Source organism: Eubalaena glacialis, chromosome 5, assembly GCF_028564815.1.
Source record: "Eubalaena glacialis isolate mEubGla1 chromosome 5, mEubGla1.1.hap2.+ XY, whole genome shotgun sequence".
Taxonomy (NCBI): domain Eukaryota; kingdom Metazoa; phylum Chordata; class Mammalia; order Artiodactyla; family Balaenidae; genus Eubalaena; species Eubalaena glacialis.
The window spans coordinates 122,523,957-122,594,281 of NC_083720.1; the positions used below are offsets into that span (position 1 = coordinate 122,523,957).

A 70,325-nucleotide genomic window follows, 5' to 3' on the forward strand; every position below is an offset into this window, starting at 1 on the left:
CTGGACATTGAACTCATTTTTAAATGATGGTCATATCTCTTTTGAAAGCTTTACCTTGTCATATTTCTCTTTCTTATTTCCATTTAAAGAACATTCTCTTTTAATGGAGATAAAAACACATCTATGGCATCCATTTAACATAAGTATGATGTGGTCAAAACATCATACTCTCATAATTGCCCGCCCTTAAGAATTATTGCCAGCACCTCAGTTTGTTTAGACAGAGCTAGGGTGAAGACGACTTGGACATAGTGCTCTTTTCTTTATTTCAACAAATTTCCTGATGCTTAATATACAGAGCATCTCAGAAGAGTTTCATGATTTTTCTTCTAAGTGACACTTGTCCTCTTCTTACATCATGTATCTTACTGTACTCAGAGAGGCTTGATTCTTACATTTTTTTCTCTCAACAGTAACATAACTCAAATTTTTTTTTATCTTTCTTACCTCTCTCCCTTCCCCAATACCACACAGAGTAATTTCTGTGCTAAAAAAGATCACTTGGTCCCAACTTAAAAAAAACAAACAAACAAAAACTTTTGTAATAAGTTCAAAGTATATCAGAAGTGAGTTAAAATTATCCACTCGACAAACTCTTGAGTACTTATAATATACCAGCCGATGTGCTTCTAAGGGTATAAAGACATAAAGACATGTGGAATGTGGTCCCTGATCTTGAGATGCTTCTAGAGCTCTGATAAAAACACAGAACAGTGTATAAGAATGGTGGCTTTAATATTTTAGCTTTTCAAAGAGGTGCTAAATCACAAGACCATTTGGGGAGTGTAATGTGTGTCACCTACACTGTGGAGGATACAGAGAACTGGGGTCTGGCTCTACCTGGAAAGTCTCAGTGTAGGAGATAAGCTGATTGGCTGCTTTGATGGATGAGCAAAAAAGAAGGAGTGCATTAGGATTAGCCAGTATTCCTAGGGTTTATCAAGGCAAAGGATGCAGGAGGGTTGCCGTGGACCAGATGTGAGCCATGCACGCAATAGAGAGCCAGAATGGAACCGTCTTAGGTCTTGTCCAAAAGCGCCATCTAGAGGGATGAACGATCCCCAGCACAAGCACTGCCGAATGCTGATGGTTGAGGAAGAATTAAGTGACCAGCCAGGATAGGGATGTGGTCATCCTCATCAAGGGAATTGCAGATGAGAAATACCCAACTATGGGAACAAGAGATCTCCAAAGGACACACAAAAGTGCCCATGAGAAAAAGAATCCGCTTTCTTCCATCTTCTAAGATCCGAGAATGTGATCACCGTGATAAAACCCATCAAGAAAGACCTTTTCTGCTCCTCTTGCCTCTCTTCCCTCTTTCTTGTCCCAGGCTTGGAGGTATCAGAAACGTCTATTAGCAACAATGGGGAGATGGAGTGAAATTTCTGGGTCAAAAGAGAGGATGACCACCGCACCCTTCTCTGAGTGCAGGCCCCTACCTGCAGTGCACCTGAAGACAGCAACTAGCAAGTGTGACCCATCACCGCAGTTATAGAGCAATGCAAACTGTCAGGGGAGCATGGGGTAAGGAACAACTAACCTCTTAAGGGCATATATGGCCTCCCAAAGCAGGTAACTCAATCAAAGTCTTACAGAAGGACTGTGTGAAATTAACATGTTGGGAAGGTAGTTTCAGCTCAGAGAACATCACCAGTGAAGATGGAGGCCATGACCACGTGCTGTGTTGGCTCATGGAGAGCTAGTGTAACTGGAACACAGGGCACAGGGTCAGGTGTGGTACATTATGACTCCAGACAGAATGGACTCAAGTCAGATTACGGGAGCTCTTATACACCATGGTCAAAGTTTTGGTAAAACTCTCCACAGCACGAAGAGATCTACTAAAATACATCCTGAGCAAATAGTACTTATTACATTGGATTTCTACCTTCCAAAATTTAAACTTCATTCCGATATGCTTCTACGTTGCATTGTGTTTCCCAAGGTATCATCTCTGTAATGTTGATTTTCCATTTACTGTCTCAGGAGTCATGCCTCCGCGGTGAAGCTGCTGCCTGGTGTTTACATTTGTTTGCCTCTGGATTTCACAGTCCAAAGAAAAACATTCATTTCCAAACCTTTTTCATGACAGTCTATCTAGTGAAACAGCTAAACCTTGTGTAACAGCTAAACCTTGTGTAAGCTTTGAAGAGTCAGCTAAGTTCATAGGCTGCTTTTTAGAACTGGGAGAACCAGAGATGGATGGGTTTGTCTGCTTGGCCAAATCTTGACTTTCTCATTGTCAAACTTTTCCTCCCATCAGATGTGCTGTTCTCTTCCACGCACCCTCAGAGTCTGACGCCCGCCCCAGCTGCTTTCAGCCTTCTCTTTCTAGGGGTGGCCTTTCTCTGCCTCTGGGGGTAGCATTTCTAGCATCTCAGCTAACAGGATCCCCAGAATTTCTATCTATCTTTGTAATATGCAAATGTTATGGGAAAAGGCACAGCCGCAGCCCCCAAATTCAGACCCCTGGCTGGACTGCCCCTCAACATGAAGGGCACTTCTCTCCTGAGGAAAAGCCTCCTGAGTTCCCCACCATCTTTTCCCAAACAATAGCTGACTTTACCTGGGTTACAAGCTAGTTGGCCAGTTTTTCCCAATTGGGAAATTTCTTTGTGCCACAACTATCTCTTAAAGCAGAAAAATGAATAGAATTCTAACTGATTTTATCTCACTGCACTTCCTGGAATCAAAGCCATGGCATGTGACTCCTTGATGTGGTTTTTCTGTGTGTTTTGCTTGCTTCTCGTCGAGCCTGTGGGAACTGTCATGTCTGATGATTGTGACAAAAACCCAGGATCCCACAGGGCCAGAGGAGATAGGAGGCCTGGGAGGCTGAAGCAGTCCTAGTTTGTCCTTTTATGTCTCCCTAGAGCCTGCCCTGCACTTTGGTGATGCTGAGTATCACGTTGATGAAAGTGCTGGCTCCATGGAGGTTTGTGTCTGGAGAACAGGCACTGACCTTTCCCGAGCGTCCTCTGTCACCGTGCGCTCCAGGAAGATAGAGCCGGCACCAGTAGAAGGTGAGCGGGCCATTTTAAAATGTATCATTATCATGACATGCGTATAGGACAAGGTCTAGGCTGTCAGTGTAGCATGCCTACTCTTTGTGGATGGGCTCTGATTTAAAGTTTCTCCTACCTGGGCACATAGAATGACTGCTGCTGTTTACAAAATAAATAGAATATTCATTCAGCAGCCTTTATGATTTGTTCATTAACAACTTGCCTGGGACCAAATTAATTTTCCAAAGTTGAGAACATTTGTAGATACCATCAGCTGCTCATAAACACTATTTCAGATCAAGGCATACCTGTGATGGCTGAGCAGGTCCCAACTCCTGGGAGAATCCAGGCACCTGTTAGCTCCTAGGAGGGTAGGAGGGTCTCACTTCTGATTCTTGGACATTTTCCTTGGCTTCAAGCAGCATGTCCTCATGTCCCACTCCCTTTTGCCTTTCTTGACGTGGACAATCAAAGCCTGGTTGGCAGTGGAGCTAAATGGTTCTGAACACCACTTCCTCTGGTGAGCCCGTCAGCTGCTTTACCAGAAAAAAACAAAAAAAAAACCAAAAAAAAGCACAGTAGGATTCAGGAAAAGAAAGGGAAATTTCCATCTACGTTGGTACCCACATTTTTTCATTTGCTAACAGGGACCTTTTAGTCTCCTGGGATTTGGACAGGCAACAGAGTTAAGGATTAGCATCGTATACATCCAAGACGCATGAGAACATGGAAAGATGAAAACGAAGTAAAAGCACAAATCCTGCAAATAAAACTCAGCCGTCTAAAACCCACATGAACTGACAAGACATAAAGAGAAAATGTATCTATGAAAATGTGAACCCAGTTTCAGCATGTACCCCAGAAACAGTGAAGGAAACTAAAGACAGGTTTACAGCCCAGGGCTTGCTCTTGGGAGAATTAACGTGTTATAACACTTCAGGGAATATATCACATCATACTGTACAGGATACCAGTGATGATCCTTAAAGTTCTTTTGTTGTTGTTTTGCTGTTTTTTGTTTGTTTTTTTTTTTCCTGCTTTCCTTTCTTTCTCTTAATTTTCAGACAGAGCTATTTCTCACTCTATATGTATTTGTGAAACCAAAAGTGAATAGACCAATTTGGCTCCTTGGGCTTTTTTGTTTATGGTTGGGAAAAGAAATGAAAATTCATTTGGATAAATCTCCTTGCATACAAATAATGAATGACCCGTCTGCTAGCTCTCAGGTGGGGATGGACTAATAGAAGTAATCCATGCTTGAGGTGGTGATTCATGGGTTTAAACAGGAGATATGCAGAGATAGCAGTTTAGACTTGATAATCTCTAGAATCTAGTAAACACCTGACGTCAGCTCAGGTTGGTTAATTAACAATAATAATTATGTATATGTATTTATATTATCATTATTATATGCCAGACTGTGTGCTAGCATCTTTGCTGTGTTATCTCTAAGCTTCACAACTACCTTTGTAAAGTAGCAATAATTATCCCCATTTTGCAGTTAAAGAAATTGAGACTCAAACAGATGAAATAATTTGTACAAGTAAGCGGTGGAATTAAGATTTGAACCAAAGTGCATAAGATCCCAAATCCCCTTTCCCTTACTTTCCTGCCTTGGTACTTTTCACCGTAATCTCATTTTGGTTTTGTCTTAATGTAATTATTTAATGGCCTTAAAATTTTTTATACCATCTCAAACTTACAGAGAAGTGACAAGTCCAGTTAAAACACTTTTTTTCCTGAACCATAGGTTGCCAGTAAATCTGGACCCATCTCTTCAAAAACTTAGAATGCAACTCCTACAGAGACATTCTCCTCTATACTCACAGTACAAGAATAAAATCAGGAAATTAACTGATCCATTACTACAATCTCATCTTCAGACCTCATTCAAGTTCCACCCGTTGTCCCCCAAATCATAGCAAAACTATCCAGTTCAGAATCACACATTGTGTCTAGTCATCATGTCGTTCAGTTTTCTTCCATCTGGACAGTTCCTTGTCTTTCCTTGACTTTCATGACTTTGATATTTTTCAAGATTACAAACCAGGGGGAAGGGATAAATTAGGAGTTTGGGATTAACGTATACACACTACTATATATAAAATAGATAACCAACAAGGGCCTACTCTATAGCACAGGGAACTCTACTCAGTATTCTATAATAACCGATATGGGAAAAGAATCTGAAAAAAATAGATGTATGTATATGTACAACTGAATCACTTTGCTGTACACCTGAAACTAACACAACATTGTAAATAAACTATGCTCCAATATAAACTAAAAATTAAAAAAAAGATTACAAACCAGTTTTGTAAAATATCCCCCAGTTTGGGCTTGTCTGATGTTTCCTCATAATCAGATTCAGGCTATGCATCTCCAGCAGGAATATCACAGAGATGGTACTGCATTCTCATTGCATTCTACCCAATGGCACACAATTTCAATTTACCCCACTATTGGTGGTATTAACTTTGACCACTTGGTTAAAGTGGTACCTGCCAGGTTTCTTTACTATAAAGTTACTTTTCTTCCTTTGCAATTAAGAAGACTTTTATGGAGACATAGTTTAAGACAATGTAAATATTCTATTCCTCCATTTATTTATATATTTATCTATATCACTCAGGGTTGCCTATTTTATTCTCTTGATTATAATTTGTCATGACATTGGATGACTTTTTAAATAAGTAGCAAAGAAGCGATACGATCAGGTGAGCCAGCTTGCAAAACAATTAATAACCCAGAAAATAGCAGAACCTTCATGGCCAAGTAAAATTGAGTGGAATGTTGTAAGGTTAAACCAGAGGTCTGGCAGAGGTGAATGAGTGAAACCTAGTCAAAATAAAAGTCATGATCATCATCTTAACAGTTCCAAATAGAAAAGGGAAATGCTTTCATTACCTTGCCTTCAGAGAGCCGTCAGTCTATAGGTGGGATTTTTGTGGAAGTGCTTGGAAGGTGATGGAGAGCATGTGGTGACAGATGACTAGCTATTGCGGCATTTGGTAGAACATGGAAATTTCCCCTTTCTGAGGATCAAGCAAAAAAAATATGAGTCTGAAAGTGCTGTGTACATAGGAGAGTGCTACAGACATTCTCTGAATTTTTTTTTTCTCTGAAGGAAAACTTCTGGCAGTGAATTCTGCAGTCTCACTCTTGGCTTTCCTTTCCCACTAGCTGGACTAGACTATGTTGGCATCAGCCAAAAACTGGTCTTCGCTCCAGGAGTGTGTATTGAGATGTTCTGATTGACAATCCTTGATGACCTGGGACAGCCCATCTCAGAGGGTCCAGAGAGGTTTGAATTACTTCTCCAGATGCCTCTGGGCACAGCAATTGGAGAACCCAGTAAAACCATTTTCATCAATGACCCCGTCACTGACTCTAAACAGAGTGCTTGTCGTTCTTTTGATTGAAAGACTTCAAGGGAGGGGAAACAGCCAAAACACATCTCCTAACAACAGTTTCCAGATCTTAGCAACTCCAGGATATCAATGGTATTGAACTGACATTGGTGTTACATATATTCTGGTGATATGTGCAAATCTAGTTTATGTAACTGTATGAATATGTAGAAACAGAGAAAGGATCCAGCCGACAAAGGATTGTTAGACTGTGCTCTTTGTTTTTTTCTATTTTCTTTTACTTTGTTACCAAGGCCAGTGAAACCCACTGTCCTCAATTAAATCAACAGTTAAGAACAAAAGGGTCGACCTTTCTTTGCTGATTCATGCTGGGCAGGAAGCACTTTTCGACTGTAGAGAGACCCTCATCCTCTGTCAGTTTTTCTGGTTATAGTACTGAGTGCCCTTACTGAGATTTGCAGATAAGCCTAAACCTCCTTTTTGCCAGTTGCTCAGTTTTCCTCCACAAGTCTTTATCAGGGCTACTTAGAAGGGAAATCCTTTCATCAACTCTCCCTTCTTTAAAAAGAAGATAATAAACAATAAAGTGTGAAAATGCAAGTATCGCAAGAGAGAACAAAGAAAATTTAAAGAGTTGTAAAATCTTCAAAATGCCCAATTAGTTCTTTACTCATTTTAAGCTGACAATATAAATCACCATTACTGTGCCTCAGCTAATATTACATAAATTAGAGTTTCCAAACCATTTTGAAAACCACATCTCTGTGCCCCATCATTATCTTTTAAGTATCTCTTGTAAAAACCTTTTTTAAATTTGTATTACAGACATGACTTAACGTATTCTCAAGCCAACATGGCACATGACAGAAGCCATTTCAAGAAGCCATCTCCTGGTACCAGCTCACACCAGTCAGAATGGCCATCATCAAAAAGTCTACAAATAACAAATGCTGGAGAGAGTGTGGAGAAAATGGAGCCCTCCTACACTGTTGGTGGGAATGTAAATTGGTGCAGCCACTGTGGAGAACAGTATGGAGGTTCCTCAGAAAACTGAAAATAGAGTTGCCATATGATCCAGCAATCCCACTCCTGGGCATATATCCAGACAAAACTGTAATTCGAAAAGATACATGCACCCCTATGTTCATAGCAGCACTATTCACAATAGCCAAGACATGGAAACAATGTAAATGTCCATCAACAAATGAATGGATAAAGAAGATGTGGTACATATACACAATGGAATACTACTCAGCCATACAAAAGAATGAAATAATGCCATTTGCAGCAACATGAATGGACCTAAAGATTATCATACTAAGTGAAGTAAGTCAGAAAGAGAAAAACAAATACCATATGATATCACTTATATGTGGAATCTAAAATATGACACAAATGAACTTATTTACAAAACAGAAACAGACTCACAGACATAGAGAACAGACCTGTGGCTACCAAGGGGCAGGGTGGGTGGGGGAGGGATGGATTGGGAGTTTGGGATTAGCAGATGCAAACTATTATATATAGGGTGGATAAACAACAAGGTCCTACTGTATAACACAGGGAACTATATTCAATATGCTGTAATAAACCATAATGGAAAAGAATTTGAAAAAGAATATATATGTGTATATATATATGTATAAATGAATCGCTTTGCTGTACACCGGAAAGTAACACAACATTGTATTGTTTGATAAAAAATAAATTTAAAAACCTACAAATGCAAAAAAAAAAAAAAAAAAAAAGAAGAATAAGCCATCTCCCAAAATATTGAGCAAGGATAAGAAGGCTCCTGACTACCATGGGGTCTGCATATATAGGTAGAGAAGTCCTTCTCTCCCATCAGCCCAGGTTTTGCTTCATTGCTAGACAACATCAGCTTCCCCAACCAGAGAGGAGATTTCTCCAAACTACTTCACAACTCTTCACCTCACTTCTCCCTCTGTAAAATGAGAAGTTTGCACTCCATTTCTGTTAAGATCCCTTTCAGTTCTAATTCCTGTCTGAGTAAATATCTACCAACAGAAAGTCACCCTCCCTCATCTTCCAATTTTCCCAACCACCACAATCAAAAATCTTTTAAACTCAATTAAATTCAACAAACACTTACTGGGCTTCCCCAGCATTTCAGAGAGATATGGATCCTTCATAAATGTTTAAAAAAATAATAATAATGAGAAAACTACATCTTGGCCAGGATAACTCTCAGATGCACCCAACAGGTCCTACTGATGCCCTGACTTAGTCCCCAAATGAAGCAACCAACTTGACCTTCCCACTGAGTACTTCTGTGCCCAGGAGAAATTCACATTATCAGCCTTGTTTAAAACAAAAAAGCCATGGAGGATTCTGTTTTGCACCTGACATTAATCCTAGCCTTTCAGTGTTTTGCAGAATATCACTCTCTTTCTCTCTTTTATTTTTTCTTTTGTTAAGGAATTACATTCAGATGAATGCAGTGCTTATGCATACATCTTTTTTTCTGGGTGACATTACCCACGGCGATTTCTATGAAGTTGATCTGTTCCATTCCCAGTTTCCTCCCAGTAAGACATGCCAGGGAAGCAAAACTAAGTTTTTTAGGCTACTAGGATAAAACCTAGGGTATTCTAGATACAACCTACGGTGTATTCGGTAGCTGGGTAATGAAAGTGATCTAACGGCTTAAAAGAGTGAAAAATGCCTCATTTCCTACTAAGAATGGAACTACACACTATGGAAAATTGGGCTCATTTTCACTCTTCACATATTCTTCCCCAGTGATAACATTTTTATGGAGAAAAAACATATACATTTTTCCTCATTTAATATTTTAGTTTTCTTAGGGATTTGGAAGGCATAATGGAGATATACCAGATGCCCATGATGTCGGTGTTACTGTGTAAACTATGAATGGAAAGATGTTGTACATTTCATTCCAGTACCCAGTGCCAAATTTAAGGAGCCCACATACAGGGTGAATGAAAAAGACAGGCAGCTAAGGGCATTCACTTCCCATAGCGGAGACACCAGCCACAGGTCCTTGCTATGCTGCTACACCCACCAGGGCTCAGGTGATGACAGAGGATGACTCGACAATTAGTTTTCTGCCAGGTAAGCATTCTAAAATTTATTTGACACTAGTCACCCCATATTGCTCCTCCTAACCTTTTTTATAATAATGAATAATAAGCAACCTAAATGTCCAATACTCAGGAAATAGTTCATTGAATCATGAGATAGCCACTTGTTAGCATAATGAATTCTAGATTATCAGTGATCATGTTGCTACTTCAAGCCTTAAAAAATATGGAAAAAACTAAAAGGACATGCCTCGAAAAGATAAGAACTTTGTGTTAGGGTAATGAGATTATCAGTCATTTTTTCCAAACTTACTGTATAGTTCTATTGGTAAATACATCTCTTCAATGGCAAGTTGTTGCTATTTATGAAATCAAGGAAATTAAACAGGTTGTAATGACTTCTCTCTACTGTATTATCACAACTTGGGACAGAGTCTTATGGGGTCCCTTTGGGAACATTAGCTCTGACTTTAGAAAAATGAGCCAGACACCAAGAGGTATATGCAAGCCATCAAAACTAAGTACAATAGAAGTGAAAAGAAAAAGAAAAGGTAAGTGGAGTTCAGTAACTGGGCTTCACTGAATGTGTCTCTAAACATCAGGAGGTAAGACAAAGGAAATGAAACAAACTGAATTTGACAGGTGTAGCAGGCTGAGTAACGGCCCCCAAAGAATTCAGGTCCTAATCCATGGAACCCGTGAGCCCTAGCTCATATGGGAAAAGCATCTTTGCCGATAGGATTAAGTTAAGGATTCTGAGGTGGGACGATCATCCTGGGGAGCCCTAACTGTATTGACAAGTGTCCTTATAGGAAGGAATCGGTGGAGATGACACAGAAAAGAAGGCAATGTGACCATAAAAGCAGAGATTGGAGTGACAAGCCACGGACGGTTGGCAGAGGCAAGAACTGGATCCTCCTCTAGAGCCTCTGGAAGAAGTGCAGCCCCACCAATGCCTTTAACGATAGCTTCCAAACTCCCACCCCCCTTATAATTTCTCTTACTGTGTAAACTTCCTCAAAGCAGATTTCTTTTTTCAAAGGTGGCAACTGGAAGAGAGTGGTACATACATACGATTTATACTGTCGAATCAAGAAAGAGTGCCAACAGAGGGAATTCCCTGGCAGTCCAGTGCTTAGGACTTGGCACTCTCACTGCTGTGGCCTGGGTTCAATCCCTGGTCAGGGGACTAAGATCCCGCAAGCTTGCAGCCAAAAAAAAAGAGAAGAAGAAAGAGTGCAAACAGAGCGTTTGGAAAGAGGAGTCCGGAATATTATCAGTCCGCACTCTCTTTTGCTGGGGGCAAAGCCTTCAAATGCAAAAAAGCCAATCCTGAGTTCCCGACTCTATCTCCAGATATACCTGCTGATAAAAACAAGGGCACGCATACTCAGCATATCGCCCCGAACCTTTTTAAAAAGCCAGCTTCCTCCAGACTTGTTCCCAGGTGGCGCAGCTCACGGGACTAGAAACGATAGATACGGATCCTCCAAGCAGCACCATGTCCATTCGGGGGACGCAGCTCCTGTTCCTGAGCTGCCTCATGTTCCTGACTCCCCTTCTACTCAGACGTGAGGCTGACGCTGCAGATGAGAAAAATGACCATCTGTAGGCTACTTTAACAGCAAGTAGACACTAACTCCACTCGGTGGTTATGGTGACTCCTCAGACGTCTACGGTGCCACAAGCTGACCCTGACCAGCAGATCAATAGCATAGATTCTGCTATAGCAGAATAGCAGCAGATATTGTCGTCTGTGCGTAGCAATAGATTCCGCTATTAGAATAGCAGCAGATATTGTCGTCTGTGCGTCAACAGGGGGACAAAAGTTTCTGACTTCAAACCAGATCAACCATGTCTCGAAAGTGACAACATACAGCAGGACAAATGTGCTGAGAATAACTTTTGATGTTAAAAATGGTCCTTCCTGTGAAAGAGATGACACAATCACCCAAAACCCTTCTGTCACCACGTCTGGTTCTTTAACCGCTGTTTGTACGTCATCCCTATAAGGAGAGGTGGCTTATAGCTCTACCCATGAATGCCTCACCTTCGCTATAAAAATGAGATGACTCAGGCATGATTCGTTTAATGACCCACGCACTCAGCCTGCTTCCTTTTATAGTCTCATAATTGGATTTATACATTTATAAATGTGAGTAGAAAAAAGCAAGTCACGATCCAAAGTTATGTAACATTTGTTCCCTTTAAAGGAAAGGGAAACCAACCATTATAGTGAGAGGTACTAATCCAGTGCATCTCAAACTTCAGTATGAATCACCTGGAGAGCCTCGGACATAAATGCAAGCCACCCGGCCCCAGCCCTGATTCTCATTCAGCAGAACGGAGTGTGATCTGATACGAGCAATTGTAATTTTAACAAGCTCCCGGGCACTGCCACTGCTGCTGGTCCTGGGACCACACGCTGCTCCGACATAATTGAGATGTGGTGACTTAAATGCTAGTACATTACAGCTCACCAGAGGAACCCCTGCTAAAACCATCTGCAGATCCAAAATTCAACATAAAAGCATTTTCTCTGAAAGAGTATTGAATGATCTTCCTGACCTAAGCTAAAAGATCTGTTACCCTGATGATATCATGTCAATATATCTGTTAAACAACTATTAAGGTTACATTTTATTTTACTTTGACAGTTTAAAGCAGTGCTTTTCAAAATTTCCCATGCATATGAATCACCTTTGAGGGTCTTATTAAAATGCAGATTTTGATTCAGCAGGTCTGGCATGATGCCTTAGATTCTACATTTCTTACAAGCTCCCAGGTGAAGGTTTTAGTTTATCACTGCAAGTCCAAAGATTACTATGATATCTCCATTTTCAAAATACATCAGATTCAGGGTGATACTTTTTTCCAAGTGCAACTTGCAGTACTGAGTGATGCCTGAGATATAAGCAGAAAAGAAAAGTGGTTTGAGAAAGAGGTGTACATGGTGAGGACGTTAGAACACTACCCCGACCGCTTCTGCTGTCAAGGTTCACCAGTGTTCAGTGAGTGACTGCCTAAACATAGGCAGTAATTCTAAAACTTGGTGCACAAATCCGAGTGTGAGGGCTGTGCTGGAGTATTCTGGCTCCAGATACAATGAGATAGGTTACACTATTATTTTTACAAAGAGCTGCCCCTGCCTTTAAAATGGTCACAGGAATCAGGACAACTGTGTTCTATGCCTGAAACAAGTGCATTATTGTGCACTTGATTCAACCTGTTCATACTTTTTCAACTTGAGCCTGCCTGCCCACTGAAATAATTCCCCCTGAGACACACTGACAGGAAGGGTCTGGTGTTAAGGGCTGGTGGCCTCTCAGAAATGGGATTTATAAATGTTCCTTAAAATGTTACTATACCTGAACTTATCTACCACACTGACATATGATCTTTAAAAAATAGCAATATTTTTAAAATACACAAACATGAAATAAAATATTACAAAGCATAATCCTATTTGAGAAAAATTACTTGAAACCACCAACAAATTGGCAGGTTAATTGGTTAAAGTGTTAAATGTTAACATATTGACCCTTTTTACTATCTTATCGTGTACCTGTTACACTTAACTGGACAGTATCCTTTTTTTTTTTGAATTTTATTTTTTTATACAGCAGGTCCTTATTAGTTATCTATTTTATACATTAGTGTATATGTGTCAATCCCAATCTCCCAATTCATACCACCACCACCCCCCAACCCCGCTTTCCCCCCTTGGCGTCCATACGTTTGTTCTCTACATCTGTGTCGCTATTTCTGCCCTGCAAACCGGTTCATCTGTATCATTTTTCTAGATTCCACATATATGCGTTAATATACGATGTTTTTCTCTTTCTGACTTACTTCACTCTGTATGACAGTCTCTAGATGCATCCATGTCTCTACAAGTGACCCAGTTTCGTTCCTTTTTATGGCTAATACTCCACTGTATATATGTACCACATCTTCTTTATCCATTCGTCTGTCGATGGGCATTTAGGTTGCTTCCATGTCCTGGCTATTGTAAATAGTGCTGCAATGAATATCGGGGTGCATGTTTTTTGAATTACGGTTTTCTCAGGGTATATGCCCAGTACTGGGATTGCTGGGTCATATGGTAATTCTACTTTTAGTTTTTTAAGGAACCTCCATACTGTTCTCCATAGTGGTTGTATCAATTTACATTCCCACCAACAGTGCAAGAGGGTTCCCTTTTCTCCACACCCACTCCAGCATTTGTAGATTTTCTGAGATGGCCATTCTGACTGGTGAGGTGATATCTCATTGCAGTTTTGATTTGCATTTCTCTAATAATTAGTGATGTTGAGCAGCTTTTCATGTGCCTCTTGGCCAACTGTATGTCTTCTTTGGAGAAATGTGTATTTAGGTCTTCTGCCCATTTTTTGATTGGGTTGTTTTTTTAATATTGTAGACAGTAACCTTTAAAGACCAACATTTAGAGATCCATAAATGCCACTACCCTCAATTAGGGCTACTCAGTTCAGATTTCGTAATAAAATGAATAAAACTTTTAACACATTAAAATGAGCATATGTAAGCACTGCTATAAAATTAAAGCACACACCTTAAGTCTACTATATGAATTTGAAATACCCTAAATTTTTAAAAAAATGTTTGCTATTGGAAAATTTTCCATTATCTTTTTTCTCCAAGGTTACATTAATATTTAAAATATTGAAGTTAAAATGATTACATTTTATTAGTTTTACCTGTATATTTTCCCAATAGAATATAATCTTCCCAACAGAATAATATAGAGAGCCTTACTCAATTAACTACTAAATGAAATATTCTGGGTAACAATTGACTGTGACCCTGGTCACCTGTGTAAACACCCAGCCTCTTCTAGGCTGGCTTTAGGGACCATTCCTCCCACCTATTTAAGCCTTCCTATTCCTCAACTGGAAATTGAGGAAATCAATTGGAAATTGGGTTCCAATTTTGAGTCCACTCCAACCACCAATTCCTCTTTTAAAACAGTTGGGTTGAGATTAGTGATCATTTTTCCTTCCCTTAACTAGCAGTATAAATAAAAACTTGGCTTTACTTTATTCTGGATAGACATACAAGAGTGATATCCTAATTGACCTGGGAAACACAAATGCCTCACACATTGGCTAAACCGCAATGCTACATTTAATATTGTTTCTTTCATGCTTTTTTCAAGTGTTCCCCTGTACACATGTTCCCATGTCCCTGAGCTCTGGAGGGCTGGCACTAGGTTCCTTCTGTATTTCCACTCTCAACCTCCTCCCACCTCCTCCACTCCCTCCTCCTCCACCACACACACACACACACAAACACACACACACACACACAATTAGGCTGTGCTTTCTTCCTCTTGAAATCACCACTTCCTTTGTGACCTCTGTACAGTTTTCTTTGGCCTTATATTTTCCCAATTATTTCCTCCAAAATAAAGCCACCACTCTTAAGAATGACAGCTCTTTTCATGGAAGAAGTAACCATTCCTCACATTTTGCATATATTAGATCCATAATTGTTATTTTAAGAATCCAAGGTTATAAAGAAGTCAATTTGGGGGGAACACAAAACAAACCAAATTACTCCACAAATTGCCATAAACACTGCATTTTGCTTGACACTGATGGCGGCAATCCCACTTTTTAAAAGCAAGCAGTAGTAGTAATACTATAGAAATCACCCTTATAAATAAAAATCCCAATTATGTGTGGGCAAATGAAAGCAACTGATAGAAATCTGAGACGAAAAAATCCAATTAAGGAAAAAAGATAACGTCCTAAGGAAAAAAGCAAATAAAAATCAAATGAGAAAAGAAAATTACAGCAATGGAAAGAAAAGACCACTTAAGGATTATAAAAGTTATATTTATTCACGATGCTACATTTATTGCATTCCCTTAGAAAAATGGAGACTATTTATGTACCCAATTTGCACATATAAAACTTTATACAAATTATGTGTAGCACATAAAGGCCTCTGGTACAGCTAAAATCCTGACACTACAATTTGGGTAATCCTGCTTCAGGGTCTCCAGTTTATCAAGTCTGTCCACAGAAAATAAAAACTGGAATTATAGTCAGTCTTGCTGCTCACACTTAGAAATTATTTTAAATATAATAAAATAAAATGTTCAATTACTCTAAAACCCAAAAAAGTAAACTGGAAGGGGATACATTTTGTTACCAATTTCATTTTAACAGTATGACAAATTCACACCTTATTTTGGCTGGGTCTTTTTAAAAAAAAATCACCTTCGTTTTGACATTATCTTTCTAAGCTGTGGCTGCTTCAGAAGGTAATATGTCAAAAATATTTACCAAACAATTAAAAAAAGTAATAATAATATTCCTTTTACAAAATGGTACAACAACACCTTAAGGAACCAGAAAATACTAAATGTCTTTGGCTATATAACTAAAAGGCCATTCTTCCAAACAGAATAGGGCATATTCACCTCAGAACCAACTACAGAAACAGAAAGCATAACAGAAATATGCATAGAATTTAATGAGAATTTGTCTTGCCTTTTTTTCCCATTCTACCCATATAATAAGCAAGGAGAATGCAATTTACATAATCTTCCCAGATGAGACTCAATAGCACTACAAAGATACCCAAACTTCTGCAAAGGCAAAGTGAATTAAAACAATTACACAACTAAGTGAAGACTGAAGGGACAAATGTTATTTGCAATTTTCTGTTTTTTAACTTGTTTGCTTCTTTTTAAGCCTTACAAGTGTAGAAATTATAGCTGATAAACAAAAGTCACAAGCCTCACAAACGGAACTATAATATAAAAATAAATCAAATGAAACATTTATTAATAAATGAAGCCTATTTTATTACTTCAAGTGTTAATGATAAAAAAATTTCAGCACAGCTGTTGCATTTAAAAAAGTGAAACTACATACTATGTTTCTAGCTTGGTAAACAGATGAACCTGATGTCTTTGAATGACATAACAATTGAGCATTGTACAGTACATCTTATGAAGACCCGTAAATTAAAGAACTACTGGTTTAAAGTTAGTGATTATGAAACAAATATGTATTCATAGTTTCAGTTTCTTTTTTCTTCCTCGGCCATCAGGTGCTCCATCCATTTTACGTTTCTGGGTCTACAAACAAACAGAAGGATTATCTTCATCACAAGAGTAATATTAACATAAAATATATTGGAAGACACATGATAGCAATTTATTATAACTGCCACTTAGTAACAGGTATTAATTTTCTTAACCAGAATAACCTTAATTCTCCAAATAATCTTATCTACATATTTTACTAACATAAATACCTTAATGCTAATAATGAAGTAAATGAGTAATTCACAATTAGCAATAGTAAATCAATACACCAAACAAATGTATAACATGCCCTCTTATCAAAAGAAAGCAGTAATGAGAAATACTTTGTGAGTATACCAGACTTTCCTGATACGTTCACTTACGCATGACTATATAAATTATTATTAGATAACAGAATGACTTTTTTTCTTATAATTTTTGCCTTCACATTGCTAAGATATCATTGGTACAATAAATCAAAGTTTAGAAGTGAACAGTAAAGGTTGTAAAGGCCACTGCTTTCCTAATATTTCTTTACATATTCTAAAATTATTAACGTGTACGTGTACTCTCAACATCAAGTGTAGGCTCTTGCCATTCACAAGACAGACCTTCCCATATTCTCACAAATCCCCATACTGTGAACTACCATCATAACATGATTTTCCCCACACAATGCAATCAAGTTTAATTTATACTTTTAAAGCAATCCAAGGCCATACTACTTACCAAAAAAAAAAAAAAGACTAACACATCAGTGATAGCCAAGTAATGTTCAAATTCTTGAAAAAAGTTAAGTTCCCCAAGAAAATATTTACATTTTCATGGGTACTTACTGAAGGTTTTGGTCCTCTTTTCTTTTTCTCTGCCTTCTCCTTTTCTTCTAGTTCCATGTTTTCTCTTTCAATCAAGGTAATTAAAGTGTTACACCTCCTCTGGAGCTCCTGAGTTACAAACATAAATTTACATGGTAAACTTGTATTCTCCATCCGTAAGTTTTCATGATTACAATTTCAAAACCAAAGGTATGTTTTAACAGTGTAATATCACTTATATACCCCCAATAGATAAAATTTTAAAAAGGAAAAGGAACTGATAATTTTCATACACAATCCATGCTAGGAGGATAAAAAAAGATATCTGTAAATTTTTCACTTCATTATTTAAGGCCATACTGTTGTGTATTTTTCATAAATCCTTCCTTCACTTAGGAACTGAAGCAGTGAAAATGAACATCTCTTAATATATGCAATTCTGCTACTTAGTGTCTATGCCTGAAAACTTTCATCTACATCCAAAACTTAAAATTAACAGAGCACATATCTGAGGGTCAAAATCAACTAAAACTTAATAAGTGGTATATATAATCTTTCCCTTAAATGCATTACCACTAGAATTGTGGTAGTCAATGTACCACCTGCCGTCTTTCCCAGTTTTGGAAAACTAGTCATAGAAATCTATGATGAGCTTTACCTCATCTCTCCCTAGCAATCTACACAGGCTCCAGAAAGGATTTTAAATTATAGTGTAGAAATAGTAAATACCCCTTAAGAAAACAGGAGTCCATTTGTATCATTGCTGGCTACTTACTGAGTAAAATTGTTTTTTTCCTTTCCTTGTCGTAAGTGACATTCTACACAAATGGTCACAATAAAATCATTTAAAAATATTATTGTATAGGACACAATCATATAAGGTTTGGAAATATTTGCAACGGTATATATAGAGAGAAGGTAGTACACTGCATCAAAATTCTTTATTTCCTTTAACAGGTACACTGAGATACACATGCCAGAATGTGTTACAGATGTACTATGGTATGAATCTTCTTGGCTCTTAGAGAAGGATTATGCCTCAACTGTTTATCACAAGGGGCCATACGCATATTATCATTTTGTATGTGTGCCTTAACATGAAACACATTAGGAAATAACACGCAGTTTTAGACCATGGTATTGTACCAGTAAATCAATGTGACATTGCATCTTGTTTCACTCACCACAAAATCACTTATTAATTATATAAATTGTTCCTACTTTAAAAGACATAACATAGAGCTTATAGCAACTGAATGTGTCTCCTCTAACCATATATTTATAATGCATTTATAGTGCAACGTTTCCCAAACTAGGGTTTCTTAAAACAGTAGCCTCCGTTGATGTTTACTGAAAAAAACCCCTTCAGTGGTCACATTTAAAGACTAAACACTATCCCCCATCTTGAAGAGTAACAATGTATTTTAAATATACTGAGGTAAATCCTACTATAAAGTTGTTTAAACTTTGCTATCCTAGTACATCTCAAAATTAAGACTACAGAATTTTTTTGGCATTATCACCATCCTGAAGAACACAAGATGAAGCTAAAAACTCAAAGGTGGTAAAATACAGTAAGTCAGATAGAGAAAAAGACATATCATATGATATATGCGAAATCTAAAAAAACATGATACAAATGAACTTATTTACAAAACAGAAACAGACTCAAAGGCTTAGAGAACGAACTTATGGTTACTGGGGGGAAGCGGGTATGTTAGGGAGTATATGAGGGAAGTATATTAGGGAGTTTGGGATTGACATGTACACACTGCTATATGTAAAATGGATAACCTACAAGGACCTACTGTATAGCACAGGGAACTCTGCTCAATATTATGTAACAACCTAAATGGGAAAAGAATTTGAAAAAGAACAGATACATGTATATGTATAACTGAGTCACTTTGCTATACACCTGAAACTAACACAACATTGTTAATCAACTATACAATATCAAATAAAAAGTTAAAAAAAATACATAAAAGAAGAGCAATTCATCAAAGCTAAACTTTTCTGAATTCTAATTTTCGGTCATTACAAATGGAACTTGCTGATCAGAAACAGGTTGATATTGGGAATAAAAACAAAACCTAGGATTAAATCAGTATAGTGTTTTAGTACATTAAGCTCTTTTTAAATAACTCAAACTCAGCATTCTGATGGGCAGATGCGTGAGTACAAGTCCTTTCTTTATAGAAAGTGTTCATTTATAAAACCAAAAGTCAAATTTTAAATTGTGATCATCACATTCAGAAGTTAAAATTGATGGTGACATCTCCTCCTACTTAGAACCTGATTAAAATTCACATAAAATAATTAGTCCTATCATATATAGTGATGTTAAAAGATGTGCTATTAAACAATGGAAAAAATAAACTTTGTAAGTTACTTATGACATTAGGTTTTTAACTGTGGATGTGAACTGTTTCTTAAGGAACTGATTTAAACTGTGATACAAACAATACTGTAACAAAAATTTACTTCAAAGATACAGCTGAACCACAGTTTGCTCTTAACAGAATTCAAAAAGTTATCTTAAAGAATATTAAATAACCTACTTCCTTTGAACTGTCAGAGGAAGTTTAATTCTACTACACTACAGAAAAAGGCCCCCAGTACTCACCATTGCAGTTCTGGACTTTAGAAACCAGTCAAATCTGAACTGAGGAGAGTTGCGAATACACTGTCGCAATTCATCATAAACATTTTCTTTGTCAAATCCAAGCTTGTGAAGCATACAGATCAGAAAACGATCCTCTTCTTCAGTGTAGTTTTTTCCTTTGTTAGTACCATAAGATATTCTCAGCTGATGAAAAGGTGCTTTGTACCGTCCAATCTATGAAAATCAGATTTTATATTATATAAAATACAAATCCTATATAATCTATGTTTCAAACTCGGCTTTAGTAAAGTTAGCTATAAATGTTGTATTTCACATCAACTTTCTATCCAAAGTCAGTTACACTGTAATCTTTGTTCTGAAACAACTTCAGTCTTTATTTTTCAAAAAAGAAATACAGACTCAGACTTTCTGGGACACCACACAGCAAAGAGCCAATCATAGTGACTCTGACCCAGATATATCCACTGAAATACTGAGGTATATTCTGTTGAGAACACCTATAATGTTTGAATGCTGTCCTTTGAAAAAAAATTTTAATTTTATATCATTTCTTTTCCTTTTTAAAAGTTACTTTAAACTCTCATATTACTGATAGGAGTTATTTTACTATATTTATTAATATTCAAAGTACCTTCGTGTCAAGTGCTTTTTTGATACTAATTCTTCTTTGAATTCTTGCCTCTCCCCTTTCAATCTGAGCCATAATCTTCTCTATGTCCTGCAGCTCATTGCATCTTTCCCAGAACACAGCTGTAGGAGTAAGAGTTGGGCAGATGGGATAGGTGGGGGAAGGGCAGAAAGATAAATAACTTCTTGTTGTAAGTGCTCTATTTTACTTGCTGAGTATTAAGAAATGTTTCCATTTCCCCCACAGCTAACACTAGTAAGTCACATAATTATTTCTCAGTTTCCTTAACTATGAAGAAACCAGGAAGATAAGCTGGATGATTACAGGAAGTATCCCCCAATTCTTAGTTGTGTCTACTCTGAAGCTCTGGGCGGGCCACCAGAGCTACACCCACCCGACAATCCGACTGGCTCCAGGAGACACAGAAACACGTAACATTTGAAAACTTATGAAAGGCAATGAAACAAAAATGAAGGCACAATTATTCAGTGACCTATTCTTGTTTCCTTGGCTACAGCTAGTGAATGGGGGTAAAAAAAAACAAACTAACGCCGCCATTTTAAAGAAGGGGAGATTTTCCAATTCAATTTTTAAAAAACACAAAACAAAACAAGGCACTAAGTTGTGGTGAAATTAAGCTTATCAAAACAGTATTCAGAGTAAGAAAATCTGAACTTTCCAACAGCTCTCTAGAAGCCTGAGAACATTCTTATACCTATTAAAATAATAGGAGAATTACCTGAGTATTCAATGACTTCTTCTGGAGTTTTTCCTTCTACTTCTCTTGCTATATTTTCAATATCATCACGACCCCACTTCTCATTGGCTTTGATAAACTGGTTAAAATCTCTCTTATTCCAATTGGTAAATCCCTTCAAAGCGATGGAAACAAAACATATAATCACAGCACACTGAACTTGGGAGAAAAGCTATTAAACTTTACCAATGCTGCTGAGTATTATAGAAAATGTTCAGTTGCTCCAAGTTTTCTTTTTAAGTTAAGTGCTTTTAAAGTGGTAGATTTTCATGTACATAGATGAGCACTTTTAGCAATACATCATATATTGCTTAGATAGCCAAGCAATTGAAGCTGAGCGGGAGAATAAAGAATGCTGCACAAAAAGGTGACATTTTCCCTGAGCTTTCAAAGAGTAGAAGTTTGCCAGGAGGAATGAACATAGACTAAAGGGCAAAGATATAAACCAAGTGGGAAAACAGAAGGAAAATAAAGCTTTAAAGGTAGGTGAAGGCCAGATTCTGAAAGGCCTTGATTGAAACTTAAAGGATGTTAAAAAAGTACGGAGCAGAGATTTGTCATTGAGAATAATAACTTAGTAGCAACGTAGAAGATTCACAGAAAAGGGAAGATGGGAGTGCTGGAAGAACGGTGATCAAAAGGATACCCATTCTACCAAGGCTGGTGCAAATCCATAATCTTCTCTACTACCTCAACGACTAATGACAATCAAAATGTAGCAAACACCATATGCCCATGCTTTATGATCTCCAATTATTCCATTTTTGAAAGCAAAAAAATGTACTTCCTTTATATATTCTAACACAGCCTAAGACAGCACCTTACAAAATAATGGTTACTAAATTCTGTGTTGATTGAAGGCTATACCTGTGTTAGAAGCTTCTCTTTTTCCTCTAACTCTTCATCATTAAGGGGTTCAGCTTCATCAATTTTAAGCTGTTCTTCTTTTTGTGCCTGTGCTGCATTTGGTAGGTCAGGATTTCGAGGCACCTAAAAATATTTATTTTTTTTTCTATGTCATCAGTCAATATATTTTAAGAAGTATGCAATGAACTAAACTCTTAACCAAGTACATGACATTTCACAAATTATAATCCAGCCATGAAAGAAAACATATTGATATTCTGCATTTATTAAGTTAAAAACAAACCAGATTAGGGACTTCCCTGGTGGTCCAGTGGGTAGGACTCCACGCTCCCAACGCAGGGGGCCCAGGTTCGATCCCTGGTCAGGGAACTAGATCCCGCATGCATGCCGCAACTAAGAAGTACACATGCTGCAACTAAAGATCCCACAAGCCACAATGAGGATCCCACATGCTGCAACTAAGACCCGGCACAGCCAAATAAATAAATAAATAAATAAATATTAAAAAGAACAAAACAAAAAACCAGGTTAGTTATGAACAAAGTGTTACTTCTGCTACCTTGTACCCAATCGTTTTTCTGTAATATAGAATTTCTTTTTCCAATAATTCAAATAGACGTGGAGGAAAGAACTGGAAATCCTGAACATTAGGTTGTTTTGGAGGTCGAGGAGCCTAAAAAAAAAAAAGTATTCTTCATAAGAAAGCAACTATTTTGCTTTAAATCTATCTATAACCTTTTTTCATTCTATAAAATCATGACAGCCAATTCTCCAAGCAACTGAATGCATCTTCCACTAAAACTGAACAAACATTAATCAAATTTTAAATGCTTACATTCAAAATTAATCTTTAGAAAACTTTTAACAAAAGCTGAAGGAGGTACACTGTAAGAAACCATAAAAGCTAATTCTCAATCTGATTTTATCGCAAGAGTATAAGAAGAAAAATGATTTACAGTTCCAATATTTTTAGACATTTGTGCTCTGTCAACTCACCTTGGGTGCTTTAGGTTCACTGACACGAAGAGCTTCCCTGAAATAAGCATCAACAGCATAGTTGGCTTTTCTTTCTCGTTTAGGTGGTTCAATCCACTCTGTGAATGCAATCTAGCATATGAGAAACAATTCAAATCACCAACTTTATTATATAGTCGCAAATCCTACATGAATGCAACTCCGACTATGTACATCACTACGACTGTTATTTATAAATGCAAAGATAGTCATAAAATTCTAGACTATAAGCTCTATGAGGCTAGGGACTATGCAATTAACACATAGGAGGGTGTCTAGTGAAGAGCATAGGCATTCAGTAAGTATTTCCTGACCAAATGAATACTAGGTGAAAAACAATGCTGCAGAAGGTTTAGAACCCCAATTAGGAAAGAAATGTAGATATATATTTAGCCTAGAAAAAATTCAGAGGATGTACATGCCTAAACATTAAAAGAGAAAGCATTAGGTAGAATTTTTTTTTTCTTCTACCCTGTAGGTATTTTCTAATTTCACTATATAACAGCAAGTATTACTTATGAAATTAGAAGTTATTCCCTTTAATTACCAGCCAATTCTGCTGTTAAAAAAAAAAAGCCTAATAAGGTTGTGACGATTTTTTTTGGCAAGTTTTAATTTTCAAATATCCCAAATTACTATAATCACCCCACACAACATAGTGCACTGTAACAGTATACATAAACTTTTTAAACATTTCACTTTACCAACTGAAAATGTGGCATTAAATTTAACACAAAAATGAAAATAATTTAGTTGTGAGTAAACAGAAATGACTGCTGTTTGAGACAAGGCATTACACCTAACACTTAAATTCCAAGTTTCAGTTTCAAGTAAAATATTAAGTCTTCAAGTAACCAAAATCTCTTTCTAAATTACCTTTTGTTTTTCTCTATAATCTTCTCCTTCAAAGTTATAAACACTCGACTCTGTATCCATTGTGAAGTTTCTAAGTGAGCTTTCACCCATCTTGGAGAGCTTTTCATTCATCTCTGCAGTCTAGGAAACAAAAGAAACATCCTATTAGATTGAGAATTTAAAAAGCATGAGAACTATAGTCAAAATAAATTAGGCTTTATACTACGCAAAAACTTCTTTCTGTGGAAGTCAGATTACTGATAACTCACAGAACTATTTCCTCAAACAGTTCTGGTTTAAAATATTTTACATATTAAACATATCATTTAATCTGCATCTCACCTTCTTTGCACCTCTTTCCAAAATACCATCAATATCCTCATCAGTAATCTCGCTTTCCTTTGAAGCAAATACATGTGTTGCCCCATGCCTTATCATTTGAAGCATTTCATCTTTCCCAATTTTGTTCAGATTCTGATCCACAAGTCTTCCTGAAAAAAAGGTTTTGTTGTGTAATGTTAATCAAACAAACTTTAGTTTACTGGATATTTGGAATTTTAAATGTTTAGATGTAATACCACATAATTCTGCCTCAAACGTCAATCATTTCTGTTTATTCTCATCTGATAATTTTCATTTTTACATAAAATACCAAATTCTAATCTGTAAACTCTGAAATATTTCTAAAGTTTACATATTACATAATGAAGCCTACCGAATGCCACTTCAATAAAATATATTCTTGTACAGTGAGAATGACAGTAATTTGGGATATCTGAAAATCAAAATTATTACCATAACTTTTTTTAAGTATCAAAAGATGAGAGCATTATAAACACAAGAAGTTTCTGATAAGCAGAAACTGATTAGTATTATTACTAATGCTCCCAAATCAGCTTGTTCTACTTACAACAGTGAAGTACAAAAACCTTCATATTGCCAAACTTCAAGAGCCATTCACATATACTTCTTCTATTAATTTTTCTCCTTCAACCAACTTGTAATGAGTAGGTAAAGATACAAGTTGTTTTCTGGGACCTTACATACTTGTATCATGGTTTTGGATCCCTAATAGAATGCACCATCAAATATTTGTGACTTTCAAAGTTAGAATATATCCACAGAACATGTTTCTTGAAAGCTATCTCACTGCTATCAAAATGCTCTTAAGCTTACAGAAATTACTTCCCTGTGGACTGGGAGGGAACGTTTCAGACATAAAGTACTTCTGTATATTCTCATATTTTTAGTTATACCCCTTAGTCCACAAAACAGTCAACACAGAGGCATGCACCCAAGGCTTGTTTGACTAATATGTCTATAAATGGGATTAACAAACTACTAGCACAAAATTTTGCTCCAGAAGTTGCCCTAGTAAATATAAAAAAATACCCCAAAAACACTAAGTCAAAAGACTCAAACAGCTTTTCTAAGCTGACTGTAAAAGAATTTGTATCTTTTTAATCTTCAAAAAAAAAGAAAGAAAAGGGTTTCAGAGATGAAAATAATTGAGAAGAATCACAAGGCAGATGTATTTCTAAAAGCATGGATGAATGTGAGGGGGGAAAAAAACTAGCCATTACATCACTCATGAGAAACCTCTGTTTGGCAGGCCCCAGAAGTCCCCAGAGACCTTCCTAATCAAACACTGCACTGTAATAGTTTATGTAGCTCTTGATGCCCTGGATGAGTCACCTCCTAGCTGTGTAAACGGTAAATAAGTGACTTGCTTCTACCTCTGATGCCAACCTCCAGCTGGCATGAAGACTAAAGAAGATAATATTCAGTATTTAAATATTTAGCACATGGCTTGGTTACAAAGTAAGCTCACTATGTTAAGCAATTATTAACAAAAACAACTAATAATAAAGCAATCATGTATTGTCTTTATGTATACAGACACGTGGCTAACTCTATGGTTGGCATTATGGGATAACAAAGAAATGTAACATTCCCTTCCTTACAAGGAAATTAGAGACTGGTTGACAAAACCAAGACACACAAATGGAATAATCAGTGGATAATACAACAGTATACCTCTTAGCTTTAGAGACAGATAAAATGCATTTGGTCATGACTCAATTTGGGAAGGAAGGAAACCAACGTGGGCTCAAGGTTACTGAGGGTTTGTTTTGGTTTTTACATTTTACTCATCCCATCACTCACTCTTATTTTAAGTTTCATGAAAATATAAATGTCTTCCTTGAAAGCTGATCTGGCATGACAACTTGAAGTTCCCTTCAATTAATCCAAAATAAAATCCCACTTTCACCATCTAGTCCTATTTACATAAATGTTTATTCTGTGTCTCGCTCTCACTAAATTATAAAGTCCTTGAAAGTAAGAACACTGGATGGTTTCAGTCACCGCTGTATTCTCAGCACTAAGAACAGTGCCTGACATCTGCGGGTGCTCAATAAATCCTTGTGGACTAGAAAAAAGAATTCTGAGTTTTATTGTTAGCTCTTCCGTTTCCCCAGAGTAGTCAATTGAGTGTTAGTACATGTAAATCACTCATCACACCTCTATTTAATATGTACCACGCTGAATGCTGGGTATTTTTATATACATTATCCCCTTTAGTCCTTAAAAATCTCTGTATCCCTATTTAACAGATAAAGAAGAGGCTCAGATACTGTAAAAGAATTGCTAACCAGCCAAGTCAATATTCAGATTTCAACCTTCCTGAGCCCAAACCCATCCTCTTAACAAAACTGAAGCTTAATTTAGTCTGGAATATAAATATTGTTGCCTGGTAGCTTGATTTAATATATGTTTAACAACAAGAATATCCTAAAAAAAAAATCCAGGAAAAATGTGTTATAAATTCAACCTGGTAAATTTTTTAAGTCCTAAGGCTCACCTTGCTGGATAACTATTGAGTCCAGTCTGAGTTTCATCTCAGCACGTTCCACTATTCTTTCTTCTACAGTGTTATCCGTTATGAAGCGGAACACTCTGACTGTCTTGGTTTGTCCAATTCTATGGGCTCGATCCTAGAAAAATAACCAGGTTACTTTGAATCCAGTTGAAAATTCACATAAATAACATTTGAATGTATATACTGAGGAACAAAATGAAAATATTCTCAAGTACAAAATGGTTTTAAAAATACGAAACAAAACAACTATAACGGATTCATTAACATTTCTTAAATTTTCAGTTTCAATCAAATTAACTGGTTATCTCACAAGAAAATCTTTTAGGAGGTATAGAACACATCAGAGTTGCTGAATTTGTGAGAAACTATTGTATTAATTTTTCTAGGTTATATGGAAATAAAATATACATAATGTCTCCAGACAAGACAGACACAATTATAATCTTTAAGTCTGATGATAAAAGTTTTTAAAAATTCTTTTTCTCTTAGGTTTAAATTCAAATGCTTTTCTACCTAAATCAAATCTAAATTTTCATTGCAATTAGGGAAAAAAGTGACATGAGTAAACGAACTCCACAAACAATATAAAAATCCTAGTCTTTAAATAGCGCCCAATTAACTACATGTAAGTAATCAAATTAATTTAAATTCCATTTTCTGTTTAACTTCTGGTAAGTTCACAAAACACATCTTACAAAGCACCCCTACTTCTAATTGATCAATTTTCCCAGCCACCCTTACAAAGAGTCACAGGATGAAAGTGGCCAACACCAAAGATGTAAATACCACAGGTCAAATTATTAGCAATATCAAACTTTAGAACTTGTAAGTTTTCATATTAATCTATAGACCATAAATTTTCTCAACCTAAGAATGATCCTCTCTAGAGACTGTCATACAAAGTGAAGTAAGTCAGAAAGAGAAAAACAAATATCGTATATTAACGCATGTATGGGGAACCTAGAAAAATGGTACAGATGAACCGGTTTGCAGGGCAGAGGTTGAGACACACATGTAGAGAACAAACATATGGACACCAAGAGGGGAAAACCGCGGTGGGGTGGGGGTGGTGGTGTGATGAATTGGGCGATTGGGATTGACATGTATACACTGATGTGTATAAAACTGATGACTAATAAGAACCTGCAGTATAAAAAAACAAACAAAACAACTAATACTAAACATTTTTTGGGTTATTTGTACGGAAATATGTTAATATAAATGTTTCAGACATTACATGAAATTTCTAAAAATCTTATATGTTCTGGTATAATGTGGTAAGTCACAATCCTAGTTATTATTTTAAAATGTATATCTCAGAAGTAACTTAAAAAAAAAAAGAATGATCCTCTTGGGACTTCCCTGGTGGCACAGTGGTTAAGAATCTGCCTGCCAATGTAGGGGACACAGGTTCGAGCCCTGGTCCGGGAAGATCCCACATGCCACGGAGCAACTAAGCCCGTGCGCCACAACTACTGTGCCTGCACTCTAGAGCCCATGAGCCACAACTACTGAGCCCACACACCTCAACTACTGAAGCCCACGCGCCTAGAGCCTGATCTCCTCAACAAAGACAAGCCACCGCAATGAGAAGCCAGTGCACAACGAAGAGTAGCCCCCGCTCGCCACAACTAGAGAAAGCCCGCGCACAGCAACAAAGACCCAACGCAGCCAAAAATAAATAATAAAATAAAATTAATTTAAAAAAAAAAAAAAGAATGATCCTCTTGATCTAGCCAAGATACTCCCACACATGGGCCTAAAATTTTAAACATCTAATGTGGCAGGCAAGTTAGTAGCTCCCCAAACCCACTACCCCTTCCTCCTGGGACACAACTATACTATCATTTACCAACTCCCTTGCAGTAAGTTATGCTATATGATTGAGTGCTGGCTAATGAATGTGGGGTCACTTTCAGTTCTGCCCCATAAAAAATTTACTGGGCAATTCTCAGCTTTCTCTCCTCCCTTTCTACCAACAGGATGCAGATATAATAGGACTCTAAGGTCCTAAGATATGGCAAAGATGTAAGATGGAAATACCCTGATTTAGATGGAAGATCACCTGCAGAATACCCTTACTGTACTATTAGGTCAGAGAAAATAAAATTCTACGGGATTAAGTCGCTGACATTTGTAGACTGTTTATCAGTTTACTTTAAAACGTCTGTTAGGCACAGAATATATTTGTTATCTCTTACCATAGCCTGAAGATCTACTTGGGGATTCCAATCTGAGTCATACAAAATTACTACATCAGCGGTAGCAAGATTGATGCCAAGACCACCAGCACGTGTGCTTAACATGAAAACAAACTTTGTGCTGTTTGGTTCATTGTATGCATTGATGGACTCCTATAGACATAAAATAAATGTCAGAAAATTATTTTATCTGATAATTTTTTGATCTCCCCTCCCCAGATTTTACTCACTTGTCTCTCATCATGGGGTGTCTGCCCATCCAATCTACAGTACTCATAATTTCTCCACATGCAATAATCTTCCAAAATATCCAATACCCTCGTCATCTGACTGAAGATTAGTACTCGTGAACCTGTTGGCAAACATTAACAGCCCATTATCAGAAGTTTCAAAAGTAAAAAAAAAAAAAGAAAAAAAAAATTATTTAAATTTAAGGCTAACCAAAACCAAGACTAACCAATTACTCCTTAATTCCAGGTTACATAGTTAGTTACTAGAAAAAAACTGTACATTATTTATTATCCAAGTTAGTCACTCCCCACATTTTTCCCATCAATGCACAAATAGAAAAGGGTAGTATTTACACAACACACTAAAGAAAAGTGTTTCTGTAAACAGAAAAGGGTATTTACCTCTGGCCTGGGAGGTCTTGCCATCCCAAAGGCTGAGAGAATCACTATCTTTTTAGCCCACATACTTAAAAATAACCCTCCACCACAACTCCTCCCTGTGCACAGCCCCACACATCTCCCAACACACACCCAACACCCTGGTCTCATTCTAGTTCTCAAGACCCAATCCAGACGGAAGGACCATAAATGTGCACCTCACATCTAGACCATCATCCTTCACTTATGCCGTGACTCAAATTATCCAACTGCATTTCTTCAGCCAGCTGTACAACGCCTTCAGTAGGACGTACGAAGACAAAGGGATCATTTTAAAAAATAATGATTACGAAACTATCTTCCCTTAGAAGCTGAGGCTGATAATCTGCTCTTGTCCACCCTCCCACACCCTAAATGCATAAGGATGTTCAGTAGTCTCCTAGCAAGTTCTTGCCACTCTTCCCCACGTATTCAATTTCTTCAATTTACTAAGCTTTTAAGGAAAACGTTTTATTTATTTATTTATTTTTAAATTTTTATTTATTTATTTTGCAACAGGATCCGGTTTACTCTGCCTTGGAAGGGTGGTCCTGAGAGTGGCAGGTGCCACCCTGTCCTGGGAGGCGGGAGGGCCCGAGGGCCGGTTAAGGCCAGTGGCGGGAGAAGCGGGGGATACTGCCCCTAGAATGCAGTGAGGCCAGGCTGAGGCCCAAGGAAAGCATTTTAGAAAATACATTTAAAAAATACGTATAAAAAGAAAAAAGTAAACCAATTCACTGGCAACTCCTACAATGTTTTCAACAGTCAATATCCTAGAGGAAATTCATCTACTGGTACAATTTTCATTCTTATCAAAATATACAGAGAAACACAAATGGAGAAATTTAAAATCTGACTGTATACTTCATATTACAGAATGAATAATTTGTCTATGAAATGCCTTGATGTCTGGGATTTGGTTCAAAACGTTCTCGGAGATGGAAGGTAGGTACGATGTAGATGAAAGTAAGTTTTGCCATGAATTTATAATTGTTGAAGCTGGCTTCCTACTAAATTTTCTCTACATTCCTGTAATTTAAATACATCCGTACACATACTCATTTTCATATTAAAAGTCAATATGTTACCAAAAAAACTGCTTTGGGTCCATGCACATGTCATTTAATTAAATTAAAAATCCACACAAACAGCTAAGAAAAAATACCATGAACACAACACCACTGCCTACCAAAGGCTCTGGGAACTGCATATGAGTGAGAAGAGCATTCTTGGCATTTTATAACAAAAAGCTGACATTTGTAGGAAAGCATATATAAAATAAGAAAGAACTCTCCCCCAAATCCAGGGAGTGTGGCTACCCTAACTACTGATCACTTTCTAAAAGATTTAAGGCTTAAAATGGGAGGGCGGGGGGGAAGCTCAGATAATGGACAGAAGTTTTTAAATGTCCCACACTTCAACTTTAGAAAGTGCCAGAGTAATCATTTCATAGGGTAGGATGGCTCCTTCATTTTAACATCAGAATCTTAAGACAGTTTCCATTACTTCTCCATTTGATACCAGTAACATAAGTACCTTGTTCTTTTAATTTAGGGAGCAGTTTGTCTAACACCACCATTTTGCCACTGTTGGTAACCAGATGCATGTCCGTTGTATAAGGTGGACCAGGTTCAGCTCCATCAAAGAGATATGGGTGATTACAGCATTTCCTCAACTGCATCAGGATGTTCAGTAGCCTCATTTTGTCCATCTTCCCTGCAGAGTTTAGTATATCTATATCCTTCATTAATATCCGAGTATACCTAGTGAGAAGAAAAACATTTTAAGAGGGCTCAAATGTTCCTGGGACGGGTCTCTGCCACTTTACATCCTCAATCCCATCTCAACCCAAAATACCTGTAAGAAACAACCCATCAACTTCTAAGGTGTAGTTAGGAGTCTATCACCTATAACCTCTTTTTTCTTCTGTTTCTCTTTATTGCCCCCAGTGTTCTAATGTGTACCATTAATGCTTTGGGCCTTGAGGCCCGAAAGAGTAAATTTGTCTCCTTGGGATGAACTGAAATGAAACAGTATGATATAACATTTTTAAGTAATAAAGCAAAACTTAAAAGACCAGTTTTAAACATAATTTTAATTCGTAGTCTTTTCCAACAGAAGAGTGCCACTATTCCATTATAATTCAACGTACCTGGTGTAGCATTTGGGTAAGAACATTAAGAGCTAAGGAGGGAGAAAGAATCATGAGAGCATAAAGCATGATGATGATAATAAAATGAATACAATGCGATTTAAATATAAGTAAAAGTGGACAGGCTGTGGGGAGAGAAGGGGGCAGTTAAGCTAAGGCTGGATTATGAAAAGCCTTGACTGTATACACTAAGAAGTTAGACATTATCCTAAAGGAAAGAGCAATCTGTCCAAATACCAAAGATTCAGGGCCTTGAACCCACTGAGCAAAATAACTTAAACAACCAAAGCAATCTATGCTTAACAACTCCAATTATGGGGCACAAAATACTCAAGGCACCCACAGTTCTGACTGATATAAAGTTCCCCAATATGATTATAACTAAAAAAGATTTGTCTTCCCTCAGCATTGACTCATGTCTTAATTCTGTATTTTAGAACTATATAAGACAAGCCTAACACTTTATAAAAACCTTTCAAAATTTTTGAAGACATTTAGGATGGCCTATCTTCTACACTGGTCATCTCTTTCCCAGATAACATCCCCATTTCTTTGCCTTACATCCTTTCTGTCCTTTTACCAACAACTGCAGACCCTTGCAAATACTTATCGATATTAAGTATGGAACTGAATATACTTGAGATGTGGTATAACCAGGAAAGAACACAGTGGCTATTTATTCCCCTCCTCTGAACACTACACTTAAGTCAGCAGCTTCCAGTCTTTTAGATTTCAGATACCCATAAAACTTTTAAAAAAAGACAAAAAGAGGGGGAAATGCAAATTAAAACCCCAGTGAGGATTGGTTCAAGCTGGCGGAGTAGAAGGACGTGCTCTCACTCCCTCTTGCAAGAGCACCGGAATCACAACTAACTGCTGAACAATCATCGGCAGGAAGACACTGGAACTCACCAAAAGATACCCCACATCCAAAGACAAAGGAGAAGCCACAATGAGACGGTAGGAGGGGTGCAATCACAATAAAATCAAATCCCATAACTGCTGAGTGGGTGACGCACAAACTGGGGAACACTTAAACCACAGAAGTCCACCCACTGGAGTGAAGGCTCTGAGCCCCACGTCAGGCTTCCCAACCTGGGGGTCCGGCAACGGGAGGAGGAATTGCTAGAGAATCAGACTTCGAAGGCTAGCGGGATTTGATTGCAGGACTTCAACAGGACCAGGGGAAACAGAGACTCCACTCTTGGAGGGCACACACAAAGTAGTGTGTGCATCGGGACCCAGGGGAAGGAGCAGTGACCCCATAGGAGACTGAACCAGACCTACCTGCTAGTGTTGGAGGGTCTCCTGCAGACGCGGGGTGTGGCTGTGTCTCACATGAGGACAAGGACACTGGCAGAAATTCTGGGAAGCACTACTTGGCATGAGCCCTCCCAGTGTCCGCCATTAGCCCCACTAAAGAGCCCAGATAGGCTCCAGTGTGGGCTCGCCTCAGACCAAACAACCAACAGGGAGGGAACCTAGCCACACCCATCAGCAGTCAAGCGGATTAAACTTTTACTGAGCTCTGCCCACCAGAGCAAGAGCCAGCTCTACCCACCACCAGTCCCTCCCATCAGGAAACTTGCTCAAGCCTCTTAGATAGCCTCATCCACCAGAGGGCAGACAGCAGAAGCAAGAACTACAATCCTGCAGCCTGTGGAACAAAAAGTACATTCACAGAAAGACAGACAAGATGAAAAGGCAGAGGGCTATGTACCAGATGAAGCAACAAGATAAAACCCCAGACAAACCACCAAACGAAGTGGAGATAGGCAACCTTCCAGAAAAAGAATTCAGAAAAATGAGAGTGAAGATGATCCAGGACCTCGGAAAAAGAATGGAAGCAAAGATCGAGAAGATGCAAGAAATGTTTAACAAAGACCTAGGAGAATTAAAGAACAAATAGAGATGAACAACACAATAACTGAAATGAAAAATACACTAGAAGGAATCAATAGTAGAATAACTGAAGTAGAAGAACGGATAAGTGACCTGGAAGACAGGAATGGTAGAATTCACTGCTGCGGAACAGAATAAAGAAAAAAGAATGAAAAGAAATGAAGACAGCCTAAGAGACCTCTGGGACAACATTACATAACTAACATTCACATTATTGGGGTCCCAGAAGGAGAAGAGAGAGGGAAAAGACCCGAGAAAATATTTGACGAGATTATAGTCGAAAATTTCCCTAACATGGGAAAGGAAATAGCCACCCAAGTCCAGGAAGCGCAGAGTACCATACAGCATAAACCCAAGGAGAAACATGCCAAGACACATAGTAACCAAATTGGCAAAAATTAAAGACAAAGAAAAATTGTTGAAAACAGCAAGGGAAAAACGACAAATAACATACAAGGGAACTCCCATAAGGTTAACAGCTGATTTCTAGTAGAAACTCTACAAGCCAGAAGGGAGTGGCATGACATATTTAAAGTGATGAAAGGGAAGAACGTACAACCAAGAGTATTCTACCCAGCAAGGATCTCATTCAGATTCGATGGAGAAATCAAAAGCTTTACAGACAAGCAAAAGCTAAGAGAATTCAGCACCACCAAACCAGATCTACAACAAATGCTAAAGGAACTTCTCTAAGTGGGAAACACAAAGAGAAGAAAGGGACCTACAAAACCAAACCCAAAACAATTAAGAAAATGGTAATAGGAACATACATATGGATAATTACCTTAAACGTGAACGGATTAAATGCTCCAACCAAAAGACACAGGCTTGCTGAATGGATACAAAAACAAGACCCATATATATGCTGTCTACAAGAGACCCACTTCAGACCTAGGGACACATACAGACTGAAAATGAGGGGATGGAAAAAGATATTCCATACAAATGGAAATCAAAAGAAAGCTGGAGTAGCCACACTCATTTCAGATAAAATAGACTTTAAAATAAAGAATGTTACAAGAGACAAGGAAGGACACTACATAATGATCAAGGGATCAATCCAAGAAGAAGATGTAACAATTATAAATATATATGTTCGTAACATAGGAGCACCTCAATACATAAAGCAACTACTAACAGCTATAAAAGAGGAAATCGACAGTAACACAATAGTGGGGGGACTTTAACACCTCACTTACACCAATGGACAGATCATCCAAACAGAAAATTACTAAGGAAACACAAGATTTAAATGACACAATAGACCAGATAGATTTAATTGACATTTACAGGACATTCCATCCAAAAACAGCAGATTACACTTTCTTCTCAAGTGTGCACGGAACATTCTCCAGGATAGATCACATCTTGGGTCACAAATCAAGCCTCAATAAATTTAGGAAAATTGAAATCACATCAAGCATCTTTTCTGACCACAACGCTATGAGATTAGAAATCAATTACAGGGGAAAAGACATAAAAAACACAAAAACATGGAGGCTAAACAATACGTTACTAAATAACCAAGAGATCACTGAAGAAATCAAAGAGGAAATCAAAAAATACCTAGAGACAAATGACAATGAAAACACGACGATCCAAAACCTATGGGATGCAGCAAAAGCAGTTCTAAGAGGGAAGTTTATAGCAATACAAGCCTACCTCAAGAAACAAGAAAAATCTCAAATAAACAATCTAACCTTACACCTAAAGGAACTAGAGAAAGAAGAACAAACAAAACCCGAAGTTAGCAGAAGGAAAGAAATCATAAAGATCAGAGCAGAAATAAATGAAATAGAAACAAAGAAAATAATAGCAAAGATCAATAAAACTAAAACCTGGTTCTTTGAGAAGATAAACAAAACTGATAAACCATTAGCCAGACTCATCAAGATGGGGAGGACTCAAATCAATAAAATTAGAAATGGAAAAGGAGAAGTTACAACAGACACTGCAGAAATACAAAGCATCCTAAGAGACTACTTACTACAAGCAACTCTATGCCAGTAAAATGGACAATCTGGAAGAAATGGACAAATTCGTAGAAAGGTATAACCTTCCAAGACTGAACCAGGAAGAAACAGAAAATATGAACAGACCAATCTACAAGTAATGAAATTGAAACTGTGATTAAAAATCTTCCAACAAACAAAAGTCCAGGACCAGATGGCTTCACAGGTAAATTCTATCAAACGTTTAGACAAGAGCTAACACCCATCCTTCTCAAACTCTTCCAAAAAATTGCAGAGGAAGGAACACTCCCAAACTCATTCTATGAGGCCACCATCACCCTGATACCGAAACCAGACAAAGATACTACAAAAAAAGAAAATAACAGACCAATATCACTGATGAATATAGATGCAAAAATCCTCAACAGAATACTAGCAAACAGAATCCAACAACACATTAAAAGGATCATACACCATGATCAAGTGGGATTTATCCCAGGGAGGCAAGGATTCTTTAAATACATGCAAATCAATCAATGTGATACACCATATTAATAAATTGAAGAATAAAAACCATATGATCATCTCAATAGATGCAGAAAAAGCTTTTGACAAAATTCAACACACATTTATGATAAAAACTCTCCAGAAAGTGGGCATAGAGGGAACCTATCTCAACATAATAAAGGCCATATATGACAAACCCACAGCAAACATTCTCAATGGTGAAAAACTGAACGCATTTCCTCTAAGATCAGGAACAAGACAAGGATGTCCACTCTCACCACTATTATTCAACATAGTTTTGGAACTCCTAGCCACGGCAATCAGAGAAGAAAAAGAAATAAAAGGAATACAAATTGGAAAAGAAGTACTAAAACTGTCACTGTTTGCAGATGACATGATAATATACACAGGGAATCCTAAAGATGCTACCAGAAAACTACTAGAGCTAATCAATGAATTTGGTAAAGTTGCAGGATACAAAATTAATGCACAGAAATCTGTTGCATTCCTATACACTAATGATGAAAAACCTGAAAGAGATATTAAGGAAACACTCCCATTTACCACTGCAACAAAAAGAACAAAATACCTAGGAATAAACCTACGTAGGGAGACAAAAGACCTGTATGCAGAAAACTATAAGACACTGATGAAAGAAATTAAAGATGATACAAACAGATGGAGAGATATACCATGTTCTTCGATTGGAAGAATCAACACTGTGAAAATGACTATACTACCCAAACAATCTACCGATTCAATGCAATCCCTATCAAATTACCAATGGCATTTTTTACAGAACTAGAACAAAAAATCTTAAAATTTGTATGGAGACACAAAAGACCCCGAATAGCCAAAGCAGTCTTGAGGTAAAAAAGCAGAGCTGGAGGAATCAGACTCCCTGACTTCAGACTGTAATACAAAGCTACAGTAATCAAGACAATATGGTACTGGCAGAAAAACAAGAGATATAGATCAATGGAACAGGATAGAAAGCGCAGAGATAAACCCACGCACCTACAGTCAATTAATCTATGACAAAGGAGGCAAGGATATACAATGGAGAAAAGACATTGAAAAGTCTCTTCAATAAGTGGTGCTGGGAAAACTGGACAGCTACAGGTAAAAGAATGAAATTAGAATACTCCCTAACACCATACACAAAAATAAACTCAAAATGGATTAGAGACCTAAATGTAAGACTGGACACTATAAAACTCTTAGAGGAAAACACAGGAAGAACACTCTTTCACATAAAGCACAGCAAGATCTTTTTTGATCCACCTCCTAGAGTAATGGAAATAAAAACAAAAATAAACGAATGGGACCTAATGAAACTTAAAAGCTTTTACAAAGCAAAGGAAACTACAAACAAGACAAAAAGACAACCCTCAGAATGGGAGTAAATATTTGCAAACGAATCAACGGACAAAGGATTAATCTCCAAAATACGTAAACAGCTCATGCAGCTCAATATCAAAAAAACAAAAAAAAAATCCAAAAATGGGCAGAAGACCTAAATAGACATATCTCCAAAGAAGACATACAGATGGCCAAGAAACACATGAAAAGTTGCTCAACATCACTAATTATTAGAGAAATGCAAATCAAAACTACAATGCGGTATCACCTCACTCCAGTTAGAATGGGCATCATCAGAAAATCTACAAACAACAAATGCTGTAGAGGGTGTGGAGAAAAGGGAACCCTCTTGCACTGTTGGTGGGAATGTAAATTGATACAGCCACTATGGAGAACAGTACGGAGGTTCCTTAAAAAACTCAAAATAGAATTACCATATGACCCAGCAATTCCACTACTGGGCATGTACCCAAAGAAAACCATAATTCAAAGACACATGCACCCCAATGTTCATTGCAGCACTATTTACAATAGGCAGGTCCTGGAAGCAACCTAAATGCCCATCGACAGATGAATGGATAGAGAAGATGTGGTACATATATACAATGGAATATTACTCAGCCATATAAAGGAACGAAATTGGATCATTTGTAGACACGTGGATGGATCTAGAGACTGTCATACAGAGTGAAGTAAGTCAGAAATAGAAAAACAAATATCGTATATTAATGCATATATGTGGAACCTAGAAAAATGGTACAGATGAACCGGTTTGCAGGGCAGAAACTGAGACATAGATGTAGAGAACAAACGTATGGATACCAAGGGGGGAAAGCCAGCGGGGGGTGTGTGTGATGAATTGGGCGATTGGGATTGACATGTATACACTAATATGTATAAAATGGATAACTAATAAGAACCTGCTGTATAAAAAAATAAAATAAAATTCAAAAAAAGAAGAAAAGAAGAAAAAGATGATAAAAACTTACAAGGTTTTCAACTTTTTTAGTATGTCCTATTCAAGTATTTTAAAAGTAGCTACCATGTGTCATCACCATAATTTCACAAAAGGACATTTTATCCTGCCTAAAATAAAACATCAACTCAGAATGGAGTCTTTTAAATTAAATAAACGTAGTTTTCTGCGATAAGAGAAAGCACTTCAGTGTTCTCATACCTCTACAATCTCCAACTTCATCAGGGACTACTAGCACTAGCCCACGGGCCAGTATTTATGAACCACCGGGTTAATCACATGTCTCACGTCTGTGCCACCACAGCTTCTTTTTTAAAAACCCAAGCAGCGGGCTTTAAATGCATCCCTGTTAAATGCCAAGTTTAACTTTTGAATTCACAAACCTCCCAACTTGATTCCGCCATCTAATAAAGACTTTGCATCACAAATTTGATTAGCAAGTCCTAATCAAATTATACGACTGGGAAACTCTTTAGGCTGAGTTCGATCCAGCAAACAGAATTCCCTGACAACACAAGTTAGGAAAATAAAATACAAATGAAAGTTAGTGCAGGATCAAGAGTGATTTCAAAAACGTCTCAGAACACATACCATTCCCTTTGCATTTTGCTGAGACCCACGTAGATTTTTACTTCCTTCTTTGGAGGCAAACTCTTTTCAACATCAGCCTTAATTCGACGAAGGAGGAATGGACGCAAAACCTTAAAAGAGCAAAAAGAAATGGAGATGACCTTATCTGTAATATAAGTATTATTTCAGGATCTCAAAAGCATCTATTAAATACATAGAAAAGAAATGTATCTTCTTGGATATCAAATTATTCTTAGGACTTCTTCCTTCCAAATATATAATTTATTATTACTGATTTCCTAAAGAGTAATGTTAAGATGAATATTTTTTCAATACATAGTCAGAAAGAGAAAAACTAATATCATATATTAATGCATATATGTGGAATCTGAAAAAACTGGTATAGAAGATCTTATTTACAAAGCAGAAACAGAGACACAGATGTAGAAAATGTATGGATACCAAAGGAGAAGGGGAGGGTGGGATGAACTGGGAGATTGGGACTGATACATATACACTATTGATACTATGCATAAAATAGATAACTAGTGAGAGCCTGCTGTGTAGCACAGGGAACTCTACTCAATGCTCTGTGCTAATTTAAATGGGAAGGAAATCCAAAAAAGAGGGGATATATGTTTACATATGGCTGATTCACTTTGTTGTACAGCAGAAACTAACACAACATTGTAAAGCAACTATACTCCAACAAAAATTTTAAAAAAATATATAGTCATAAAGTATTAAAAATAGTAAATTTTCAAGATGATATTTTCAACATTCATTGCCTCTCAGATTTCAAACTAGTTACCTGCATGTAGACTGTCTAACATTACTTAAGAAATGGCTAGATCTACATTAAGATGTCTTCACGGTTACAGTTTTTAAATTTACTACCATTTTCTTATGGAATTAGACAAATGTAAAGTATACAAATCGTGAATATACAGTTCGATGCATTTTAATCAAGTAAACATACCCATGTAACCATCTCCTAGATAAACAGAACATCCCACAAATCCTTCTGTAACCTTACCAGTCACTATCCCCCTTTTTCTTCCCAAAGGTAAGCAATATTCATACTTTTTAACGTCATAATTAGTTTTGCCTGTTTTTAACTTTATATACAAAGACTCATGCTCATTTATATCTGGTTTCTTTTACACATTATACTTGTGAGACATACCAATGTTGTATGCAGTTGACTCTGTAAAACTAAAGATATCCTTTTATTTGTGTCGTCCTTTGTTCTATTTACACTAGCTTATAAAAATATAATCTCCACAAAACAAATTAAAAATTGGTGAGAAGGGCTTCCCTGGTGGCGCAGTGGTTGAGAGTCTGCCTGCCAATGCAGGGGACATGGGTTCGAGCCCTGGTCTGGGAAGATCCCAAATGCCGCGGAGCAACTAGGCCCGTGAGCCACAACTACTGAGCCTGCGCGTCTGGAGCTTGTGCTCCGCAACAAGAGAGGCCACGACAGTGAGAGGCAAGCGCACCGCGATGATGAGTGGCCCCCGCTTGCTGCAACTAGAGAAAGCCCTCGCACAGAAACGAAGACCCAACACAGCCATAAATAAATAAATAAAGATGCTTTCATTTAAAGAAAAAAAATAAGCAACACTTCTCTAATACCATCACATAAGGAAGCTAGTGCGGCCCTAGCCGAAAGCTAGCACCAACTGCCAGACACGTTGAGTAAGGACCTTCAGCCCCACTGGCCCTCTTCCAGAACTGTCCAGGTACATGCAGCTGGATAAAGCCAGGTAAAACCAGCAAAGAACCCACTCAGCCAACTCATAAATTCTGGAATTATTAAAATACATACAATTTAGGTTTTGGTGTGGGTTTTTTGGGGGGTTGGGGGGTGTTGCAACAACAGAAAACTCATACGACAAGAATGATCTCATTCCTAAGTACACCCATGTGATTGTGAATATACTCTTTCATTATGAGATCACAGGAGCTATGGTGGGAATTTCAGGACAGAGCAGAATGGTAGCCATCAGACCTTTTTCCCCGATTTGGTAAGTATCTTCATACTACTCTCTGAACAACACAAACAAATGCCAAAACTGGTATTCTGTTGTGTGGATTTTAGTATGCTTTACCTACATGTACCCATCTATTTATTAAAGCAAAGCCTACATATACACTCCACAGTCCTTCAAACAGATAAATCTGAGTGCTTACATGCTTGAATGCCATCTAAATTGAAACAAAGGTGTCTAGGAAATCATCATCTTCAAATGTTTAACAAAATAAAATTTCAGTACACAGAATTTTAAAGTACCTTAAAAATTAATTTATGTAGAAAGAAATATCTGAACATTCATAAAATTTTTAATTTTTTCCCCTTAATCAAAGATCCACTTTGAGCCAGGCATTGTGCTAGGGATACAAAAACAAATGTAAGACATACTCTGCCTTTGTGTTTACAATGCAGCAGGGAAAACATGTGTAAATAAGTCATTTCAGTACCCTATGCAAAGTCCTATAACGTTAGAATGTCAAGATTAGTAAAAACAGAATATACAGAAGGAGTCTCTAGGCTGGCCTCAGCCTGGGTATTCCGTGGAGAAAGTGACATCACCACTGAGTCTTGGCCTAGGTGTTATCAGTAAAAGAGGGCAGCAAAGGGGATACTAGATGTGGCAAAAAAGATAAGCAGAGAGACTGAGATTAGCACAATGTTTACAGAAAACTGACAATGGGGCCAGCAACTCCAGCAAATTAAAGCTTGATATAAGAAGTGAAACAGAAGTTGGAAAATACTCGAAAGGTTAACTCTTTGGAGGAGGGGCAATGTTGCCCTGCAGGACATGTTTATAATGCCTAGAAACATTTTTCATTATCGCAAATGAGGGCATATACTCCGGCACCTAGAGCGCAGAAGTGCTGGGGATGCTGTCAAACAAGAAAGCCACCCTTCCTCGCCCTCCAAAAAACTATTCACACTAAAATGTCAACAGAAATTGAGGAACCCTAAGTTAGGTCATGAAAGGCCTTCTATGTCATGCTTACATGATTTACCCTGCAGGCCAGGGTATCACAATCTGTGGTCTGTCAGAGAAATTTCTATCTTCCTACCAACTTTCACTTGTGAATCGCCACAGGAAGGAATGAAGCCATACTTCATGGCAAAAACGTATCAACTCTTCTCCCACTGTGCTATTAGCGACTGCTTACACACAGTCACTGGATTCAAGAACAACAGATGGACCTTTGGCCTTTCAGAACAAAATCTGTTAGATTCTCCTACAGAATGTAAATGGAACTAAGCTTCCAAAACTTATCTATATTAAGTCCTTATGCAACTCTTCTTTCCCCCACTGTACTTTTTTTAACCCTAAGGGATTACTTTTTTCCTTCATAAAGTTAGGATTCCATCCTAGGTTCTAAGGCTAAAACTGCCTATATTACCCCTCCTCCCGTCATAAGATTAAGCAGTTAAGTAGGCAGGATTCAAACAGATCTGATGCTAAAGCCACTGTGCTTTCTTTTCTGTTAACAGAAAAATAATCGGCTAATTTAAATCTGTAGCATTTTTCCCATTGGAAATATGCTTTCTAACTCTACTCCAAAATACTTACCATATGAAGCCTCTCAACTAGCTTTTGATCCCCAAGGCAATTGTTTGTATCAAACCAGGAATCAAAGTCCTAGATTAACAAACAAAAAATACATTAAGATCAGAGATAATATTAACTACAAATACCCTGTTATGCTAGTTATATAGCATATAACAATAATTTCTAAAATTAATATTTGAGTTGTGAACCGCAAAAATCATTTAGTTCAATTCCTTATTTTTCATGTGTGCTATTGTTAGCAATTAATTTTAGAACTAGTTTGAGAATCATATTATTTCCTTAACATTTTTCTCAAAAACATCCAGATGCCAAGTTTCATAGTGAAAAGAAAATTGTTAGAAACCAAGTTTTATAGAATTAGAAAATCAATACCCTTGAAAAAATATCCTTCTTCAGTTTCAGAAAACCTTAAAAATTAAAACCACTTCACGGTTTGTTCTCAAAGACCATTCAGACTACTCAAACACAAGCTTTCTAGAGCAATGTCAATTTTCATTAAACTTACTAAAAGTGAAATTGAGATTACCAGCATTTCATTAGTATTTGGGTAGGATTTGAACAAGGACAGTTTCCCTATCCTTACCTCTTTAGCATATTTATTATATACAGCTGACCATTGAACAACGCAGAGGTTAGGAGCACCAACACTCCATGCAGTTGAAAATCCACATATAACTTAGAGTCAGCCCTCCCACTGTGGATCATGCAGAACTATAGTATTTACTACAGGAAAAAAAAAAAAATGTGCACCCGCCCAGTTCAAACTTGTATTGTTCAGGGTCAACTGTATTTGCTTTGTTAGTAAACATAATCTTAGAATTCACTGTGTTAACTAAAACAAAGCTTTAGCAGAGATTATTAAACAAATGAAAGTGTCAATGTGGTAGGAAAAAAATTATCTCAAAAACAAAATCAAAATACATAAAGCAGAACCAAAGTAGCTTGATGACACTGACTAAATGTCTTTCAAGAACACAATTTTCTCTACTCTTAAAATGATCCTTACTTAACACAACAAACCAAAATTAACACCTTTTTGTAACTTATTTGAATAAGCTCTTCAAAGCCACACACACACTCCAGCAATGGGAACACAAGGTCAAAAATGAATTCTAGTCCAACAAAAAAACTGAAATTACTAATAAGCACAGACTCTCGACATAATGTACATTATGTTCCTAAGTACAACAAACAGTTCAAATAGTTAATTAACCATTTCTATCACTGCAAATAATCCATCAAAGGTAAGGATTAGGTTCTACGTTTGCTAGACCGTAAGAAAGAATGGCTAGACATATTTCACCGAACTTGAAGGCCATCTTGGGGAGATAGCACCCTGGGGACTTAAAACACAGGCAACATGAAGTACGCAAATTCACTTGGGGGAATACCCTGAGCACTACCTTAAAAACATAAGCAGTCCACCTAGAGCCACTGAAACAATGTCAGGCCAACAGGACCACCAAATAAGAATGTGAATCTATGACATTCCAGAGAGAACAAACCATGATTTCTAAAATAAGACTAAAATCAAAAGGCACAAAAGTAAATTCTCAGGATGCATACAAAACTTGGTAGGTGACACGAGGCTAACTACCTAAAGGCGTGAAAAAGTAATGATTATCTCAAGTAGTACTGAAAGGTAGGCCAATTCTTTTAATTCTTCTGGTTTTATTGAGATAAACTGACACACAGCTCTGCGTAAGTTTCAGGTGTACAGCACAACGATTTGACTTACACGCATCATGAAATGATCATCACAATGTTCACAGAACATCCATCATCTCATGTATGTACAAAATCAAAGAAACAGAAAAAATATTTTTCCTTGTGATGAAAACTCTTAGGATTTATTACTGTTACTTACTCTTAGTTGTTATTTACTCTCAACAACTTTCATGTATAACATACAGCAGCGTTAACTACATTTATCACGCTGTACATTACATCTCTAGTACTTATTTATAAGTGGAAGATAAATAAGTACAATAAACTTTGTGCCTTTTGACTGGCTTCATCCAATTCCTTCCCTCCCCCTGCCTCTGGTAACCACAACTCTGATCTTTTTCTATGAGTTCATTTGTTTGATTGTTGAAGCAGGCCAGTTCTATTACAAAAATGTATAGTATTAAAAAACATTATTCCAACTAGAAAATAATAAGAAATACTTACATCAGCTGAATTAAAGACATCTGGCAACAAAAAATTAAGAAGTGACCAAAGCTCATGCAAGTTGTTTTGAAGAGGTGTTCCAGTTAATAATAGTCGATTTGTAGTCTTGAATTCCCTCACTATCTCTGACAACTAACACAAACAAATTCATCATTAGAATGAATATTCTGTACATCAATCAAATTCTAAACTAAGGTACAAATGATTTGCACATCTAAATATCAAATTACCTTAGATTTTTCATTTTTGATCCTGTGAGCTTCATCTATAACTAAGTACCTCCAATTAAATTTTTTGAAAACAGACTTCTCTTTAATAAGCATTTCATAAGATGTTACACATACATCCCATTCTCCTGGTAATAAAACGTCTCTGACAAAAGCAGCCTGTGTAGCAAAAGAAAAAATTTACATCATGCAGAAATAAACTATACATTAAATTTACTGATGACAAGGATGTAATCTACTATGTAAAAGGGGTGGGTATAGTAAAAAGAAGAGTCATCTATAGTACACAAGCAGCTAGAACCAGCTCAAAGTAACTTCATTAACCATGAAGTAATCATGTCAGAGCCATTTAGTAAAAACCAACTGACAAAATTCTTCGGTGCAAAAGTCAACAGACTAACTCTTAAAATGTCTTCTTTCCTTGATTCCACTAGGTGCTGAAATTCTTAGCACATAGGTTTAGGAAAGGATAGAGAGTTTTCTGACATAAAGATAGATAAGGACTAAAGGCTAGTTTGCAGTAAGCATTTTCATTCCTTTTATGTTTATAGATCTATTAAGACATTGTTATTAATTTTCTCATTTTACAGGTGAGGAAACTAAAGCAAAGACTGGTTAAACAATTGGGCTTCAAAGCATAATAAGCAATTTTGTAACTTAGAATACAAAAAGGGAGAAAAGAAATCTAGAGTCATCACTGATATCTGAATAAAGGGAAAACAAAATTAGGTACATAGTCCTTCAATACAGTATGAGTACATTTTTTAATCTGAATTTTATATTCTTAACAGTGTCATTGTTTCCATATCTTCTTCCAAAAAGTATGTGCCAACTTATCAATATTTTAACTTATTTCGATAGATATCATACCAACTTATCACGTTACTATTTACATTTTTACTATTTACATTATTATTTACTATTACAAATTACTATTCTATGACTATTACCATTATATACATCAATCTAAAAATCTGGCTCCTTAAATTTCTAACCACCTCACACACTCAAAACTTCTTTTAAAAATAAGAAAATGCTGCTAGAATGAGACACAGCCTTTGATTTTATAACTACCCCCAGAAAGCAGGAGAAAACAACTATATTCTTATAGCTTTCTACAGTCTACAACTCCATTTCCCTAGTATAAATCTTAACCATCAAAAAAATATTCCATTTATAAATTACTAATATTTGTGAAGACCAAGCTTATTATTGGACCCTTTCTCTCTCCTTTTATCCTTCCTCTAGTTATCCCCCTCCCACAAACCTAAATTCAAATTCTTTCAATATCAAAAATGTAATGAAATATGAGAAACTTACTCTTTGTTCTTTATCTCCTATTAAACAAACAGATCTAAGCGTTGGTACCCATCTCTTGAATTCACTCATCCAGTTGTGTAATGTAGACTTAGGAACCAAAACCATATGAGGACCAGGAATGTTTCTATAGTGTTTCATGTACCCAAGAAGAGAAATTGTTTGAAGAGTCTTTCCCAGGCCCTGAAAGATAAAATAAACACAAAGCAATGAAATACAAAAACAAAACAGACTTCCATATTCATACTTCCCAACATATACAGAAACATTTAAAAGTAAAGCTATGTGTACAGCTAACAAATGGCAAAAACTTGATATGTGTCAAGTTTACGAGTGTTATGTCATTTAACCCTCACAAGTCTTTGAAGGATGTACTATTATCATCTCCATAAGGCCCAGATATTTAAGTGACTTTCCCAAGGTCACCTAGCAGAGCTAGAATTGAGACCTATTTCTTTTGACTCCATACTTTCTCTAAGCAACTGTCTTAGCACTATAGCTATAGGGAAACATAAAACATTCACTACATAACTAGTAAATAGTAAACAAGATATAATGTTTTACGGGATAGAACTATACAAGCTACCATCATGGAGAAAATATTTCTCAATGACATTCAATTGACCCCACCACCTGTATTTTGTAGAATTGAAGGGAGATGGCCAAATCATTACATTATAAAAGTCAACCAAAGGCATGTTTCTCAAAATGTATTATTTTTAAATTTATTACACTTTCATAGATAACAATTCCTCACAGGCTGAAGTATAGATATAAGATCCCACTTACGCAACTAAAGTGAGCTTTTATCAGTTTGACAGAGGGTTAGTTTGCTAACAGTTCTAGAGTATAATCAATAAACTATATGTTACAAGCCTTAACTTTTATAAATCTAATGATGTATAAGGTTTTAAATTATAAAATGTGGACTTGTACAAAGCTATCAAACACATACCATTTCATCTGCTAGGATACCATTGATGCCGTTCTCATACAAAGAAATGAGCCAATTTAATCCTCGGACCTGATAATCTCTCAGTTTACCCCATTTTACATCTACGAACAAAAGAAAAACGACATGCACATTTTAAAGACAATAAAAACAGGTGGGAAGCTCCCCCTCCATCTGATACTCAGAGGTTTAACTTGGGCCTACACATGTTTATTCTCACTGTACTTTCTTTACTAGGTCTTAAGAATGGGAATTTTGCAAGTTTCAAATCAGTGGAGGTAGCTGCGGTGGTCTGGAGTGGAGATGACAGATATGGAAGACAACCGAGTACAGGAAACATGACTGGAGGCATCAGAGTATCTCAATCACTCAGTTCCTATGTTACCCATATGCTGGTCCTAGAGACTCTCTGGCCTCTCTACTTCCTTTTTCAATGTCACTACAAGTGCTTCTAACCAAGCGTTTTCACCTTCCCTGATGACCTAAATAAAGGTTCTCTGAGGATTTTGTTTTTGTCCTAACAAAGGGGAAATAGGAATTAGAAGAGATTGTTTTTCCTTTACCCTTCCTTAATTTACTTTTCCAAAGGGGTCCTACAAAAAGGAACTGTACCTCTTTCAGGGTTTACTACATATTTCCCACCCCAGAATAATTACTAAGTATATGGATCATAAATAACCCAACTTTTTAAAAAACTATGTATTCTGTACTCCATCCCTTTTGAAAAACACTGCTTTGAGATGAAAAGTTAATCAATGCTGGGAAAACTAGTTACAATGTAGGAATGTGAGAAAGAGATAACTCAAATAATTCAAATTTGCTTTCTCCTTGTAAATCTGGTTCTGGCCTCTAGCTTCATGAAAAGAAATGGAAACTGCGTACTGTGTAGCAAAAAAAAAACAATCTGGAGGTACACGCTTTAACCAGCCTGCTGAATTTCTAACCAAATCCTATCTTCCCTGAAGTTCAGTTTGCTAATTATTAAGATAACAAATCCAAACTATACGCCCTATATTGACTATTACAAATTTTTTTTGCTCACAACCACTATGATCATACAAACTTGTCATCAAGTGAGATAGAGAAAGGAGGTCAGGAAAAAAACGCTGGGCTTCAGTGAAGACAACCGTGCCACCAGACAACCAAGATCATAGATGGGTAAAACCTAAACCTTGTTAACCAAGTTTTCTTTGGGAAAACCTTTAATAACAAGTACATTTTGGAAAAAAATTTAAAACAAATAGAAAAATCAGAAGATGAGTAAAAGAAGTCTTTATGAAGTGCCTTTTTGTACACATTAGTCTTCTTATCTGGGGCAAATATAAGGCAAACTTCATTCCCAGTTTTACATATACATTCAGGCCACAACAAGCACAATGGCGTTTTATGACCCTTTGAAATACAGCACCACTATCATACTAATATACTGTGGCTTCCATCCAAAAAATATCTGAAGTTCATTTCACTATCAATAAATTTCAAAAGATCACTAAAAATTCCATTTATAAATTACAGCCAAGAAAAATCCACAACATTAACCAAAGTATATCTCAAAAGGGGATGTTTCAGAGATCAAGTAATTAAATATGTGTAACGTACATGATGGAGAGTCTTCAAATCGAGTGCAAACATTGGTTGCTTTGGAGCTTTCTGTTAATAATTCTTCATCCTCCTCTTGCTCTGTTCTTCGGTGCCGATAGCTGTCAAGTTTAAAATAAAATCAAGTGATTTGAGTTTTGGCTTTAATTTTAACTACCAGCTACTATTTCAACATAATAGTCAAGAGGCTGACCAAGATTACACAATAATTTCTTAACAGGCATGTAAATTAAGACTAAAAATGTAAACAGTAGAAATCATTAGTAAATTTAAACCTGCAATGTTTTACATGGTTTTCTAAGATATACATACAGTTTTTAAAATAGAGTAATACCTTAGGTTAACCAGAACCTGATAAACATAAATGTGATAATCTAATTTCAAGGAAATATGCAGTCAGAAAAACCTCATAATTTGCATTTTAAAGTTAAGTATTTTGCCCCCCCGACCTCAAATAGTACCAGAAGTCACATTTTTAAAACTACAGCTTTCACCAAAAGCTGCAGAATATGCAGAATAGAGACTTTGGGCTTAAGCAATGACTCTTAACTAGATTCATCAGAATTACTCAAAGCATTTTAAATACACTTGCCCAGATTCTACATCCCAAGAGAATCAGATACTTCCACTTAAAAACTAATTTTCTTCAGTTATAATATTGCCAGATTTCTTAATCTCTAAAGGACTCAGGTAAGTAAAACTGTTTACTTCCCAATTCTCAAGTTTCCAATTATATCTTCATATTTTCAACAAATATTTTCATTTAAATTAGAAAACAGTAGATTATTCCACTCTTGTGACCTCTAAATCTAACTTATTGCTTATTTCTACCAAAACTACATGCTTGATGGGAGAGGATAATCAGCCTTCCCAGACAGAGAAATATTCCTCAGAAATGCAGGCCAAGGCAATAAAAACGCAAGGATATTTTTGCTTGTTTTATGTGCTTCTAATCAGAAGGTCTTAGTGTACGTGTTATTTCTTGTGCTTCTCTGCATTCCAACCCTATGAAACTTAGTGCAAAGATCTACCCGCCCCCCAACCCCAAGTTATTCTCCATAAACTGAGAATTTTAACATCTTTTTTTTTTTTTATAAAATCTCCTTCACAATATATTATCAAGACAGTTGATTATTATAGTTGTTAAAACTGAAGATAAAAGCTGGAATATGCTTTATTACTTCAAATTGAGGCATCATTGATAGTTAACTGGATGATGGAAAGGGGAAAAAAAGCATATATGTACTATACTGAAGGACAGGACAGTACCATTACCCTAATTACTTCACTTAAGCTAACTTTCCATTTAAGATGGTTTAATGGGTAGAAAAGAAATCTATTAACCAAGACTCCTTTTCTTCACCAACACTAATAAGATCAAAGCTGAACAATTTTTTATCTATTTACTACATGGTATCTTCATCTTACAGGCTCTTAATAGAAGTGTTTCTTCTCATGCCATCATACTGATGACCCCATAACAATATCCATTACAGTAGTCTGCATTTCCAGAGCATGAGACTGACACTATTTAAACAGCTGCAAACTTCAAGTCTGAAAAATTTAAATACATCTGAATTGCAAAGTTCTCATGAAGTTTCATATGTATTAAAACAAAAGCACTTTGGTTACAAACAATGGATTAGCAAAAAGACATATTAGATGAGTAGAATACCCCAAATAAAATTAAGGTAATATGCTTTTTGATGATAATGCCCTCGAGATAGAGCTAATACTTCCATGTTTCTGTATACTGTGTAGTAAATTTAACAGTGTTGATAACAGTTTGTACTCTCCTCTTTTAGATAACCTAGCATATTTTAATTACTGATCACATTTCATTTTTCACTTTGGAAATTACATATAGCCATTCCAGGGAGCTGAGATTGCCCTAAATTTATGATTACAAACTGAACATCTTAGTTATCCAACCAGCACAAATTCTAAAAAAGAATTTATAAATTCAACATATAAGAATTACTTTACACATATTGAACCACCACCTAACAGTGTCATCATACACCTTGACACTTCAATTTATATAAAGAAAACTAAGTATGTAACAAAAATTTTAAACAAACTGCCGTGGCATACATCATCACAACATCCACACACAAGCACAGACTTCAGATAATAGCAATACCCTCAATGCATCTATGTGGTTTAGGAGACTAGAGCACACCCCAAGTCAGATCTAAGTTCAAAGCTGGATTATTCTAATTCCTTCTAGGTGATGTTAAATAGGCTGCTTAACCTCTGCATTTGTTTCCACTCCAAGGAGTGGAATACATCTGAATTCCCTATTCAGTCCATATAAAAATAAAGCATTATGCAAATTTTTATTTATTTATACATGTATGGCTATATCCTACCAAGCCAATCAGGCCAAATAAATAACAGCACCAAAATAATTTTTTTTAATGAAGTGATTTTATGCTCCTAATGAAGACTACCAAAAATAAGTTTGCTTCAACTATTAAGTACCAAATATTACTCACTCGCCAACTGACAGCAAGTTCTGTTTCTCATCCTTTTTTATTCGTGGGCGCCCTGGTTTCATCTTCAAAGGTGAGGTTGGAGTCTTCTGAGCAGCAGGCTGAATGAAATGTGCAAACAGCTCTGTCTGCTTTAATAAATACTCAAATCTATTTGCCCGGTCAGTTTGCTGCAAAATATTTTAAAACACATTTTATCAGAATATTAATACAACTTCAGAAATCAAAGTTTCAACATGCCTCCACACAACAATCTCAGACATAAAAAGGAACAAACTACTGCTATGGGTAACAACACAGATGAGTTTCAAAAGCATTATACTAAATGAAAGAAACCAAACATAAAAGACCACATACTGTACGATCCAACTTATATGAAATTCTAAGTAGTGATTTCGTAGAAAGCAGATCTGAAGTGGCAAGGGGATGAGGGCAGGAGCAAAAGTTTTGGGGATCAAAGAACTGTTCTACATCATGACTGTAAAGTGGTTAAATGACTGCATGTATTTGCTAAAACTCACTGAATTATAAACATAAAACTACTGTGTGTCAGTTATACTTCAATACAGTTGACAAAAAAATATTAAATAAAAAATCAAAAGACATTGTGCCATACAAGTGTATTTATTCAGAAGGGGGAAAAATGCATTGGTCGTTCATCAGTTAGGATGTTTCAAATTTTAAAAGGCTATCAGGCTTGAAAAACATCTATTAAGTTCATGAAGTATTCATCAACCCAATGCAGTTCTTAATACCATTTCTTATTTTCATATCTAAGATCTGCTGCTTTGAATGTTCCCTATTATCACACAAAGAAAATGGAAGAATTTAAACCAAAAAACATTTAAGATCTTGAAATCAAGTTTTTATAAAAATAAACAAGGGAAATCTAGAGGCTTTAGACAACAGACTTTTTACAGACACACTAACAGTTTGGTTAAAAAAAGGAGAAACAAGAAGACAAGAGTTCAATAAACAGAGAAACCAGTTACTCAACTCAACATCTCTACCTATAAATGTTTAAAATGTCAATTTTAGAATGAATTCCAAAACAATATTTTACCTAGCAAACACCAGAGATAGTCAAACATCATAATGTTGTAAAAACTATGTATTTTTTAAAGGAAAACATAATTTTTTAAAATCATACCAAGGTAAAACTGAAGCCCAATTTGCTATCAGGAAGGCACAGGGTGACAGTGTTTCACTGGATCACAAATGTAGCCCAATCCATACAACTAACAACAGGTCAACATGTTTCTCCTTAGTAATGTCCTATAGATGACAAGCTTCAGTTGTTTGTTTCTGAAGACTAAAAAACTGTTTTAAAGTACTGAACTGAGATCCATATACATATATGTATTTCTCACAATTTCATTTCCTAATACATCTATAATAAAACAAAAGCCAAGAACATGCAATGAGAAGATGCTGCTACTTAAAAAAGACTACCTATTATTGTAGTTATGTATGGATCAAGATAAATAAGCTCTGGAAATAAATTCAGATAGGTCAGAGTCTAGATATTTTAAAGTAAAAGCTACTCTACAGTATTCAAATCACTGAATATGTATTCTTCACTTCTTTAAAAACATTTTCAAATCAACATTTTCTTCATAAATACCTATTCAATTCAAAAAATACTTCTGTGTGTCTACCAGAAAAGGTATTTTGTTTCTTTAGGAAGTTTTCATTATAGTCCAATATTGAAAACAGAACATAATAGGTAAATCATGTAAGACTGTCAGAAAATGATGAATACTCAGAAGTAAAAATAAAGCAGAGTGATGGCAAGTGCAAGCAGCACTGAAATTTTAACCAGGAAGATCACGAAAATCTGAACAGAGGTAAGTTTCAACAGAGAAGGGAGGGGGTCCCCCCAATTCTTAGACCTTATCACACCTCTCTAATGCTCAAAAACCTTTAATGGCTCTAGATGTCTTAAGATGGTATTTTTTCAAAGTGTGGTTCATGATCCATCAGACCAAAAATATCCAAGACCTGTTATCTTCTACAAGGTCAAGTTTGAGAACTACTGCCTTAAAGAATTAAATATAAGTTTCACCAGGGCTTTACAAAAGATTCCATAATTTCCAAAATCCTCTCATTGACTCAAGTAGTGGTGGGGTTACAAACTAGTTGCAAAAAAACCGAGTTCAGAACACACTTAAAGAATAAGCTTTCAGTAGAAGTGTGGCAAAGGTTTGAGGGGAATAACAGGCAAAGACCTTGTTGCTTGAAAAAATGAGAAGGTTAAGATAAAAATGACTTGAGATCTTAAAAGAGGGGTAAGGAAAATGAACCTATCTACAAAATGGAAACAGACACACAGACACAGAGATCAGACTTGTGGTTGCCAACGGGGAGGAGGGGAGGAAGAGGGATGGACTGGGAATTTGGGGTTGGTAGATGCAAACTATTACATTTAGAATGGATAAACAATAAAGTCCTACTCTATAGCACAGGGAACTACATCCAGTCTCCTGGGATAAACCATAATGGAAAAGAATATTAAAAAAAGAATGCATACATGTGTAAAACTGAGTCACTTTGCTGTACAGCACAGACTGGCACAACACTGTAAATCAACTATACCTCAATTTAAAAAAAAAGGTTTAAGGAGAAAAATCGCTTCCTAAAAAGTAGAAACAATAGAATAAGATCAGGAACCTAAAAGAAATGAATCATAAAATCAAATGGAAGATTAAAATCAATAGCCTTGGAAAAAGCTTCTTTCTCTGAGACAGAAGGAAATGACCAGGGCAGTATAAGCCATACATGCTTGGAAACAGAGAGGAAGTAAATTGATGATGGGCCTGCAATTCTTTGTGGAGGAAGACTGAAAATGAGGGTGTGGCAGAAAAGGAGTAGAACACTTAATCAGAGTGGCAAAGTTTTAGAATGGCTAAATGGGATTGTTGAGCAATAAATACTGAAAGTCAAAGACAGTAAAAGCCATAAACTTATTCCGGTACCAATCAGCACTATTATTTTAGTTTTCTCAAGCAGTACTCAGCATCCTGGGTTCAAGAATGAAGAGTGGATATCAAGACTTACCTATGAATAGGATCTAGCAGATGATAAAGAAGTTGCTTAGAAAAAAACTGCTTCTCAAGATCATGATGTTGAAAAAGGAAATTAAACTAGGAGACTAAAAAATCTGTAGGAAGTGAGAAAAAATTTACAATAAAGGGAACCGTGAAGATGAGAAGCATTGTAAAGAAGCACGGAAAACCTCCATTATATAATCAGATTTGTGTTGTAAATATACTTTGCAAAAACACAAAGAGATGTGGAAGAAACCAGGTATGAGAAAGGAGCCAAATAAAGATGTCAACACAATAATTCATGCAACAGAAGAATACTGAACTAGGGTGATGGGGAAAAGATAAGAGAAATATTTATGAAGTTAAATTTGCCAAGACTATTAAAACTATGAGGTACTGCAACAGCTTGGGTATTTATTAAAAGAAACTTTCATTCATTGAGATAATCCTAAGTAGAAGTGTGGGGTAGAGATAAGGAATTCAATTTTGGATACTCCTAAATAAGAGGTACCAAAGGGACTTAAATGTCCAACAAACAAATGAAAATGCAATGGTTGGAGGCATCTGAAGTATTCACTTAGAGATGGCAGATGAAAACCAGTGACAAGGATCAAACTGTCCAAGAACAAATGTTCAGAATGTAATGAGAAGGACAAAGGAATAGTCAAGTAAATAGGATATCATCAAGGAAAAAAAGGTCTCTCAAGGCAAGAAAAAATTCTGTGGAGTGGTCAATGGTGTCAAACACAAGTGACAGCAAGGAAAATCAAACTACAATTAAGCCAAAGAACTGGCCATTAGAATCACTAGTACAGTATTAATGACAGAATCTAAGTTGTGAAGGGTTAAAGGAATGAATGGGAAAAGTAGAGCTGGAAAATATATCTTTTTCTCCAATTAAGTTTGACAGCAAAGAAAGGCAGCAGGACAGTTACAGATATACACATATATAAATGTAATAGAAATCATATAGAATATTACAACATTTCTACTTTACATATTGCAATATGTATTATGCACATTATATATGTGTATACATATACACATGTGCATACTTTTAGGATTTTGAAGCTATTTAAGAGATTCAGAAACATTTATTGATATTGAAGAGAAAGTCAAGAACAAGGGGAAAGTAAGACTGGTTAAAATTTACTATGTGCCAGATATTGTTCTGGGTGCTGAAGACAGAAAGATGAAGACACTGTCCCCACTCTTAAGAAGCACACTGTGTTGCGTAGTGGTGTTATTATTACACATGCTATTTTAACTTTTTAAGACTTCAGAACAATTAAATGAGTTTAATCCATGCAAAGCACTTAGAACGGGGCCTGCTACATAATAATCATTCACTATTAGTCATTATTATTGATCTCAATTTAAATTTAAAGCTCTTTGTAGGTACTGGTTAACTCAGGGTAAATTAAAGTTTCCTAAGAGGATATGAAACATGAGCTGGGTATTTTTCAAGTATAACATTCATATTCTGTTTTGTAAAGATCCCATCCATATTATAAGAAGGCTGTAGGCAAGGAGCATGTATTATTTGCTTTATAACCAGTAGACTACAATGCTAGACACATGCAAAGTAAACATTACCTTGAATAATTACTTCTCTGGTCTTTAACTCACCTCACTCCCAATGCTAAATCTTAAAATAAAAGGGGTGTTAGCATAACCCACATATTTACATAATATGTGAATTCATGCAATACTTCTATATTTGCTTTACATAGTCAAGTAAGTCAAGTAAGGTACAAAAGTTATAGTACTCCACGTTATACATATTTAAATTGGATATCTGTGCTTCAATTTTGGTACACTTAATCACCTAATAAAAACTTATATAAAACTCTTCATATGCCTAGAACATACCATTTTTTCTTCATAGGTAGGATCTGGTTCTTGGATTTCTTTTTGCTTTCCAGGAGACGCATCATCAAATACTTCCTGGTAGGAGGGAAAAATCATGGATTGTTCTTCAAGAATACTCAACACACCATTATTAAACTGATTTCTGCCCAAAACACATTCAAAGTAATACACTCCTGTCCCAAATTTCCCAGATACTTAAATGGCTGTCATCCTACCTGATAGGAAACCTTGATGAAAAATACCATGATGATAACAACTTATTTAATCCAAATACATAAACTGCATGGCTATTGCCAAGACTGAAACACAAGATTATTATCTCCATCATCCTAGAACAAAATTACTTTCAGCAAATGTTTCGCTTTCTAATCAAAAATTATGAAGCTAAATTAAACAGTGTAAAATGTGAAGAAAATACGTTCCCATTTAATCATAAAATTGCAGTATCTACTGTACTGCTACACAAATATACACCTGGAAAGTCGCATTAGTCACGCTGATTCCCATCTTCTGGAAAATTAAAAAAATTCATCATGCAGCCTAAAGTGAATACCCTTTAAGTACAATCTGATTCCTTAATTGGAAATAAATGTGCTATTTTTGCAAATTTATTCACCCTGACATTCAAAACGCCACAAACAACAAAATAACAGCAACAACTACACTGCAAAGTTCCACTCATCCATTAAAAGAACATAAGAAGAGCTGGTGAAAGTCTAATTTTAATTAATGATGTACTAATCTGTGTGTGGCAATACATACTGTAATAAAGCTACCTGTGATTAAGAAGTTGGGGGGATGGGGCTGGTATAGCACTAAAATTAAGAGGTCAACTGACCCAAATTCAAGTCTAACTTCATTGCTAAGACCTGTAGGAACCTGTGTAACCTTAAACTCATCACAAATCTCTGGTCTCCACAAGTAAAAATGACAAAGCCACCAACCTAGCCTACTTCAAAAAATGGTACTGGGATACCATCAAAGGTCAAATACATCCTAAAAAAATAAGATGTGCTTTCCAACAGCAGTCATTATTTCTTTCACAGTTTTAACTAAAAAAAGAAAAAAAAGGTTTGGATTTAGGACTCTTGAGGTCATACAGTTATTGGTATATAGTGTACCTACCTATCAGTCGAGTCAATACTGAAAAATGAGGATGAACAAAGACAGGCCCCATCCACATTGCCAAAAAGATCACAATAATAAACAGAAAATGAGACTGCTTCCGTGACCTATCAGTACCAAGCAAAAAGAAAAAATTAACCTAATACATAGGAAAGCTAGCTAATATTTCTAGGAAAGTGGGCTCTGTCAGAAAATAAATGATTTTGGAAAAACCCAAATTAAAAGACCAAGAAAAGAAAAATCACACTATAATGTGAAGGAAAAAATAAAAACTAAAACTAGTAAGTAAAAAGATTGATAAAATTACTGATGTTCCTATTCTAAGAAGGTAAAAATAACTCAGTCATTCTTCAATAAATGAAATCGTCAAACACCTTTTTTGTAAGAATATGAAAGGGCAAGATATTCGGGGAAAGGGTCAGCTTCAGAGCCAGATGTGGGTTCTATCACAGGTTCTATTTACGAGAAGACTCAATTTCCCCATCTGGCAAATAAAAATACCACTGACACCATTTGGTACTTGTAACATTAATATTCATAGTTAAACTTTAATTCCACTTTAACTTAAAAATAGCAACTGAAAGCCAAAATATTTAGTTTAGGCTTTAAATTATTCTGCTTTCTGATGTTTCCGTAACACCTCCTGTGAGGCTTTGGTTGTTATTCCAACATTTGAATGACAGCCCCTTTTGAGAAGCTGAGGACAACTAAGGACAGCAATTTGCAGAGAACTGCGTATTTACATACAATTGCTTTTAGTGTCAAACTTCAAACCCCCTTAAGCCATGAAGCAGGAATCCAAGTTAACCCTGGGAATGCAAAAGAACCATTTAAAACCTAAAGAAAGAGAAAATAGGCAACACCAGATATTAATTTGAAACAAATCTCAAGTCACTGAAAACTACAGAACACCAGATGTCCTAGTCCACCAAAACCCACCGTCACCTAAAAGTTCTTTCAAAAACTAGTAACATGTTACTTCACCCTAGATTAGACCGCTGTTGCCCAAATAAAACTACTGCGCCAAGTGCTTCAATGGTAAACTGCGCTACCATTTCCTTATTAATTCTGCGGCAACGTTCATTTTTAGAGCAGTACTACCTTCGCTCAATCTGTCCAAGGATGGAAAAATCCCAGAAATCTTTGGGCTGCAACTATAAAATATCTCAAAACAGACTGAAGGCCAAGAATAAAATTTGGAAGGAGCAAGCAATCACTTTGTTCCCAGACATCGCAAAGCCTTGGAGCACACCCAAGAGACCCGCCTGGCAGTTCCCCAATCTTTCCACCCCCGCAGTACTGTCACCATCCCCTGGCCGGCCAGCCCCAGCCCAGAAGACAGACTCGGCAGCGAAAGGTACCAATTTTCAAAAAAAAAGGCCAAGGCCCCCAAAGAGGAATTGCGCTGGTCTGAAAGCCCCTGACTCACTACTTCATTCATCCATCCATCCATCACCCCCCCCAAAAGAGATGGGGGTTCAAGACAGCTGCTGCCGCCTTGGTCACTTCCCTCCCCATGGAACAGTGCCTGGGAGGAGCCTCCTCTCCCTCCAAGGGAGCAGCTGCGCCCCGCTTATCCCCACCGCGCCCTCGGCTATCCAGCTCTCGCCATTGTTTCTGCCCGGAACAGATACCTCCCCCGCAAGGACCGGGATGAAGAAAAGGAGGCCCGAGTGCTCGGAGGCGCTCCTTTTAAATGCCTTCCCCACCCCGCCCATCTACCCTCGTTCCTAAGGGGAAATCTCCCTCGCCCTCCCCCCAAGTTTAGTGGAAACTAAAATCGAGATTCAGAGATGGGCGAGGGAATTATGGGAGCCTAGCTTAAAAAAAAAAAAAAAAAAAGGTAGATCCCACTCGGCCTCAGTAATCAAGAACATGTGTCTAATAAGAGCGTTCGAGGGTTTGGCAAGGTTCGCCAAAGAAACAAATAATGTAAATGTGAAGTGCCAGAGATCCATTTGAGTCGGCTGGGATAGGCTAGGCACAGGGCGCAAGGGTGAGAGCATCATTTCGGATCCAAAGGGTCCGAGGCCGAGTCTGGGTGCACAGGGGTGAAGTTCGGCTCTGCGTCTCATCACTAACACAGAGGCGAGGGAACCAGTTCCTCCTCCCCATCCCGCCCTCTCCCCACGCCACGAGCCGCCCTCACCTCCATCTCGGAGTCCGCGGCGGCGGCGGTGGCCGCAGAGGCAGCCGCCTGGGCTGCGACGCCCTCGGGGCCGCCTTTGTTGCTGTTGTTGTTCCCGCTGCCGGCGGCCGAGGTTGCGGGCTTGGAAGGCGCGCTCTCGGGAGGCGGGGGTGGCGGAGGGTCGGCCGCGGACGACATGATGTTCCTTCTGCGTCACCCGCTGCTGCCAGAGGCCGGGCCCGGCAGGGATGAGGAGGAGGCCTAGGCCTGGGAGGCTACGTCGCAATGAGCTGATGGAGGAGCGAGAGGACCACCTGAACGCCCCCTTCGCCGCGGCTCCGCGACGAGCCCTAGCCAGGCCCAGCAGCCTCCCCCTCTCGTCGTCCTCCTCTTCCGCCGGGCTCACGGTTCCACCGGCGCTTTACCTCACGGCGGGAATCACGTCGACTAGAGTGGGCGGGGTCACCCGGGTCACTGAGGTCAGGGAAGGCGGGCTGATTTACTGGAGGGCGGAGGGTTGAGGGAGAAGGAAAGGAAAGCGAAAGAGGGACCGGGAGCGGGCAGTGACTTCGCCGCCTCCTCTTCTTCCTCTGGTAGATATCATCTATCTCGCCAGCATCCAGGTCTACTACCTACGCCACCGACTTTCAACACTCGCGAGATTGATAGTTGGCTACATGACTGTGTTCCAGTTGCGCATGCGCATTCTCTCCTCCTCGCCCTTGGCCACTCCCCCTCCGGGGCCCCCAGCAAGCTCAAGGGCAAGGAGTGGGCGGGGCCTCAAGGGAGAGCTCGGAGGCGTAAGTTTGTGCGTCGGCTCCCAGGCAAGACGCGAGCGCAGTCTTACAGGCGTTCTTAATGGCACACGGTCCCCGGAGGCCGCATCTCCTCTGGTTGGCAGCGATCGGCGGCACTCCCTGAAAATTTGCACAGGTTTTGCGCCGCCTACTGCAGCATGGAGGCCTGTGCAGGCCTTAACACTTTAACCGCCTCCGCTTATAGGCGTGACGCCACTGTGTTGACGACGTTGTGGTTATCCCAGTTGACGTCTCACTGTTTTGTTGTATAAGGAAAAGTGCCCGTTAGTGTGATTTTTTATTTTTCTGTCATCAGATGTTAGCTATATCAGTCATTTCTAAATTCCTTCTACTCTTCGGTGTAGAGTTAGGCGATATTTCCTCTGAATTTACATGCTAAAAGTAAGCAAACTGTGCCCACCACCATGTAAGTGAGAAACATGAGTTATCAATAGATAAGAGGCGATAGGTTGTATCTTTTCCTCAACCACCAAATATTAAATTAAAATGTACATTCTCTTCTCCTTAAGAAATGTTACAACTAATCACCACTGGTTTGTACACTGCCTTGCCCTCTCTTCAACACAGCCTGAAGGTCTTGCGCACCCATCTGCTGCAGATTTTAAGCACAGCGTGTTCTTTTCAGTAGCAAATCTGCACACTGCAGTAAATTGCTATCTGCCCTGCACAGGCTCTTATTCATCTTTGTATCCGCATGTCCAGTATCCTATCAGTACGTATTGAATAAAGGAGACACACTTTTAAAGAGTTAAGGTTTGAGCAAACTGTTGATTATGTTGAATTTCAAACAGAAGGGATCTCCTTTGAATATATAGCCTGAAAACTTTTAACCAATCGAGTGATAATTCTTTAATTGAGATCTGGAAAAATGTCCCCCAGCCCATTATAAATGCTATTTCTGAGACTATAAGGAACCGCCTAAGGATACATGAAAAGAAAAATACCTAAATGATGTTCGTCGCAGGCTTCGCATGTAATTGCAAAAAAGCTAGCAATAGGCTAAGAGTCCAACATTGAAGGTATGATTTTAAAACTATTGTACACCCAGAAAATGAACTATTATTGACCTTTAACAACCATTAATGTAGAAGAATGTTTATTCTGTAGTGTTAACTGAAAAGAAAATTTAACAGTTCAAAAATATGAATAAAACTTTGGAAGGATGATCATAAAAGTATTGAAAGTGATTGTTGTTGGTGTATATTTCCTAATTCTTTTTTGTTTGTATTTTTTTATTTTTTCTAAAATGAATTTGTGTATTATTATATTGAGCAAACTTATTTTTAATATTTAAAAAATACTTTCACCAAAAAAAGATTGTGTGGAAGGGTAAAAAGTTAGTGTCTAGGGGAGTAGCTGACATATAGACACTCAATAAATACTTATGGGAACTTCCCTGATGACACAGTGGTTAAGACTCTGCGCTCCCAATGCAGGGGGCCCGGGTACAGTCCCTGGTCAGGGAACTGGATCCCACATGCATGCCACAACTAAGAGTTCGCATGCCACAGCTAAGGAACCAGCCTGCCACAACTAAGACCCAGCGCAACCAAATAAATATTTAAAAAAATAAAAATAAAATAAATACTTACGAGTAAATATTTATTTAGTATTGACATTAAGTAGAAAGAATATAGCATTTATTTAATATTCAGAGTATTTCTTCACCCTATAATGAAAGGTAAATTATCTTGGGTCCTGGTTTGGAAACCCTAAAAATATACTGAATATATAAATGGATGAAGCTTAAGTCTGACAACAATTTAAGAAAAACAAATAGCAAGAAAAACAATAAATAAAATTGCCTCCAAAATGACAACTGTCTTTTTTAACATACACATTTATATTGTGAGTGTGTTTCTCATATGAGCATATGAATGCTGTATGAGAATCTTGTGGGGGAAATTATAGAGAAAAGATACTTAAAACAAAGGAGGAAGGGACTTCCCTAGTTAAAGAATCCACCTGCCAGTGCAAGGGACATGGGTTCGAGCCCTGGTCTGGGAAGATCCCACATGCGGCAGCGCAACTCAGCCTGTGCGCCACAACTACTGAGCCTGTGCTCTAGAGCCCACGAATCACAACAACTGAGCCCGCGCGCCTAGAGCCCATGCTCCACAACAAGAGAAGCCCCCGTTTGCTGCAGCTAGAGAAAGCCCGTGCAGCAACGAAGACCCAATGCAGCCAAAAAAAAAAAAAGAAAGGAAGAAGAGGAAACAATGTTTGAATATTTGAATCACTAATCTAACAACGGGGACAGAGAAACCAATTTTGAGCAGGGTCTAGAAGCAGGGAGGAAGGGGAGAGAGGAGTTACAGAAAAGACAGGATTCCTGGAAATTGAGCTATAGGGACATTAATTGAGTTAGGCAGATGGTAGTACTTATATGGTGGCCAAATGACAAAGGCCTGTTCTTCAAATACTAAGAGGCTAAAACTAACAGCTAGTTCCGAAATTGATAGTATAACATAGAATTGGTATAGTGGCAAGAGAATAGGTTGGTGAGTCAGGCAAGCCTAGATTCCCATGCAGGCTCAAGAACTTAGTAGTTGTGTGAATGCAGGCAAGTCAACTAACTTCTTTGAAGTCAGTCTTTTCTCATCTTTTTGCTATTATATTATGCCAACTTTATGTTTGGATAGCATTCTTATAATAATGTCATAAGAATTAAATGACATTTAATCATTTAATTGTAAAACACCCTAGTGTACGTAGGGTGTTTAATACAGTGCCTGACATAGAGTGAGCTCTGGGTTCAAGTCTTAGGTATTCTAATCTTGAAGAATCATAAGCTTAAGGGTCAGACTCTAGCTGTAGGAAGGGTAATCTAATTGTTTTTTAATAAGGAGGAGGGTAAAGGGAGTAGTGTCACAAAAACACTAGAAGGAATTACTACTTTAAGCATGTTCCCAGACATAGAATACTGCAATGTAAAATCATGTTAATCTCAAATATGCAAATGCATTTTGTTTACACCTAAAATTCCCTCTATTGGATTTAGTGTGCTAGAACAGCATGTTGTATGCTGAGTAGAGTGGAGCAAAGAGATATTGCCAGAGGACAAAAGATGCCAAAAAGCCAGGACTCTCTCAACATTTTGGCCTTGAATGGTAACAGAAAGGATTTTATGAAGTTTATCAAGAGCAAAGTAGTAATGTTGAGGCTGTCTTCCTCACATACTCATTTATTTTGTGAAAGCCTAGGAAAATAAAGTCTGATTACTACATGACAGCAATAAAACAGTGTTGAGTTTGTGAGTATCTTAAGAATGGGGATTTCCAACACTAGATACTAATGATCACATATGTATCTTTTTCAGAATTCTCCTACTTAGGTCATTGGCCACATAAAGGGATTTCAATTAAACAAAAACATTAAGTAAGGTTCCAATGCATCCCCCTCATATTTGGTCACCAACTCATATCAGTGGGTGACTTTGTGTCTTCTGGGTGTTAATTCATGTATTTATGTAGTCATTTAAAATTACCTTTTTTTCCCCTACTATTTACAAGTTAAAACTTCGAGTCCTCTGTGCATTTCCTTCCTTGTGAAAGATATTTTCTTCTTTCTTGAATTGGCTCTAGGTAAAAAACTTCTCGGAACCCAAATATTATAATCCCAAATTAAATTTTAACCACCACTACTCCTGACATATTTTCAAAAGAATTAACTGTAGCCAAAGCTGTGGTTAAGAAATTTGGGGTTCCTTTGCTCAAAAGATTGAAAGTAACAAGATGGGAAGATGTATACCTCAAATGTTATTCAAATGAAAACAAGGGTGACTATATCATTATTAGGTAGACTTCAGAGCAAAGGAAATTACAAAGAGCAAAAACGTTGCATAATGATGAAAGTGTCAATCCACCAAGAAGACATAGCAATTCGAAACATGTATGCACCAAACAACAGAGCTGCAAAATATCAGAAGCAATAACTGACAACTGAAATGAGAAATAAAAAAAACACAATTATAGGTGAAGACTATGGTATCTTTTAATAATTCATAGAACAACTAAGCAGAAAATCAGGAAAGGTATAGAAGAACTCAACAACTCCATCAACCAAGAGAATCTAATTAATGTTTATAGAACATTCCATACAGAAATAGAATACATACTTTTTGAGAACCTTCAGAAAATATACCAAGAGAAACCATAAAACAAACCTCAACAAATTTAAAAGAATTGAAATTATACAGAGTGTTCTTCAACCACAGTGGAATCAAACTAGAAATCAATAACCAAAAATTACATCTCCAAACTTAATGACACACTTCTAAATAACCCATGGGTCAAAGAGGAGGTCTCAAGAGAAAAAGTACTTTGAACTGAATGAAAAATACAATATATCAAAATTTGTGGAAAACAGCTAAAGCAGTGCTGAAAAGAAAATTATAGTACTGAATGCTTACATTCAGAAAAAAGGGAATAGTCTCAAATCTAAGATTCCATCTCAGAAGCCTAGAAGAAGAAGAGCAAAATAAATCCGGAGTAAGCAGAAGAAAGGAAATAATAAAAGCAAGAGCAGAAATCATTGAAATTAAAATCAGAAAAACTTAGACAAAATAAAACAAAGAATTGGTTCTTTGACAGGATAAAATTGACAAACTGTTAGGAAAACTGACAAAGAAAAAAGATACAGATCACCAATATTAGGAATGAAACAGGATCTATGACTACTGACCCTGAAAACATCAAAAGGGTAAAAGGGAATACTGCAAACATAAATTTGACAACTTAAATGAAATAGACCGCTTTTTTGAAAAATAAAATCTACCATAACTCAGACAATATGAAATAGATAATTTGAATAGCCTTATAACTATTTAGGAAATTAAATTCATAATCTAAAAACTCCCCAAAAGAAATCTCCAAGCCCAGATGGCTTCACTGGAGATTTCTACCATATATTTCTACACAATTCTACACAAATTCTACACAATCTCCTCCATAAAAGAAGATGCACTTCCCAAATCATTGTATGAAGCTACTGTAACCCTGATACCAAACCAAAGATGCTATATAAAAGAAAGACCAATATCCTTGATGAATATAGATGCAAAAATCCTTAACAAAATATTAGCAAGTACGATTATACAATGTATAAAAAGAATTGTGCACCCTGATCAAATAGGATTTATTCCAGAGATGCAAGAGTAGTTCAATATTTGAAAATTAATTAATATTATTTGCCATATTAACAGGTTAGAGAAGAAAACTCACATGATTATATCAAGCAATGCAGAGAAATCATTTGACAAAATTTCAACATCCTTTCATGATAAAAACTCTAGAAGAAGAAAAAGAGGGAGACTTCCTCCACTTCATAAAGAGCATCTAAAATACCTATCGCTAACATGATGCTTAGTGAGACTGAATGTTTTTCCTCTAAGATCAGAAACAGGCAAGGATTCTGCTCACACCACTGATATTCAATATAGTGCTGGAAAGGAAATATAAAACTGTCCCTATTTGTCAATTACACGATTATTTACATAGATAATTCCAAGAAATCTACAAAAAATCCAAAGGCCTAATAAGTGAGTTCTGCAAGTTTTCAAGATATAAAATAAACATTCAAAAATCAACTCTATTTCAATAAACTAGCAATGAACATGTAGACTCAGTGCAAAGAGGCTTTTCAACAAACGGTCCTGGAGAAATGTCCACAGGAAGAAAAAAAAAAAGGAACCTTGACCTAAATCTCACACTTTGTACAAAAATTAACTCAAAATGGATAGTAGATTTAATGTAAAACAGAAAACTATAAAATTTTAGAAAAAAATAGGAGAAAATGCTAAGGATCTACGTCTGGGCATAGAGTTCTTAACCTTTGACACCAAAAGCATGATCAGTGGAAGGAAAAATTAACAAATTGAATCACAAAATTAAAAGCTTTTGCTCTATAAGAGACTGTCAAGAAGGTGAGATGACAAGCTGCAGAGTGGGAGAAAATATTTACAAAACACGTATCAGACAAAGGATGAGTGTCTAGAATATATAAAGAACTCTCAAAATTCAACAGGAAAAAAAGCAGTCTATTTAGAACACGGGGAAAATAAATGAAGAGACATTTCACTGAGGAAGATATACAGATGGCAAATTAGCACATCAAAAGAGGTTCAAAAGCATTAGCCATTAGAAAAATGCAAATTAACACCACAATGAGATGTCACTTCATACCTAACAGAATGGCTAAAATTAAAAATAATGACAACACCAAATGCTGGTGAGGATACCAATAAAATGAATCACTCACACATTGCTGGTGTAAATGTGGTGCAAAGGAGTTTGTAGACCAAAAACCCTGAGAATGGCTGCTTCACGAAAAAATTATTTTCCTTGAAAAACAAAAGTATGAACACAGTTGTATTTCTCTGAAACTATTGCTTTTAAGTATATGGTCTCAATCATTTGTATTAATAGTAACTTTTAACCAAAGTAACTTTTATTTTACAAAAACTACAGGGTAAGTAATTGTGAACTGTATAATATATGACGTTTTAGCAGACTAGCAAAGCTTATGAATACACACAACACAACTTTCTATAGCCACACACATCCTTTATAAGGCTTCTCAAAGTGGCAAAAACAAGCACATTCGTTAACAGAACCAAAGAAATACCCTCTTTGTAGCGTTTAAAATACAAAACAAAAGCATATAAACTGAAAATCATGCTTAGTAATCAATGTTTCCATTCCATGATTTAGAAATATTGATAATTTAGGCATCCAATGAATATCTGGGAATTAATTATATAAGCCTAAGATTTTAAGTTACCTAAATAAATTATTTTCAATCTAACATACTATAAAATGTAACTTCTATTGAAAATCAGAATAATAATTCAATTTAGTTAAGCACAAATTTATATATTTTTAATCTTAAACATTAAGTGAAAGTAATGCTAGCTTATTTGATCAATAAGCCAGTATAAATTTAGGAAGATCATTCCCAACTAGAGTAAAATGTAGGCTTGCATTATCCTTAACAGTGATAAATCAGAAAAGGCACAGCTGGATTTATTAAACCAAAATATTAAACTAGTTTTGTTTGCCAAAGGTTCATCTATATTCTGTGAGCTCGGCTTCTTAAAAAGTCACTTGTTAGCTTTGCTAAGAATACTTTTCTTTCCTTTTAGATTCTAGCACATTTAAAGTATTAGAAGTTTATTTTCTGGGAATTTTAGGAATATTTAATCCATATAAGTGCTTATTTACCTCTATTAGCCAATCAGAACAAGATCCCTTAATTTAAGAGTTTTAACCTATTCAGTCAATAACACCCTAAGATGGGAAAACATTACACACTTACACAATGAAAAGTAAAGGTCTTTCTGAATTACAGACCTACATAGAGAGCACTTACAGTTTCAATTCTAAGATTTCAGCCACAAGTCAAGCAAAAATAAACACAACATCACAATATGTCTCTGGTCCAGATATTAAAGAGCTATTCTTCCTGGTGGTCAGAAAATTCTTAATTGAGTTGAACTCGAAATAGATAAACATACAAACAAAAGACTAACAAGCCCAATACTCTTTTGTCTTTCACTCAGCAGGAAATAGATCTCTATAAAACACTACTGCTTTTTTTTCTCTAAACTTCAGTTTATTAATCTTTAGTCAAGGCATATCACAATTATAAGCTAAGTGTGAGGATGAAAAGACATCAACATGCACCAGAGAGATAGAGAAAAAAATGAATCAGAATCTTCATAGTCCTGGGGTATCAGTGTCCTCTCCAAAGAGAATTTTCTGTAGGTAACTCTATTGCACAGAGATGGTAGAGGACAACTATTTATTAGTGTAAGGTCTGTCACATAAAATATTCTTACCTAATTGGAGTTCTCATTTATTTCTCCAACTCTTCTTCTCAGATGGCCCGCAAAAGCTTTGTTTAAAGTATATAAATTTACAGACATTTATCTGAACTGTCATTATGTATGACACTTCTGGGCATCAGCCTAAATTCTCACAATGAAATTTCTGTTTTCCTAATGTGTAGTTTTGTAGTATGGGCATGTGAGAACAGCTATGAAAATTCAAGAGAATATCTGTGACATTTTTAGTAAATTACTACCTGAGAGTCTGCTCAAAGTCTGAAGTCTTGGTGTTTTAATAATTAGGTAATGGGGACTTCCCTGGTGATGCAGTAGTTAAGAATCTGCTTGCCAGACAGGAATAAAGACACATTCTCTACATCAAGATGTAGAGAATGGACTTGAGGACCCAGGGAGGGGGAAGGGTAAGCTAGGATGAAGTGAGAGAGTAGCATTGACATATATACACTACCAAATGTAAAATAGATAGCTGGTGGGAAGCAGCTGCATCGCATGGGGAGATCAGCTGGGTGCTTTGTGACCACCTACAGGGGTGGGATAGGGAGGGTGGGAGGGAGATGCAAGAGGGAAGGGATATGGGGGATATATGTATACATATAGCTGATTCATTTTGTTATACAGCAGAAACTAACACAACATTGTAAAGCAATTATACTCCAATAAAGATGTTAAAAAAGGAAAAAAAAAGAATCCACCTGTCAATGCAGGGGACACAGGTTCGAGCCCTGGTCCAGGAAGATACCATGTGACGCGAAGCAACTAAGCCAGTGTGTCACAACTACTGAGCCTGCACTCTAGAACCTGAGAGCCACAACTACTGAGCCCGCATGCCACAACTACTGAAACCCGAGCCTAGAGCCCGTGCACCGCAACAAAGAGTAGCCCGCGCTCGCCCGCGCGCAGCAGCGAAGATCCAACGCAGCCAAAAATAAATAAAATTATTTTTAAAGTTGTATAAAAAATTGGGTAACAATTATTTATAATTAGCTTATTAAATGTTAGCATTCAAATGCTTTTATTAAAATAACTTAATGAGATCTTATATGGTTTGTAGCCCTTGAATTTCAAGGAATTTAAAGAAAACACTAATTCTTTTAGGGAAATCACCAAATGGTCAGACTACAAAACCAAATCACCAGTCATTGCTGCCACTAATGGAAAATAATTGATCAGATACAAAAGAACCAAAACCAAAACAAAATTAATAGGGAAATTAAAAATAGAAAAGCAGCAAATCTGCTGCTTTGGATTCACCTCTGAGAGCCAAGAAAAGACGGACATGGACTTAAACTCCCCATGAGGTGCACTTTTTCATGGCAAAGTTTACCTGGTCCTGTTAGGGGAATCCACTGGGCATCTTGGTGGAAGACTTTCAAAACGGTCTAAAAATTTTTTTCATAAAAGTAAAATTATGACTCTCATACATATATGAAAAAGAATGCATATTAAATGTATGTTTTATTTAACTAATGAGGAAATTAATGAGATGTTACAACCAGTTCAAAGGAGAAGTCAAAAAAGCACAAATTTATGAGAAGTAAAGGAATGTTGAAATGAATGTGCAAAGGAGGGAAAACCAGTTCCACAGTGGGGAAAGAAAGTCAGTTTACTCTCTGTGGAACAAGACAGCATTTGCATTGCTATAGGCAAGAATTATTTTGCATTTGTATCAGTTATTTGTGATTTAGAATTGTGAAATAACTGCTGCAGAATCAGAAAACCCGGAGGGTTGTCCTCTAGGCTTTAGACAAGTCATAGTTTTCATTGAAGCACATTTTTCCCTACACACCATTGACCCCAATTATTATAAATACTTCTCATTTGGACTATCATGTAGCTTCCTAACTGGTTAATTTTTCTTTATTCTACAATAAGTGGAAGAACTAGAATTCAACTCAAGTCCATGCTGGTAACCACTGTA

At 36.9% G+C, this 70,325-nt stretch overlaps 1 protein-coding gene across 1 annotated transcript; it reads right to left on the reverse strand.

The window, feature by feature from the left end:
• Positions 1-15,310: 15,310 nt before the first annotated feature.
• On the reverse strand, positions 15,311-60,387 carry SMARCA5 (SWI/SNF related, matrix associated, actin dependent regulator of chromatin, subfamily a, member 5). Its single transcript, XM_061192569.1, has 24 exons — positions 59,765-60,387; positions 56,491-56,565; positions 51,575-51,741; positions 49,077-49,177; positions 47,481-47,581; positions 46,529-46,708; positions 45,212-45,367; positions 44,982-45,113; positions 42,810-42,878; positions 39,238-39,347; positions 31,332-31,558; positions 29,379-29,500; positions 29,149-29,301; positions 26,930-27,062; positions 24,409-24,557; positions 24,088-24,207; positions 23,194-23,304; positions 22,757-22,870; positions 22,198-22,320; positions 21,313-21,445; positions 20,577-20,695; positions 19,946-20,158; positions 17,341-17,448; positions 15,311-16,555 (listed from the first exon to the last, which is right to left on the reverse strand). Exons 1-24 carry the CDS (start codon positions 59,939-59,941, stop codon positions 16,490-16,492), a joined length of 3,159 nt encoding a protein of 1,052 aa, XP_061048552.1. The 5' UTR covers positions 59,942-60,387; the 3' UTR covers positions 15,311-16,489.
• Positions 60,388-70,325: the final 9,938 nt, after the last annotated feature.

Excerpts from the sequence above, each read along its gene's own strand:
- SMARCA5 (XM_061192569.1), bottom strand. The coding sequence starts at position 59,941 with ATGTCGTCCGCGGCCGACCCTCCGCCACCCCCGCCTCCCGAGAGCGCG. Across the intron at positions 29,302-29,378 it reads CACCCCATGATGAGAGACAA|GAGTCCATCAATGCATACAA; the intron begins GTGAGTAAAATC and ends TTATGTCTATAG. Across the intron at positions 22,871-23,193 it reads GTGAACCTAAAGCACCCAAG|GCTCCTCGACCTCCAAAACA; the intron begins GTGAGTTGACAG and ends TTTTTTTTTTAG.